This window comes from Amborella trichopoda, chromosome 7 (genome assembly GCF_054954075.1).
Source record: "Amborella trichopoda isolate Santa Cruz 75 chromosome 7, AtrichopodaSantaCruz75HAP2 v2.0, whole genome shotgun sequence".
Lineage (NCBI taxonomy): Eukaryota > Viridiplantae > Streptophyta > Magnoliopsida > Amborellales > Amborellaceae > Amborella > Amborella trichopoda.
The window spans coordinates 7,032,581-7,104,669 of NC_142342.1; the positions used below are offsets into that span (position 1 = coordinate 7,032,581).

Genomic DNA, 72,089 nt, shown 5'->3' on the forward strand with positions numbered 1-72,089 from the left:
ATCAAAAAAAAAAAAAAATTTACATTAAATAAATTGATCAAAATACCCCCCAAAAGTCTCCGGAGGTATTTGGCCAATTTTTTTCACGAATTATTTTTTTTTTTGATTTTTATTAAGTGTGTTTTGATGAGAAGAACACACGCCTAAATTTTTAAATGATTGGGACTTGTAGAAAAAAAATTAAAATTCAAACACGATCGAACATCCGTGAGCATCAGATCGACCACATAATGGCCCAGATTCAATCTGGGCTATTCGCGTATGGGCATACAACAATGACTCCCTATATATATACATATGGAAAAATCTTCCCAACACATATAGGTGAAAATGAACAGTGATTTTGCCTATGCTCCTCACCGTCCAAAGTTCATTGCACAGTCACGATTGTTCGTTAATGTTTTATTTTTTTATTTTTTTGTTATTAATCAGAATGATATAAAATTTGGAGCATAGGTATACGTTAGTGAGATGCACTAAATAAAAATATGAAAAAAATATTTCGTAAAATATAAATTGTGGGATAATTTTGATCAATTTATATTTTTTGAATTATTTTTTTTATATTTTTATTAAATTTTCTTATTTTTTATGAACATGCGCTCTAAATCTCAGATCATTCCGATTTGTAAAATAAAAATAAAAATTGAAACACTAACGAACAATTGTGACCGTACGAAAAACTTTAAACGATAATGAACATAAGCAAAATCATTGTTCATTTTCGCCTATAAGCATTGCGAAGTGTCTATATATATATATATATATATATATATATATATATATATATATATATAAAGGAAAAGTTTATATAGAGCCGAAGCTCTAAACAACCAAATTTGAACCTACCTCAAAAAATTTCACCAGAGTTTTTTATGCCTAAATATCTTTAAATTGATCATCTTAACATCAAGATGCATTGACATGAGAAAAAAAAATGGATTTCAAGTTTTGAAATTTTTGTATTTTGTAATGCATTTTTGGACTGCCAATTTTTAAGTTTTCATAAATATATCGATCTGCACTATTTTTTAAGCTTAAAAACTTTATAAATAAATATGAAAGTATAGTTTAAGGCTATCACAAAGATTTTCAATATTGAAACTATATTTCTCGACATTATTTGAAGGTAAGCTCTAATTTGATAGTTTAGAGCCTAGGCTCTATACAAACCGCACCCATATATAGGTGAATTTCCAAACGTCAAATCTTCATCAAGTGGTTCAAAATACATCACTCATTGAATTTTAATCTTTTTTCTATAAGTACATATCATATATATTATCGGCATTCCATAAGGCACAACCTTTCCAAGTCTCATATAACATTTACAAATTCACAAATGTTTTACTACAAGTAAACAAAAATGACCAATAGAACTCAACTATATATATTTTGCTTTACAATTGAAAGCTCTAACCCTTTACAATCAATTGGGAGGCAAGAAACAACACCTCCCACAACACTGAAGAGCAAACCCAAAAACAAAGAGAAGAAAGAATAACGAGGCACATGCCCTCTTGAGACAACAAAGAATGCTATCTGACTCTGAAAATAAATTTAACAAAAACAAATGGAACACACCTTTCAATGGCAGGGCATCACCCTCTACCCCTGTAGTATACTGGCCCCTATACTAGAAATTCTATCCCATCAAGGGCAGATCTAAGTTCAAAAGAATAATTTTACAACTATGACCCAGGCAGCAAATAGAATTAATACCCAGGCCAGAGAGAGAGAGAGAGAGAGAGAGAGAGAGAGGAATATGGGAAAATGGGGTGGATTTACATTACATGATTTCTTTGGCAAAGGGAACTAGGAGCAATCATCTCTATCTCAGTGTTTTTAAGGAAGACCTTTCGAGACTTTTGCAGCCAGCTTTTACTCCAATAAAAATTGGAACGCTGGGTTCTCAAAAAGCTCACTTGCTGGCTTGACATCAGCAAAGTCTTTCTCTTGCAAAGAACTCGAGATGTCGTCAGCCGAGAAGGGAATGCTGCAGCAAGCCAGGTCAGGTAAGGTACACTTAACTCTCTCTCTCTCTCTCTCTCTCTCTCTCTCTCAGGACAAGGAAGATCAGTTAATTTACCTCGAATTGTCATCCAGTAAAAAGGAATTGCTGACTGCTGTGTTCGAGTCCTCTGTCATCAGCACTCTCATGCTGGAAATTACCTGAAGAGATAGAAAAAGTAAGAAAATGAGGAAATCAAGAATTTGGTTTCCAAACTAAGTAGGGAAAGGTAAAGTTAGGCAATGCAGGTTTTTAGCACTTACACCAGGGGAGACACTATGGGTGCCATACTTGTCATCCCAATACAGTGTACATATTCGATAAAGCTGTTGCACGCTGAGAACCTGGAGAAAGCCATGACAGTGAGCACTAGGTATCAAAGATTGCTATGAAGAATACACATCGCATGTATAGTGTGGCGCGAAAAGATCAAGCTATCCACCACCTGTTCTCTACAGAAGGTGGAGATGAGCCACTATTCTGCTGATGGACTTGAAGCACAATAGTGAACTCATCTCCACCGCTCTATGCTAAAGGATGGTGGATCGATGGTAAGCATAGCCCCCACTATTACACAGCATGTTCAACATATTCTCCCATTTTCTGTGATTGTGCATGCACCAGAGAGAGAGAGGGAGAGTCCATATTTGTGTATTTGAGTGAGCTAGTTCTTTGGATGTTTGGCTAAATGTCTGCAGGCATGCATGTGCAAACATGCATGAAACAAGACTCATCTTGGTATGATCTGTCTGCATTTTTACATGTACGTGTGCATATCTGGGCATTTCTATGTGTTAAGCGAGAGATTTTGTACTCACTGGGCAGAGATCATTTGTGATTTCATCAAAGGAAACTTTAGTTTTCTGGTGTATAACCTGCAGATATATCGATATCAACATGGGCATCAATTATACATGTAAAACCATGACAGGAAGACGTTATTGATTAAACAAAGAAACAACCATAAAATGGCTTTAAAATATTATCTCAAAAAATTGGGAAAATATTTCTTGTGCATGTGTGCCTTCTTCTTTTTGAACAAAAGACAACTATGTCGATCACTAGCTTGATCAATATCTCCTTCAACCACACATGGTGTGAGGCCAAAAAGTTGCCAATGGCCTGGCCAACAAGGCGCACTCAACGTGAGCCTCATCATCCACACATAGGAAACGAGAACCAACGAAACTGTCCCTAGCTCTCCCCTCAGGCATTCTTCAAGTCGCCTGAGTTCCCTCCTTACTTTGTAAATCGTGTACACATGCACAGTGGTGTATAATTCGTAAAGCATATTCTTACTTAATACTAGTCTATTAAAAAAAGGCCACAAACTGTATATCCCGAAGATCAAAAGAGTAGAAAATTAGCAAGAGCAAAAGCAGGTTCTCTTTCTTCTTCTTTTTCTGGTAATAAAATGCCCGTCTCTCTTTTTTTTTATTGTAGTCAGATACTATCATGCAAAAATCATAGGCCTAAATATTCCTAAAAGAGACACGATTGCCAAGAGAAATTCAGGAACAGAAACAACAAATGAAAAGGAAGTAGCTCAAGTCCCATACACAATTCAGGGCTTTTAAAATACTCATTTTTGTCACTACATAGAAAAGATATTGTAAATAACAAAATATTTTCTTCACTCATAGAAAAGATACTTCTTAACTCATTATGAGCATTCTGACCAAAAAAACAAGAAGCATTGCCTTAATAGGGAAGAACTCATCCATCACATTCACAAGGACTCGAAAAAGATTATCCATATTGCACGTACCAAAAAGCCTACAGCTTGTCTTATGTGCTTCAGTTCATCCCAAGATGATCCTGCAAACTGTGTCAGGCAATATTTCAACAGTGTATTCAATAAACAGAAGAACAATCTTGCAAACATATTTTAAAAAGGGAAAAATTTATATAAGGTTGCAACCTAAAAGATGTACAATGAAGGTGCACCTCAAAAATCCATGGGACTGTTTTGATGTTAGAAAAACCTCTAATTGATCATCGAGATGTATGAATATGAAAACAAAAAAGATTTTTGAGTCTTAGAACTGGTGCATATTGCAACACATTATCTGGACCGTCCATTCTCAATATTTTCATATGTTTATAGATCTACTTGATTTGAAGCATTTTTGGAGTCTAAAATTTTATAATTAGAGATGAAAATGGATTCTCAAGACATCCAGATAACTTTTGACACCAAAATTACATCTATGATAAAATTTGGAGATATGCCTAACTTTGATTGTTTAAGGATGCAACCTTATACAAACCACACCATTTTAAATATCAATCAATAAAAAACAATGTAGAAATTGTTCTTTTAATGGCCCCAAAGTATCAGTTCCTATTGGGATCCCAAGCCAACTGTGATTTAGGACATGTACTACATTCAATTAGTGGCCAAGTCAGATCCCGATATGGAAATTAATTCAAAGATGCATACGAAGGACAACATATATTCAGACCTCTCCTTTTGCATGGCAACACCAAAGCTCCATTTCAGCTAAACCAGCTTTCACATATTCTCCATTGCTAAACGTACAACATTCACGCCGCAATAGGAGACTGCATGACATTCAGGCAATCAATGAACATAATCAATAGAGAAATTCGAGGGGATGAGGGAGAGGAAATTAGTTGCCAGAAAATGCATTAAACAAATTATTGGGGATTTGTAAGCCTGTAAGAACAGAATGTAGAAGACAACACCAACACAAAACAAAACACATGACTACCAACTTGTGCAACATTTATAAGAACTGAAAGCCATCAAAAAGCGCACAGGTGCAGGCAAAAAGGTGCTCTTGGCTTTCCAAAAGGTTTGCAAAGAGCACGTAGACCACTATATGGAAAAAGCTAACAAACACATGGCAGCTATAACGAATAATAATATAGGTGGAATCTCAGCCGTTAAATCTTCATCGGATAGATCAAAATACATATCACTATCTAAATTTTAATCTTTTTTCTAGAAATCGGAACATGATGAAATTTTGGGCATGTGTACTAAAAAATAGGGCGCACAAAATGTATTAAAAAAATATTTTTCAAAATATAAAATAACCAAAATATCCCTGAAAATGACGGGGGTAATTTGGTTATTTTAAATTCTTGAAAGTATTTTCTTATACTTTTATATGGTGCACAATAGTGTTAAGCATATTTACTTGAAAGTATTTTTATAATTTTTCTAGAAATCGGATTATGATGAAATTTTGGGCATGTGTACTAAAAAATAGTGCCCACAAAAAATATATAAAACAAACTTTTTTCAAAATATAAAATGACCAAAATAACCTTGAAAATGATAGAGGTAATTTTGGCATTTTAAAATTCTTGAAAGTATTTGTTTTATATGGTGCACAATAGTGTTGAGTATATACATCCAAAATTTCATCTTAGTCAGATCTATAAAAAAAAGATTCAAATTCAAATAGTGATATGTATTTTGAACAACCTAATGAAAATTCGACACCTAGGATTCCACCTATTACTTATATTATTATTCATTATAACTATCTCAGTCAGATCTATAGAAAAGATTAAAACTCAAATAGTGATATGTATTTTGAACAACCTAATGAAAATCCGATCGCTAGGATTCCACCTATTACTTATATTATTATTCATTATAGCTGCCAGTGTTTAGTCGCTTTACTTTATCTATATATATATATATACTAGCTCACATAATAGTATAAGCCCAATGGCCCAGATTGAATCTGGGCGGATCTGACGGCCTAGAGTATTTGTATTTTAGTTTTTTTTCTACAAATCCAAATAACTTGAAATTTTAGGTGTATGTTCTTCTCATCAAACCGCACCTAATAAAAATATGAAAAAAATAATCCGCATAATAAAAAGACCAAAATACCCAGAAAATTTACAGGGGTATTTTGGTGACTTTTTTCATGTAAAATATTTTTTTAATATTTTTCGAATATTCACCTATTTTTTATCAACACACTCCTAAAATTTCAAGTGATTTGGATGCGTAGAAAAAAATTTAAAATTCAAACACTATCGGGCATCCATGATCATCAGATCGGCCGAGATTCAATCTAGGCCATTGGGCTTATTTTTTCTTATGAGCCCATTGGCTCACAGAAGCCTTTTCCATATATATATATATATATATATATATATATATATATATATATATATATATATATATATATATGAAAAAAGATCTTGTCAGCCCACGGCCTGATAGCTACAATGTCAGCCAATGGCCCAGATTGAATCTGGGCCGATCTGACAGTCACAACTACATTTCGTGTTTAAATTTTCATTTTCTTTCTACAAATCCAAGTCACTTGAAATTTGGAGCGTCTATTCTTCAAAAATAGAAGAATCTAATAAAAATATTAAAAACAAATCGCAAAAAAAAGAAAAACATTTCAAGGGTATTTTGGTCAATTTATATTTTGTGAATTATTTTTTATATATTTTTATTAAGTGTGCCTTGATGAGAAGAATGAACGTCCAAAATTTCAAGTGATTTGGATTTATAGAAAAATAATAATAAAAATTCAAATATAAAATGAGGTTATAACCGTCAGATAAGCCCAAATTGAGTCTGGGTGATTGGCTGATACTGTAGCAGTTAGCCCGTGGGCTGACAGAATCCACTCCCTATATATATATATATATATATATATATATATATATATAAACCATGTATCTTTTGTACATGGAGCCATGGAGGGTCACTATCATTCTTGTCCCTTAAATTTTAAAATGGGTGATTGTAAGAGTGTCATTAAATAGACACAAAGTTCCAAAAAAAAATATTTTCGAACTTCGTGACTCACCCCAACCCCAAACCATCCAATTTGATATCTAATGAGTGGGAATGATTGTGACCTCCATGTACAAAAGATAAATGGTCTCTTTGTAGATAATCCCATATATATATATATATATATATATATATATATATATATATATGGGATTGTATACAATGAGACCATTTACCTTTGAGACATGGTAGTCACGATCACTTACAACCATCCGATTTAAAATTTGATAGTTTGGATGTTTCACAAAGTTCGAGAAAATTTCCTTCTAAGTTTGAACTTGGTCAATGGAACAATTGTAGCCACCCAATTTCACATCCAATAGTCAAGATTAATGTGACCACCTTGTACCAAAGATAAATGGTCTCATTCTATACATTCTCTATATATATATAGAGCACAACTAACTTACATCTAACAATATAGATTTTGAGCACAACTAAACCTACATATAACAATACACCAGAACAGACATCTAGTGTTAACCCAATTTTCTCTATCCTCAAAAAACAATTTTTTATTTTCTTCCCAAATTTTTTTTTATGGGCATGTTCACCAGGGTGAAGAGGACATGGATGCAAAAACTGGGTAAAAATAAATACTCATAACATGATTTCGTTTTTTCTTTTTTCGTGTAGGCAGACTTCTGTAGCATTAGACTAGGGATATATTAAAGAGGAGAGAGAGAGAGAGAGAGAGAGAGAGAGAGAGAGAGAGGGAGAACCTGTTGAAGAGTTGTACATTAATAAATGAAAATATCTGTGTAAAGATCTTTTGGATGAGAACTGAGGGCACCTGAAAATTTATAGCACTCATGTCATTTGAGATTTCATCTAAAAGGCATGGGTAAATCGAATAGCAGAGAAAACTACTTACAAAGTTCTCCTGCAACATTTTAAGAAGAGCATTGAGGTTGTCAATAATGCTTTGCCAGTGACTGCTTGGCGTATGATGCCCAAAGGACCGGCCCGATCCCCTCACCATAGCTCCCCTTGATGTTCTTGGTGCCTAAAATGTTACCATATTCAAAGTTGCATTTCTATAAGTTAGTACACTAGTAACCCATAAGCCATATACAACAAAATTTGAGAGTTAACCACAATGTTAACCCAACATTTCATCTGGCTCACCGTGTCAGTCTCCAACATTTCAACAGATTTGCTACATATAAATGTACTTCTTAATATTATGATTAATGCATGAAGCCATTATAAATTTTGTTGCATACCATGCTATAACAAGTTTAAAGACTCGTCATAAAGAGTTCTCTGACACATTTATCAGATGAAACTCAATATCAGCAGACATTTTCTTCAGCAAAATATCTCTATCCACCATGTGGCACTGTAATGCAATTGCAATGAATAGACAGTAGCATGAATACTTGGAAAGACGAAAAAGGATTAAAAAAAACTCAATCAAACTCAAGGAATAAAAAGGCAACGTGCATTCCAAAGGCCTAAAAAGCACAGGAAACTCACATCAAACTATAAAAGTTATCCTTTCTAATGCAATATTATTTATAGCAATCTCCAATGGCTCACAAACAATGTAGGAAAAATCGAACCGGACCGGTTATAACCAAACATGGGACCGGAAGTGGTTCAACCGGCCTAACCAAGCAAGTTACTTGCGGTCAAAAAAAGTGTTAAAAAAAATAAAAATAAAAACATAAAATAAAGTCTAAAAAAAATCAAAAGTATATTTAAAGCATGATGCACATCCAAATGAAGTTTAACAACTAATGACAAAATCGATTTTAAATAATTGATTTGTGCGCAGGGGTATTTTTGAATTTTTTAAAAAGATGGAAAAATGTAAAAGTATTAATGGCCAAAACAATTTTCAATCTTTGCCAAAATGATGAAAAACATTAAAAAGCGCATTACAAACAAAATCCCTTATTTTTTGGGATTTTATATAATTGTTTTTTAATTTTTTAAATATACCCAGCTAGTTCACCAAAACCGACTAAAACCGAAACCGGCCAATTCTGACTTAACCGGGCAGTTAGAATTTCAACCACTTGATTTTTCTTACACCGATCACAAACTACCAATATTATACTGTTCCTAAGAAGAAATGCATGGAAGAAAATGAGTTTCTCAAATGTAAACCCGAAAGATCATCGCCAAAAAATAATATCATTTCTAAGATTTTACTTTTCCAAGCAACATCTACAAGTAGGACATGTAGCTTGCTCTATACCTGAATGCAGAGGGCAAGCAAAGACATCAATTCCTTCTTTACATTGTCACGAATGATTCCATATATTTTCTCCACATAAGCTGTCAGCTGTTGCTTGAAAAGCAGCGCAGGGTACTTAGCCTCAACTTGGCGAACAACATCTAGGTTGCCCACAGCAAGTTGTGCCGAAGACGGTGAAGAGCGAAAACCCTATTAAAAAAAAAAGAATCATACCATTAAAGTTTGCTGAGCATGCACAGTCACTAAAGCTCAGCTCATTATTATAGTTGTGCCTTGGATTCTGACAATAATGAGATAGAGAGAGAGAGAGAGAGAGAGAGAAGACTAACCTGAGTCATCCTTCCAAATAATGAAACTGCAGCAGCAGGTTTCCTCTGAGGAGTACTTCCGGGTGCACCAGCAGCTTTCAAACTCCGCTGTAGCAAGAACAACAAAGTGGATGTATTTGACAGCCAGTATGCCAAATGTTCATTATCATCTTCATCCTGCATGGCAGAGAAGAAAGTTTCAGTCAACACCCACAAAACTTTACAAACCACATGCATTACCTTCAGCTTCACACAATCACACCCCAACACCTCCACACACATACACCAACCCCCCCCCCCCCCCCCCCACACACACACAAAAAAAAAAAAAACACTTCTACCATGCTACAAATAGCACAAAAGAACACTATGGACATATGGATATATGTACAGTGTGTAATTTTCTTCTATAAATTTTTTATTAGCATTTGGTCCCTTAGGCTTTGGCTTAGTGGAAGGCATCCCCACAAAAGTGAGGAAGGTCAAGGGATCAAACCCTTAGATAGTCCCAATATACCAAACAAACTGACCTAGCCATTTCCAATTTCGATTAGCATTTGCAAATAACAAGCCAATAGAATGCACGTGACAAACATATCATGTTCAGAAACTATTGCAGACCCAAGTTTTTGAATTATAAGGACAAAGATTTGAACTATTCTCTTGATTTGTTGGGTCATCGACCTTTGGGAAGATTAATATACACAAGGACTTTGTCTAGAAAGTAAATAAAAAACAAGAAAAATAAGTTAAAACCCTAATACGCTGTGAGATGTAGGCCATTAGGAATTGGCCACCTGAATTGCAGAACCAATAGTCTGAATGAGCCTGTCAAACACACTGGTTCTTTCAGCTTCAAATGATTTCCAGTGAAGGAGAGATTTGTATATGGTAAATGCTGCAACAGGTTTCCCATTGCTAAACCCAATATTCTGCATGATGCAATTAATCAAAGCATCGACACTTTCCTGTACCAACAAAAAGAAGATTGAGAAATTAGCATGCATCCATATCAAACTCAGAAGAAACACAAATCCCTATAGGAAGTTCTAAGATTCAACTGGTTGATTCAATTAAAAAAAAAAAGTAGTTTCAATGGGATAAGGCATACATGTTGTCTCTCGATTTGTGACTTTCTCAATTTGTTCTCAGATTCTGCATGTTCCTTTGATGCAGGTAGTCGACCTTGTGGTTCCTGGAAAATAGTTCTCCCCTTATGAGCACAGAGAATAACAAATATCTAATTACAATACCAAACCAAAGGCAACAAGCATAGTTTCTCGAGCATACAGTTTTATTTTTAAGCTCCCCACTCTCATGGTGACCATTCTCCACATTCTGCAAATGAAGATAAGCATTAATACAGGTATGGTCTAAGGAAGGAAATATTCAAAGCAGTATGACGAGCATGTAGAAAATTATGGGCTCTCGGTTCATGTACCTTAATTACTGGAATTGACAGATGCTCTGACATACGCTTTACAGGAGAATTTAACAAACTCTGCTGCCGAAGAATTTGATCCTCAGATTCCATGTTAGATATCTTCTCTTCAAGCCTGCATAAGGAAATCAATTAGTTAACCTATAATAGATGAAAAATTAAAATACAGCAAATAAGAATAGTAGTAAACCACCAAAATTTCCAAAACTAAATACCGCTAGGCAGTATTTTAAACCTCAGACTTGCCCCAGGACTCTATTGCTATCTGGGGCAAGACAACTTGGCAAGCCCCGAATCAATTCTCCGAGTCTCATCTTTAGATAATTGTACTTTTTGAAGATTTGCTGGATTTTTTAAGATGCAGACGGACTCAGGCAGACTCAAGTCAGACAAATCAGACTCAGATCATCCAAGTCTGCCTCATCCGGAACCAACAGGATGCTGATTCCGAGTTGCTTGCCAAGTCTCCTGCTCGGACGCTCCAAGTTTTTAAATACTGCTCCTCACGAACATGTGCCATGCTCCAGAAATTATGAAGTAAGCTACCGCCAAGACCTTTGTACAGTGGTCTTCAAGTGGATTAGCTTCCACTCTGCCTCTTCAGCCATCTTGCGTCTTTCTTCACTAAGTTTGTGTGTTTCTTCATACTTCTTCTCAGCTTCATCAACTTTCTTTTCAAGTGTTGACACCAAGACCTGAACAGAATCAAATTACATGTGAGAAACATGTGAGTTGTTACCAATGAAATGGACAAAGTACACCAGTTTCTCATACAAAATAAACAAAGAACAAAGGTGCTCTAATAGGGACTATCAGAGGGATGTCAAGTGCCTCTGGTGTTTCCAAGGTTGTTGGCCTACTCACCTTGAGCTTTTCATTTTCCTTGGCAAGCTTATCCAGCTTGGCGGTATCTACAACTGGAACCTCTTGTATAACAGAAACCTGCTCTGCTGCCTTCTTTGCTGCCTCACGCTCCTTTATCAGAAGGGCTTTACTTTCCTTGACTTGATTTTGCATCTCTTGCAAAGCAGATTGCAATTTAGCAGTTTCTTGTACTTTGGCTTCCTCCAAGTCAGCCTACAATGAGAGATCACATGTCAAATCAATTATGACCTACAAAGCTATAGTGCGTTCAGATTAATTTCGAAAGAAATTTGATCACCAAGAATAATAAATACATTATGTATCTTGGCAGTTAAAATTATATTTGATTATATTGATGTGCCAGCAAGCTATGTATGTTTGCATACATGCATGTTTCCTGCATGGATGTGGCAGTGTTGTGTGCGTGCAAGTGCATGCACACCTAAATTTCAGGTGAGCAGACTAACTCATTAAACCATTCATATGATCATAATCTTCAAGGGCCCCTAAATGAACCAAAAAACAAAAATACATGAATCAATTCAAGTGGTTTGATATTGACATCTTAATATAGTATGCAAATGATGCACATACTAAGACAATGAAATTGTACAGTGCATGAGTTATAATTTACCCGCATGCGTTTCTCCAATTGCAATCGCCAGGTCAATTCTTCGACTTGCTTTTCCAACTTGTTCTTGGCAGCTTGTAAAGCACCAGTTTCCCTAGCCGCCTGCAAAAGAACAACCCAAATGGAAGCTGGTCTTATTGGATACCAGAAGTAAACTACTCGATAAAGGACAGAACATAGTTTTAACCACATTATTAGAGTCTAGAGAACATCGATCAACGATCCACCAGCAAACTGATAAAATTAAAAGTCATAAGATATCAATCTCAAGAAAGACCACGGCATGTTCTGTCTTAACTTTAAGAACCGACCATAACCTAAGATGGTTAGATATAAGATAATTGAGCCCAGAAATTTTAGAATAAAGAAAATCAAACATTTTGATAGGCAGAATTTGGGAGTTTATGAAAGCACTTAGTATAGATTTCAAATCAATTTACAGAAAAGAAAAGAAATTGCAAAAGCCTGTGAAGCATTCATAAGCCATTCTGACAATCTGGCCACACTAATAAGAGTCTAAAGGCCAACATTGAAGCAGTTAATACAAGCAAAACTGCTCTTAAAGACATCAATTGGAAGAAAGATATTCCTTTTTGTGAGAAAGAGAAAAGAGCAAAAAGCAAACCCGCAACAAGAAAATAACCAGGACCTTTCCATATTCCAAGAAGACAAACATTAGGGAACCTATGAAGTAAATTATTTTATATTTGGTTCACGCTGGAAAGAGAGCTTATACAGGCCTTTATGAATAGCAGCTCCAATTTAACTCCCAAAAAAGAAATGCCATACAAAAAGACTTAATTCCCAAAAGTGTTAGACGCTAAAGATGAATGAGTTTCAATGAAGATGATCACGTGATAACTTTGTTAGTTACTGCTACAAGGATAGCTCACCATTTTGAGTTTCCGCAGCTCTTTTCTTGCCACTCTGCCTCTCCAGGCACATTGTATTTTAATTGCAGCTTTCTTGATCCTTGTATAGTGTAGACGGGCGAGGTAACGTCGGCAATTAGTCTGCATGTAAAACAGAGAAGAAAATTATGACACCAGAAGTTAAATAATTCATCGGCTGCATAGATAAAATTCAATTATAGAATGTATTGAAATGTCATTTCCTTAAGCAGAGATACAAGTATTTAACATGCCACTACGCCATATTCAAAAAGAACCAGGTGCACTCAACAAAACTCATAATTCCGTTGTCGGAAATGGAAAATTCAAATATAGAACATACTGAAATGCCATTTGATCTAATCTTTGAAAAGCACCTAATGTGGATATCTTAATGAACAATCATATTTTTAGGATTATATACTTCATACTTATGCATTTGTTTCTAAGGATTTTGTTTTCTTCTTTTTGTTCGGCTTTCACCACATGTTGTTTTCCGACAAGTCAAACAGTTTTACTTTCTCGGGCCTCTACGCCACACAGCTATGCCAATGTGACTTTCACAGAATCTTCCCCCAATTTGCAGATAATATATTCCAGTTGCAATAGCCAATTTACCTGAATGATAATGGCAGCTCTGGTCTGCCGCCTGAAACGAAGCTCATCGCGAGCAACCATCCCACGCAATCCCGATTGAATAATCACAGCTGACAACACCAATTCTTTGTAAGCTTTTTTGGCAAGATAACCACGCAGGTATTTCTGAATTGTCAAGATTGCAGCTTCTCTCCGCATATCCTCATAAAGCCGGCGTGCAAGTTTTCCTGCCAATAGAATACAAATACCCATCACATACAGATTGTATATAAGCAAGATTGCATGACCTGATAAGCATGACTTTAGCAACGGAAGTTGAAAGCATTGAAGTAAAATACCATCAAAAGGGAAGTAAACAGAAGTATACCATATCTAGTGGACTTGGAAGACCATAGTCTATTGGGATCAACATAATCCAATTAAGTGATAGGCGATAATAGAGAGAGTAAAAACTAGTATGATTTCACATCCCAATGCACATCAATTTAACTGTGTATGACCCCAACGGAAAGTGAGTTACCACATTTCATTGGATTGTACTATACCCATCATTTAAATAGAGTTTTAACATTTTCAGTATACCTCTCCATAGAGCTTGAACACGTATTGCAGACTGGCGCATTGCCAGAAACTGCTTGCGAGCCATATATGAACGCACTTTCCTCTGGATGACGACGGCTGATCTACCCAGCACTTCAGTCCTTCTGGCATCCAAATCCGCCATCTGACCAGCCCTGAGAAACACCTTCGTTTTACCTATCTGCAAGTTTTAGCCAAAAAATAGCCTGATTTTTTAAAACTTATCCAATGAATACATGGTTTAAAGCATTTGGAAAATCCTGCATCATTGAATTGCATCAAAAGCCGTCCTTTTTTTCATATTAGTATCTTTCCACAAGTAACAAATTCTCTAAGCTCATGGGGCTGCAAGATATGTCATACATAAAACAATAATAAAAATGAAGTGCATGATTGACTGCATGTGTCTATAATTGTTTGTTAATGATTTAATGAGAATAATTAAAGACGCCACTTACAAGGAACAAAACTATTATCCTTAATTTAGGCCCTAAAATTCTCAGGTAATACAGAGTCCTGAATAAAATCCTCAAGAGCTGAGTCAACAACATTGATACCTGAGAAAATCATATCATTATGCTTCCTAAGATGAATACTCGCTTGTTGCCAACTCCATTCTAAGAAACCCAGGGATCACGGATGTAAAAGTGAAAATTGTTGTTTGATAGATTGCTGGTGAATAAGAAAGATAAGTGAGTACGACTCCTTATAAATCAAGTGAAGTTATACTATAAACATTCAAGGACATTGCCAAGTATAAGGTGCTGAGTATCGGCCAAATCCTTGAATGGCAACACAATAGCCTACAGGCAGGCTAAACAGGTGGCATTTTCTACTTAAGAAGTTGGGTCAGGTACTGATAAAAATTATCTAATCAGGACTTGCTTCTATAATCTGGTTCAAAGAGAGATTAGGGAAGGGGTTGAGAGAGATCCTTAATGTCTTAAAGGGTGGTAGTTTCTTCCTGGGTACCATGATCTGAATTGGACCATTTAAACTCAGTCTGGAACTATTATTCTGCCAAATTAAGTTTGTGTAGTACTAAAGAAGATACTACGTAATTAGATCTTATAGATTCAAGAAACTTATATGGGACTATGCCGGAAACAAAAAAATTAACTACAAGATAAAGAAATCCCTACCAAGTAAATATACCACGAACAAACTATCAATTTATTAAAGGAAAATACAAACCAAAAATAATTCCCAACATTATCGAATTATTAATGTATATACCTGATAGCCTTGAAGATCTACCTTCTCCAGCAACTTCTTGCATGCAGTGACCTCATCACAGCTACAAATGATAAAATCACCTTCAGTAATTTCAAGGCAATAATGGAACATACATGAAAGTAACTAGCATTATCTAGGAGATTACCTTCCCAACAAAACATCAGGGACAAGGATACCAAAGCGATCAAGAAATTCATCAAAAGTTCGTCTCGTAGGATATCCAGCACAACTTATTCTAATTGCCTCCATGACTCCCTAAATGAAGCACACAAAACTTCCTCATTATACCATACAAATCAAAAGGGAGGTATTTAGAAGCACATGCAAATAAAGATTGAAGAATCCTAACAACAAATAAATAAATAAAATATTTGAAGAATCTTACTCCGCACCGAAGTTGCTGCAAGACATTCTTGTTCTCAAATATTGAAGGCTTCAGAAGATTATTGGGTTTTACACAACGAATGTAGTGGGGCTCTGTGGAGCTTAGAGTTTCCAGCAATGATTGCAGTTGTTGCTGTATTTAGTAATTTAACACAAGCAAAAATTAGAAAAATATATAAACTCAGCCAATTGTGTTATAATAGGAAGATTAGCACACCAAACTAGGAAACAGTGACAACTAACAACAAACCTTAAAACGGGAACCAATAGATGAGAATTTTGAAGACTTTGATGATTCCTCAGATAGTGGAGGAAACAAGCCCGAGACAAAAGAACACTTTGAAGCACTTAAGAGAGCTTGATGCTCCGCAATAACATAATCTTTGTTCTTGTCAAGGAATTGATCGGTTTGGTAGGTCACCTGAAAAATCAGAACCAGAGAGCATATGACTCCTGCAATTCTATGGATCAGTTAATTTTGTCAAATGGATGACTTCACGATGTAACTTACATCACCAGCATAGTGACAGATGGTGAAATCAGTGCGTGACAATTTGGGCTTGCTGAAGCGTTTGTGGTTTTTGAATGTCTGGTAAAGCTTCTGAGCAAATGTTTCATGTGTTGACCGAGGAAACATGCTACAAAACACGGTTTAAATCCATTTCAACCATATCCACAAAATACATGCAAAGTGAGCATTCAAATGAATCAACACCTAAAAAATATATTATTTGCACTTACCAAGCCTCATCAAGAAGTGCAATGATCCCTCCAGGTTTCTGAAAGTAATGACTCAACGAATTAGAAAATACAGAAATCCAATATATGGAATTCCAAATAAAAAAAAAGAGTAATGCACTAATTATGGCACAAGTTTTACCAATAGGCTGCATAGTTCCTTCAAGAAATAAGATGCATTAAGAGAAACTTGATTCGGTACAAGAAACCACTCAGAGAAGCATGTAAATTATTTACATCCTAAGGACCAAAAGCAGATCTGACAGGCATAAACAAAAAGTAAGCCAAGGTAGACCATATAATGGAAAACCAGCATCAAACTTTTCCCAGTCCGAGAAAGTGAGAACCAAAAAGAATGATTCCTCCCAACCTAGCGAGCCCCAGAGAAAAGGGAATTACTTATTCCTTATATCAACAGACGACTATATTCAGGTGAACTAGTAATACTTGGATGAGGGTTGGGGTGGTAGCCTGCAGGAATGGTAAGTCTTGGACAACCACGAGTGATTGTTAACATATTATACCGCATCAAAGAGATGTATTTGTTACGCATATTGAATAGAAGTTCTTAAACTACCACCCTCTTTAACCAAATCCACCCATCTATATGGAAGGCTACACAATTACCACTTAATGCCCTTATGCAACCTATAAACCAACTGACCCTTCTCCCAATAACAATCTTGCTGGATTCTAACTAGAGCACTACTATCATTACAAATAAACAGAAGAAAAATATAAAAGGTGAGTATTGTACTTTATTTACATCTGCTGAAAACAAAGATGTAAAACTGATACCAATATCTACTCGAATCTCTCAACATATTATATTATCATGTGATGTAATCCAGGAAGCAGAAGGCTAAGAACAAAAACCTTATCGATTAGATCCAGCACATCCTGATTATCAATGAATTCAATGTAACTCCAGTTGATTTCTTCCTTCGTATACTCTTCCTGCTCCATCTTGAAAACATGCTGCTCCACACAAATAGATAAAGTCTCCATCTGTTATTGTGATTGAATGGTGTCATGCAACTAAAATAAATGGGAAGTTAAACAACTCCCAAACAAACCTGGTTGAAATGTTGCTGAAGTTTTTCATTTGTCAAATTAATGCAAAATTGTTCAAAGCTGCAAGTGACACAACAGTTTGTCAATGGCTGAAACAAACAATTTTTTTTTTTTTTGGAAATTGTTGACTGTTGGCTGAAACAAACATTATTAATGAATAATGATCATGCAAATGTTCATTCATAAGTTAAACAAAGGTGATCTGGCATACTTGAAAATTAGAAACAGTAATATTTGGAAAGAAACCACATTTTATAATTGAAGCATGAGCAAAGAAGTCATCAAGGGAAAATCAGCTTTGAGTTTCTTCCAAATAAATTACAACATCGAAAAAACCAAGAGCTACTCAGTATATAACATTTCACATAACTTCATTTGACACAGAGCTCGTCATTGCATCTGATTCTGACAGATCAAAAGATAAATGATTACACAACCCCAGAAACACCAAATAACTATAAATATTGTAATAAACTCGATTGAATGATGTATTTAAGGAAATTATGGTACCTATAAAGAAGAATATACTCGTCGAATCATACCTCCTATAAAGTCTATGTGCATATTCTGGATGGAAAATTATGAATACATAAAATATGATAGAAAATTATATCGACATAAAAATATGTTAATTGAAATAGATAAGAGCACCTGTTTGTCTTGAAACTCTCAAAACCATAAATATCCAATACACCAATTAGAAACTTTGAGTGGGGGTCCTGGCCAATTGAACTATTTATCTTATTCACCAACCTGCACCAACATCACCAAAACAATAAAATGTGTGTGAAGTAGTTCGTAAGAAGAAGCATCAAAATCAGTGAGGTTAATTCAAGAGTCCTCACCAATCAAAAAGCCGAGAATAAACAATTTTTGCTAAAGCATCTCGACTGAAAGTAGCAGACTCTGGATCAAGAGTTTTTGTGATGGTCTCATCACGTGTTACAATCACACGCTTACAGAGAGAATCTTCAAGTAATTTTAGATTGCACCTGAAAAACTAAGAAAACAAATGAGTAACAAAAACAAGTCTCCACAAGATACACGGCACAAGTCATAAGATTCAAAACGGAAGCTTTTGAACCGAAGTTATGTATCGATGTTTACATAAAAAGCTCTGCTGCAGTCTTGAGATGAAATAGTGATTTTTCATCTTTGGGCTGAGAAGAATCAGTTTCCTTTCCCTTAGCGAATTCCACATTTCCTAAATGAAGGATTGCAGCCACAACTCGGAAAATTGCATCCTGAAATACCCATATATCATTAGAGAGTAATTTCCTAAGGGTCAAAACAAGGACACTTGCTAAACATAGATAAGGGCTTGGTTACCAGAAGCAAACAGTAAGCATAAGTGCAATAGGATTTGCACTACTGGGAGATTCCTGCAACAAGGGAATTTAAAAAGATATGCAAATATAGGTTGGAATTACCTGTTCATCAGAACTAATTCCCACAACATCCATGGCCCTTCTTGTGGCCAAGTACTCCTCAGAATCATTTACTCCATCCAACTCATAACAGTTGGACTGATTCAAATAGTGAAACATCCTAGGGTTCCCCAATTTGTATTTCTCAACATCCTGATAATAGACCATAGTTTAAGACAAATATTAAAATTTACCCAAATAACATAACATGTCTCCCAATAGCACATTCATTCATTAAAAGTCCAGAGTGTTTAAAATACCTCAGGTGGTGCAGCACAAAGCATATAGAAGCAATGATAATTTCTTTCAGGATCAGAAACTTGACAAACACGAGATCTTTCTAACAAGTAAGTTCTGATAGCAGCTCCTGATATCCGTCCCCTCTTGTCAAACTGAATCTCCACGAACTTACCAAACCGACTGCACAATAAATGGCATACAAATTTTAGGCCACATTGACCATTCATCACAATAACCTTACAGCACCAAAATCCTCACAGGTACACAAGCACAAAATAATAAAGAAGTTTTGAAATACATAGTGGCTCATTATTTACCCAAAAATAGTGACATTATAACGACCAAGGACCCTTCAATTGTTATCAATTATATTAGGGACCAGTGCAATCACATTCAATTATCAGGAATTATTCGCTGATATTTTCTGTAGCAGCAGCGGCCACTATAGCTGTTATATTGAAGCTTTTCAAAATGTCGACAGTAACATGCAGTCAGTGTCTTATGTCTACTACCCAATCAATATATGTCAAGATTTAGATATGTCCTTCATGCTATATATACTCTAGTAAGGGACAACTTATTGTGCATATGTCTAAAGGCACAAGCACCATAGAACGCTCACCTTGAATTATTATTTCTAACAGTTTTTGCATTACCAAATGCCTCCAAAACAGGATTTGACTGCAAAAACGACAAATAGTCAAGGACTCAAAAATAATAACAAGGGAGATAACTTATACTATGCCAAAGAAAGAATGTCTTCTCCAAACATCTAAACAAATAGTTTCTCTGAGCCCCTAATTAAAGAAATGGATGGGCGGGTATTCCCTTACTTCTAGAACTTGCTGCTCCACCGTCCTCCCCTCTGCCGCAGCTCTACCTCCCATGTAAGCAAGATAACGCATAAGCATTTTTGTGCTTTCCGTTTTACCTGCTCCACTTTCTCCACTCACTAGGATTGATTGGCTTATGCCCTCATTCATCATAAGCCTGAAATTGTACAGATACCACATCAGGTATGCAACAGAACAGATATGCTATCAGATATAGATTGTTGTTCAATTGAACCTGAGAACAGTACCTGTATGCAGCATCTGCAACAGCAAATGGGTGAGGGCTTAGCTCCCCAAAGGCAGCCGCTTTATATTGTTCCATCATATGGTTATCATACAGATGAGGAAGCCTTCTAAAAGGATTTACGGCAATCAATATATTGCCTGTGTAAGTCTGGAAGTGTCACACAAATTAATCAATGATACCTCAAGTTGTAACAGTAAACAATGACCAATAAGCTTCTTTTTCTTATTGACCAATGGCCAACAACCGAGATAAGCGGCATTTATAAGATGAAAGAACACAAGGCAAACATCAAATATTATAACACTGCCCTCTGCTCATTACTTACATATATTTCATTCATGTCATATCTAGATTTTAAATTTTGCAGAACACCAGGTTCATGAAGATAAGCCAGCTTTGTCATGTCATCCACCCCACAAGGGGATGCCTCAGGATCCTTAGGGTACACATTGGAGACATTTGCGGTAACCTACATGATGATAGAAAGCCAAATTGAATCTCCTTATAGAAAAAACCGACTAGCCTGCCTAGCCCAAACTACTAGGTTATAGAAAACAAAGTGAATTTGGCAAATGAGCTCAAGCACGGTACCACAGTAAGTAACTAAGAGCTAGAGCAAGTACTTACTGTCTTCCCAGAGGAACAGCTTATCTTTATTTCCTGGCCTTTAACTTCAACTACTTCCCCATCTGCCCAAGCCTCATCAGGATCCTCCACCCATACAAGAGATCCCACAGTTATGTTTACTGGGGCAGCCTGCATCATCAAGGAGCCAACCAAGTCAGTGTAAGGCTTCATAAAACAAAACCACCCCATGACCTCTCCAACTTGCGCAATTAAAAGGAGTGAAGGAAATATGTAGTTGCTGCCCACCAAAGCAAAATAACAACGGCCAAAGAAGACAATACTTCTCATTTGCAACAACATAACAGATAAACTAATGGCAAAGATACCTGCACACTCTGAAATAATTGCTATGCAGAGGAAATATGTATTAAATAGTTAAAAACTTTTTTTTCTTAACACTTGGAAGTTATTGGATAATAGTGATATATTGGGCATAAATGGAAATTCAACCATTTTGCTCCATAAGTTGCATCAAGTACTTCACATTTTTTCTTTTTTTTCTTTTGTTTCAATAAAAAGTATTTTGCATTGCTAACACTAAACCATAAGCTATATAATCATTTGAGTAACTAATAAATAGTAGTTTCATACATGTTACCAAAGCTATTTGAGTACTTCCATTAATGAAATCAAATGACCCTGTGGCCAAAGCTATATGCATAAGACAGAGACATAAGGATGAAAGGCACTGCAGGTCAACATTATAAGGACAGTCAAGCAGAAACCAATTATCGGTAAAATCATCAGGAAAAAGAAAAATATAAAACCAGCTACTGAGGCTGCACCATGGTTTACTCTAAGCCATGTTCTTGCGAATTCATTCTTAATTCTAAATCTACTCCTTATATCTCTACAAAGAAAAGTTACAGGGGATGAATGGCAGAGCATCTACTAATAAAGTTATCCAAATAAATGAATAACAGTTGTCGATGATCATAATAAATAAACAAAAAAGTATAAAAGAAAGAAACATCTTCAGTCAATAAAAAGCCACAGGGGCATGGCAAACTCATTGTTAAAGAATTCCATGAAAGAGTAAAAGGTCATGCAACAGTTTCCCTCATAATCAGTTAAAAAAACTACCTAAAACATCTAAAACAACAAATAAAGCACTAAATGACGGACATTGATGCAGCATCATAAAAAGGAACCTCAAAAAAACTAAAAATAAAGACTCATCATGGAGACAGTGAATAATACAAAATCAGCATTCTCCAATAATCCCACATAACCCTCACCAAAAATCAAAGTTGAAGTAAACTCAAAGTAAACCCGGGGAAAAAAGAAGTGCAAACTGCATATCTCACAATTGAAAACACATTCAGAAGTCAAACATTTCATTCCAGGCACTCGAAATCCTTGTACCATACAAACTTATAATGAGCACCATCCAAGAAAAAGGAGCGAAATGGAAAAAAAATAAATTGATTTATACAAGAATAAAGATCCCATTGGCATTTTGCAATAAAACCAAGAAGCAAAAAGTGAAAACTTTGTTAACTCTCAAAAAAACCAAGTCCATAATTCAAGACAGAGGCAATCAAAGGCCCCTCCAATAAACCGTATTTCCCAAAATTAACCAGAACAACTGAACAACCATCATAAAAAACACTAAAAACATGAGAACAAAAGAAAAAACCAAATATCAAGACCATAAAACCCCACATTCACAAGCTCATACAGAATCAAAACACCTAATGAAACAATGACTCACCATTTCTTACTCGATCGAGTTCAGAAAACCCGACCAGGCAAGCCCAAAATGCCACCAAAACCTCACTCTTTATCTCGATCAGCTCCTCCGAATCCAGATCACAGATCACGAAAACCCCTATTCCAAAACCCTAAAAAAAATGCGAATCCCTGAGGCAGCTGAAATCATCCACGAAGAACAAATTAAGACAGAGATTTGAGGAGAAAAGAGTCCTCAAAAGTGGCTGAAAATTCCTTGTAAAAATAGCTCTTTTATTTCTAGGGTTTATAACATGGGTCTAAAGCTTCACAGCCGATCGTCACAAAAATATGACCGGCATGTGAAGAAGAAGGCCCCTCCCTCTGCAAAAAAAACATACACGCCCTTTTCCTTTCTTTCTGTTATCTGAATTAACCACTCTGAAAGAAACCCCTAAATTACTAATCTAACCTTTATACTTCTATTAATTTCTCTTGTAGACCCGGGTATATTCGAGGGTAATATGGGCAAAGAAAATCTCACTGTTACGGAGCCGTTCTTTTCGAAAATTCCAAGATATGCCCTAGAGAAATTTGTATTGGACGGGGTTAGCATGCGATCAGCCCGCATATTGTAGAATGTGGGCTTGACAATAAATATATTTTTTAAATATAATGTATTTCTAAGTTTTGGAGAGTATAATCTTTAGCATAGAGATTATGAGCAATAAAAATTTGAAAACTAAAAATAATAATTATACTAAAAAACATTTGGACCATTAATTACAATTGGTTTTAACTGGACCACCAATTTGTATCCCTCTTGAAGATGCATGCTTTATACCTCTAGATGGCATGCGGTAGAAATGCAGTCCAACCCGCATGAGACAATTGTTCATAGATTTGAGAGTAAGTCCCTAGATCACTTTGATCTATATGCAGGGGTGTGTGGTGGATGGAACAATGAAATTGACTGTTCTCTCTCCATTTGAGGTGGTTGAGATTTTATTTTCTTTCTTCTTTTTTTTTGATATATTGATGGTGGATACGGAGGTTGCAATTGACTATATTATACTTGGATGAATGGATAGTCTAAGAAGATTTCTTATCTCTACCATTCAGTGCATGGAATCGACGTTGCAAGGCCTTACCGTGCACTATTGGTACTTATCATACACCATGGTAGAATTCAGTAGAGTATGATGTTTCTTTCTCTGTTTCTCTTAGTATTTTTGGGTTAGTGGGTTAACGGACCAACCATCAAACCAGTTTGGGGTTTGGCGTAACCATATCAATCTAATTACCGATCAAACTAATTGTACCATATTGTAAAAATAAAAATAACATAATTAATACTTTAAAAATATGAATTTTAGAAAAAGATAGATCCATTTTGGGCAATGAGCTAAAGCTTGTCGAATCTTGTTCTTACCCAATTTTAATCAAATGAATTTTTATTTTGGACCAAACTAATTAAGGCATCTGTTGACTAACAAATTAGACCATAAGTCCAATCTGATCTTGTACTTAATGCCATGACTTACCTCGCAATGCATTTAGAGACTGACTAATAAAGAATAACAATAATATGAAAATTCAAAAAAATTAAATTAACAAAAATAAAATAATATGTTATTCTTTAGAAGAATTACGCAAGAGGACGCTATTTTCGTCATTTTTAAACGACATTATTAATTTCGAAATTTTTGCTCCTAAGCAGGGTCGCTTCAACCTCCAATTAATTATTTCCTCCTTGTAGAGACTGCTGAGCCCACAAGTAAGTACGCGTTCTCCCATCCGACGGCCCAGAATCGGAACCTTCAATTTCAGGAGCAAATCTCAACCGTCTAATCGAATGGGAATTAACAAGCTCGTTAACGGCCGGTTACTCCTTACTCGCGCTCAGATTTACCCTAATCCAACGGTCAAGATTCAAAGTAATTGAAACGCAGGAGAAAAATAACGGCGATCGGTGCCAAAGCCGGTGCGTGTGGGAGCCACCAGGGGTTAAACAACGCGTATCTCGCCCAGAAACACGGGGCGTCGAGAACGTGAATTTTTTGGGGTTTTTGACGCGTCTTTGACACGTCAGTTTTTTTGCGACAGCGTCAGCTTTTCGCTTTAGAGGCTCGTGGCAAGACCAACGGCCCGGATGCTACAAGTTGCTACCGTGGCTCTTAAACACTGTTAGATCAAATAGCGCCAGTACGATGTGCGGCTGATATCGATTCGGACAATGGACGAAAAGGACCAGGTCAAAAAGGACGTTTTTTTCCGGATCATGAGGAGCAAATTGACGCGTTGATGACGCGTTTGGAGAAAGGAGATTTTGAGGCTCAAAATTTGAATTAATATCATAATCCAGAATTAAAACATAATCAATTTATTCCTTAATAGGCTTCTAAGAGGGTTAATATCTCAATTTTAATAATTTTATTACTGGGTTGATAATACTAATTGTCAATGCCCATTTCAATAATCTTTTGTTTTCAGGTCTCCCTCAATCATCAATATTTTATAGAAATAATTAATATAGAATTTGCTCTTGATAGAGCAGAAATGACCTACCACAATTTATATAGCCAATCTCAAATAATTGAAAAAAAACTTCGATGATGATGATTTAATATAGGGCTTAAACTTTAAGGAAGGCAAGTTAAAGCTCAAAGCCCTACAAAAAATTCAATCTCATAACGGTCAAAAAGCTCTCAAATTGATTTTAGGAAAAAGTTTATATAAGGTTGCAACCTTGAGATGTAGAATTAAATATACACCTCCAAAAACCATCATAAAAGGTTGTTTGGATGTTGGAAATCCCTCTAATTGATCATCTCAACATCGAGATGTATGAATATGGGAAAAAAAAAAGATTTCGAGTCTTTGAAATCTTGAAACACGTTATCTGGACTATCTATTTTCAAGATTTTCATATGTTTTATAGATCCACTTGATTTGAACTATTTTTAAAGTTTAAAATTTTATAATTAGAAATAAAAATAGATTCTTAAACCATAGTGATAATTTTTTATATCAAAATTACATTTATGATAAATTTTATACGTGCGCCTTAATTGGATTGTTTAAGGTTGCAACCTTACGCAAACCTCACCCTTGATTTTATTGGTATTAAATTTATAGATCTAGCGGGGTAGATTGTATAACATATAATGTATCTTGTAATACTTTATTTGAACCGTTTATTTGTAAGTGTACATATATTTTATCATTTTTAAATTCTTTCAATTAATATAACACTGTTCCACGTTCTCTTGAAAAAAAAACACTTTTCAAATGTTATTTCGCTTAAGATTTATTGGAGTGTGTTTGATCGAGTCATTTGAAAATCAGATGGGCTAAATAATATTATTTCATGAGAAAATGTCAAAGTAACACAGCTCCGAAAGACAATAATGCCCCTTGCAATTTCTCCCAATACCTAAAGTAACTTTATTCCCAAAATACCCTTGGACGATAGAGTTACCCAGATACCCCTGTCATGAATAAATGTGACATGGTTTTCCTTTCCTTTTTCTTACTCAAAAAAAAGGGAAGTTGTGATCTGTGTATTAATCAAAGATACTAATTTTCAACGAGCAATAAATTAATAAATAATAATAAATGGAAGTAAGTAAATATTACAAAATTTTATTTCCTTTTTTAATTTTCAATGAGGAGTGGAGAAACTGAAATAATAGATGAGATATAAGGGTTACTATGCATTTGTAGGCAAAACTGGGGGTGCAGTAGTAAAGAGGGGAATAAATTGGGGGGCATCTGGCTTTAAACTTTGTCCCTGTGCGTTTTGGTTGGCGCAAAATAGGGGGTGTAAGGTACATTAAATGTGTGCTTTCCTACCTCTGACCGTTACTCTCTCTGTGTCTTAAGTTATTTTATTACATCTGTCCGGGCTCGGAAGGCGTATTACATTCCTAATTTCTTGTGTCTAACCATTACTCTCTCTAAGTTATTTTATTACCATCCACATCTGTCTCTTGTATTAAAGTTCTAATTTCCTAGGTCCAAATTCCTTATTTCTTGAGAATGAGGTAGCATCATTTATGCCCCCGGTTCAGATCTAGGCTTTTATTGTCATTAACGATTTAAAAAACCACTGATGATTTAAAAAACGAGTAGAAATTCGTCATCTTTGCTGAATTACCCAAAAAAAACAAAAACAAATTTTTTGATTTGCTAGGTCAACTATTAGTTGACCTCTAAGTTATTTTATTACAATCCTTAGTATAGCACTTTCTTTGTCTCTCGCAGTTATTTCAGTCCTTACATGTCGGTCTTACATGTCCTGCTCCATCTCAAGTAATTTCAATCCTTAGTACATGTACATCTCTCCCTCTTTAAGTTATTGGGTAAATGTGTCAAGCTCGCTCTCTATCGTTATTTTAATCCTCACCGTATGTGTCCTGAAAATTCAAATCGAAACAATTAATTGATCATAGGCTTAGAAGCGGTTCAACTAGCCTAACCAGTAAACCGATTGATTCAAGTATATACTAATCGAGTGAGTCCCAGGTGGTCAAAAAAGTGTTGAAAGATAAAAAAAAATATACAAAAAATATAATAAGTTATGAAAAGTGTATTTAAAGAATGATTAAACAAAGCGTAACCAAATGAAGTTGAAAATTAATGAAAAATTAGATTTTAAATAATCAATTTATGCCTAGAGATGTTTTTAAAATTTTCTAAAAAAAGACAAAAAAAAAGTAAAAATAAATTATAATGGCCAAAACAAAAAATGCACTACAAACAAAACCCCTTATTTTTTGAGATTTTATATAGTTTTTATTTTTATTTTTTAAAATACCGAACCGGTCACCAAAACCACCCAAAACCAAAATAGTCTGACAGCACCCGATTTTTCCTTGAATGATATGTCAGGCTCCCTCTCTTTCTTGCATCATAAAATAACATTTTCAGTTCCATTATATTCCTCTCTCTCTCTCTCTCTCTCTCTCTCTCTCCCCAGAAGATGTGGGAATGAACTACAAAAGAGTTACAAAAGACTCCTAAGGATCTTGTAGTACCCTATTACATGGTCCCTCTCTCTCAATTTTAAAGTCCCCAGGCCCACTTAAGTGATAAGTGTTTCATCGTTCAAATTTAGAACTCATTTCCCCCCAATTCTTCCATCATCTCTCTCTCTCTCTCTCACTCACTCAAACAGGAGTTTAAAAATCCTCACAGAAAAACATAAGTGGCTTAGAATATGTATTATTTTCAAATGAAAAGCACTTCAATTCATTGAATTGGAATCTCCTCAAAGCAAGCTTCACATTTCCCTCCTCTTGGGTTTCGAAGTCCCAATTTTTTTTTCCCCCACTATGTACGTGTAAAAGATACTTTAAATAACTGACCCAAGTGGAGAAGGCCCTAATCACTCCATCACCATCTATCCATTGATGCGACGGCAATGCACTGATGGCCACAAATGTTCTGTTGTAGCTTGGTATACTTGAAAATTGAGGGGATAATTACTGGATGTGTTTTTTTTTTTCCCCCTCCTTTATGCTGTGCCACGAGGGTTAATTAGATAGAGAAAACGTTTATATAAGGTTGTAATTTTATGGAAGTAAGGTTAAAAAAAAAATATACTGAAAGACTCCAACATAAAAGTTATATGTAGCGTATATTTTTTTGATTTTTATGTGTTTATGCATTATGGATCAACTCGATGTGCACTATTTTTAGAATTTTATTAGGGTTGAATATAGTTTTCAATCCATCGTGAGATTTCTAACACAAGAACTACATCTTCATGTAAAATTTAGAGGTGAGGTGTGTCTTACTTATATAGTATAAGATCATAGGTCGGCTACACGAATCTTGATTTGCCACTTTGCTATATTAAGGATCATATCCTAAGTGAGGTTATAAAACTTCATACATTTTCTCACTATTATCGATCATGTTTTTTTGGGTCTACCTCTATCTTTTTTAAGCCTTCCATTTGGACTAACTCGCACCTATTAACAAATGTCATATTAAACTCACACTTTATAAATACCTCACCCATTCGATAGAGAATGAAACTTTTAAACAATTAATAAAAATTTTAACCATATGACTTTGAAATAGTAAATGCAATAATAAAACAAGCTGGATTGGAAAATATTGGGCGCATTAAAATAGCAAGAAAAAGGAATTTTCATAAAATAACCAAAGACGAAAGAGGACAATTGAATAATACAGGAGAAAACAGAGGTGTTTTGATCGTCTCAAGAAATCCATGATCACAAGAGAGAGAGAGATTGTGATTGTCATTGTCATTGTCATTTTTGTCTATTGGCATAAAAGAGGAGCTACTAAAAGAGAAAGAGAGAGCTACTAAAAGAAAGAGAGATAAAAGGGGAGCTACTAAAATTTTTATTCATTATCATAATAGAGTTTGTATAAGGTGTCAACCTTATACTATTGAAGTAAAATGTATCTCAAAACTATGTTGAAAATGTAGTTTCGGTGCCGCAAATTGAAATCTATTGTATCCCCCAATTATGAAATTTAAAGTTATAAAAATGGTGATGATCAAGCAGATCTGTAAACACTTAAAAATCTTAATAGATATGGTGTTAGAAGATAATTGTTGTTTGGACTAGAAATCCCTTTTTTTTTCTTGTATATGAATCTCGAGGTTGAGATGACTAATTTGATGCTTTTTCAGCATAAACAACCTTCTCTATTAGGTTTTTTAAATGCACCTTACTTGATTTGATGGTTTTTCAGAATAAAAACAACCTTCTCTATTAGGTTTTTTAAGTGCACCTTACTTGTACTGAAACCTTATATAAATTTCTTCTCAAACAAAACTGAGAGCCAAAAAAAAAAAAAAAAAAGTTCAGAGAGAGAAGTGAAGGTGAACAAGAAAATAAAATGGACACTTTTTTGACAACATCATGTTGTTGGGGTCCATTACTCAGTGCACATGATGATCATGGGGGGCAATCATCCCATAGCAGACAGATCCAGTAAAGAAATGGCCTTTTCCATTAGAAATCATGCTTCCAACTTTTTTTGATTACCTTTTCTTTGATCTCTGCTCAAATAATCTATTGCTACAATTCATAGATATTCTACTGTATTGGCCTACATTCTAGACCCTTTCAAACAACACATGTAGAAAGATAACTTACTATTATACTATGATCCTGGTCATACGGCCATGATTAGGGCTGCCAACAGGCTTGGGCCGCCCTAAGGACGTGTGGGGCAGGATTGGCTTTGGCCCAGGTATTGGCGCCACCCGCAAGCCAAGTGTGCTAGCCCTAAATGACTTTGGGCTCAAGTTCCCTCGTGCACAACTATTTGTCAACATATTTCACAAATTTTGAATCTACATTATCTATTTAAGTTAGGATTTTTCCAATAATAAAGATTGACGACTTACAACTTTACTTAAAGTATGACTTTTGATAGAACATACTGATATATCAAGATCCGTGTAGCTGATCCCAAATAGTTGAGAAAAGGCTATGATGATAATGATGAAGCTTCACTTAAAGTATGTCCGAACAACATATCAGGATTTGTATAGCTGATCCAAAATAGTTGAGAAAAGGCTGTGATAATAATGATGATGATATTATGAGACCATTTACTTTTAATACAAGAAGACTACAATTATTTGTAATCACTGCCTATTGGATATGAATTCTTTTTTTTTTGGATTTTGTTCCCAACCAATGATATATCCCCAACCACCCGATTTCACATTTAAGAATAAATAATAAGAAAAAAGTTTATATAAGGTTGCAACCTTAAAATGTAGAATTACATACGCACCTCAATAAAAAAATTTGTTTAACGTTGAAAAACCCTCTAATTGATCATCTCGATATTGAGATTAAAAAAAAAAAAAATTTGAGCCTAAAAAATAGTGCATTTTACAACACATTATCTCAAATGTCCATTTTCAAGATTTTTATATGTTTATAGATCTACTTGATTTTAACCATATTTGGAGTTTAAAATTTTATAATTAGATATAAAAATAAAATTTTCAGATAATTCTGAGAAATTTGTATACCAAAATTACATGTTATGATAAAATTTGGAAGTACGCCATAATTGGATTGTTTAAGGTTGCAACCTCATACTAAAATTAGTTAGTCTTTTCATATACATATCCGATGTGATATATATCATAAAAAAGGGGCCAAGCCTCGTTTGGCCCGATCAAAAACTTAAAGTGGGGTTAAGATTGGGTCCGGTCCAGTCTGCACCCAAGTTCCAGGAGTGGTTTATCACCGTATCATTTGTACGTTAGACGGTGGATATCACCATATCATTAGTACGTTAGACGGTGGATATCACCATATCATTTGTACGTTAGACGGGGGATTAAGAGTGGGTCGCACCAATCACCACCCCAAGTAGACAATGGTAATGGAGAGTGATGGGACATTATGTTGAGGCATCCGTCTCCCTAACCACTGAAGCTCCAAACCTATTTCCTCCATATCTGTATTTTAATTTAATAGTGTACTGTCTCTCTCTTTCTCAAACAAATGAAATGAATGTTGCCTCCAAGAATCCATTTTAGAAATTTAACAAGGACCCGAAATTCAAAATTCTGCAAAACCATCGCTTAGACCTCCAAGATCATGGATCTTATGATAAATAAATAAATAAGAAAGAAACAGATTTAGAGCCTGAGACTAGTCAATTATTAACACATATTTTCTAGATCTTCCATTTAATTTATGAATCCTAGATCCGGAACATTTTTAGAGCTCACACCCCAATGTATCTAATTTCACCTCGGATAGCTTGGATTGTTACTTGTTATGTACCTTTTGCACTAAAATAAATAATCGAATTATATACCGTCTGCACAAACAAAACTCTAATTAAATTATGGGCTTGAAGTTGGTTATCCAAAAAAAAGATCTGAATTACCCCTTGCTAGCAACCTAAATTTTGGAGAGTCATACTGGGCTCAGGAAATACGGATTCATCCAAAACAATGAAAATTTGAAGTGCTAAAATCAAGTGGTACTGCTCGGCAGCCTCCTTCCAAATAATTAATTCATGCATCGGTTTTATACTAGAAAAATGGTTTACGAGCTTAAAATGACTTGTCAAGCAGCAAAATCACCCTTGCTCTCTCAAATGTTATCATCCAAACATTCGGATGGATACTCTCTCTCTCTCTCTCTCTCTCTCTCTCCTTTATCTTATGGGTCGCACCAACCAGTAATTGAGTAGTTGGTCATTTATGAAAAAATTGACAAAACTTTTCTTAACAAATTGATGAGACATCAAATCCGTTGTTTCTTAGACAATGAGGTTTTGGGTCTACCCTCATGTGAATCATAGTAGTTGATAATCTCAGACCATTATGATCATGAATATGTTTTTCATTATTTGTTTGCATTGTATTTTCAGTTGCAAAATCATGGATCTAGAGCAGAAATTTATCTAGTCACTTAAAAATATATAAACCTAAATCCAGCTCTAAATTTACATCATTTATACTTTTCCCTTTTGTTCAACCCATGACATAGAAAGTTTTGGGAAGGGCTTGCAAAAAGAGGTTTCACAAGAGGCACTTTCTTAAATTATTATAAATGAAGAAATAAAAGGACTCGTTTGGATTGACCTTTATTAAAAAAGGGTAAATTGTCAAATTATCCATATGAGTTGAATTATATTACATGTACCTATATTGTTTCATTTAATTTAAAAAAACCTATAAAACACTCATAATCTTGAGTTGGAATATTGCCGAGTGTAAATTGCTAAATAAAGCATCTCTCACAGGTATTTTGATAAATTTTCTATCAAAGACTAATTCTAATCATTCCCCCATCCATTCACGAGTAATTTTGGCAATGGTGAAAAAATTCCCCCCACCTATTTTTAAAAGTAGAAGCTTCAGTAATAGTGTATGTATATAACCTCCCATATTGAGCCTAAAATTTCATCTCCCTTAGAAACAAATTCTAAACAACTTTAGTGTGCCACCAAAGTATTAATTGTTAGCCATCTTATGATAGCCAACTACAAGTGAACCAATTCAACTGAAAATGCTGAAACCCTGAAGCAATATTATCGGACACTAAATACAACTTCATCTCTCTCTCTCTCTCTCTCTCTCTCAGCATAAATTTGTAATCCAATCTATACTGACTATTGAACGAAAAGTTAGATCTGAAAATCAACATATCTGGGCAAATAAATGAGGCAATGAGTTGGGGGACTGCCCTACCAACACCCGAGAAAATATTATGGTACGCAGACCCAAAAATATAATGTGGGACCCAGACCCAGACCCAAAAGTGTTTAGGACCCCAACCCAACCTGTCAGGTCCAATTTTTGGATCCATACCTGGGACCCGGATCGGGTCTACCCATTGGGTCCCGGGTTGGGTCAGGTCCAATGACCTTTGTGGTTTGTGGCCAAGCACAAACAAAAGGCAACTGCCAAAATTGTGAGTGGCCCCCACCTAAAAGCCCTGACCACAATAATTGTGACATGCCATAGGTCCTTGATGGTGCCAATCTCTATCCCCATTTATCCAAGTCAATCATGGTTTAAGGGGCTCCCATTCCCTCTCCATCGTTCCCCCCATAACTCTAAACACTCTCCATCTCACCTCCCTTCCTCAAGGCATCCCTTGGCCCAACCTTCCCCCCCTCTCTCTTTAGCTAATCTCATGTACACCAAAATGCAGCCTTATCTCATAGCCCCCTCCCTCCTTGTTCTCTCATGGTACAATCCTCTTCCCGTTGAGTCAACCCTTTCCTCCTCAATCCACAGAGACAAATGCAGGGTTGGTGCCCACAGTTCATCATCGAAGAAAAGACTCATCGAGCCAGGATCACTAACTAATATAATAGTATAATAAATATAAAAGAAAAGAACTATCTTTTTTGTTGACCTTCCCCTGGTCCATTGCTACCGCAGGCCTTAGGCAATTGATCGGATTATAGGTACCCTTTCAACATAGGTCATCGAAAGGACCTCGGACGACCCACCATAGCATGAAAGCAAGGATCTTTCAGCACACCATGCAATCAATTGGATTATAGATACTCCTTCAACATAGATCATCAAAAGGATCTTAGATGACCCACCAAAGCATGAAAGCCAGGATCTTTCAGCACACACACCATACACACATACAAAACCCCTCATCCCCCACAAAAAAAAAAAAAATCTCCTTCTTTTGCCCTAAATTCTTTACATGATCTTACACTATTTTCCTAGCCGCACCCTCTCTCCACCATTTCTTTTTCACCCCACACTTGGCCCTTCGACTCCTCCCTCCTCTTTCATAAGGCCCGCAACCCTTACTCGCAGTAGGCAAGAGGTGCAGTATTCTCCTCATTGGATTTACTCCCCTCCTTTCGTCCCAATCCTAGAGGCTAGTACGAGACCCCTGACGAGGAGGTGTGAAGAGTATAAATGCCACCATGAAAGCTTACTCCCCTTGTTTAAGCAAAAAGAGATCCCCTAACATTTAGTAATACTCCCCTGCTGCTTAAACATGAGGAGAAATCCCCTCAATACATAGAAGTGCTCCCCTAGGGAAACCCCCTTTCCAATTTGAAATTACGTGGTAAGAAGAGAAATCCATGGAGACCCTAGTGGAGAACTCTTGATCCCGTATTAAGGTAAAGGAATGTCCGGGGTTTCGACAAAGCAAAAAGCTGCAAATTCTTGAAGATGAGTTGAAAACCTGGAATAGTGAGGTCTTTGAAGGCATTCAGACTAAAATTTTAGAGATATCTGCCCATATCAAGCAGCTTGATAGAACTGAGCAAGTAGAGAGAACCTAACCCAGGGGAGAACATGAAAAGAGTTGAGTTGAGATCCTCACTCCAAGATTGTCGCGAATTGGAGGAGATTTGCTGGTGCCAACGATGCACAGTGACGTGGCCCACATCACAACACAAGATTCTTCCATGCGGATGACAACTCAAGCAGAGACTCTAAAACATTCTGAGGCTGAAAATACAAGGTCTCCAGCATAGAAGTAGCAGGAAAGCGCTATAGTCCAACACTTTCAAGATGCCTTGCAGGCAGACAATGGGCCAAAGATAAGAATTGAGGTGATCCTGTCTGCAAAAATATTAGACTAGAGTCAGTGGGTGGAGAGACCATTTGATGCAGACAAGAGGTGAGAGGTAGTTTTTCCTTTGGGAAGGGATAAAGCCGCAGCATGGATAAATATCCACTAGCCTTCTTCGAGCCTTTTTTAGCTTATTCAAAAGGAACCTCCTTCAAATGTTTTCATAATTCTATTCCAGAGGATGAATCAATAATGCCATGAGCGCATCTTTATTGTCTTAGTTCGTAAGAAAGATGCCATGAAGTCTCTAAATGACATTTTGTCTCATTAGTCTCTTACGAAGCCTTCACAAGACATTGGTCTATGTCCTTGCAACAAGACTGAAGATGGTGCTCTGCAATATAGTATTCCAGCACAATCTGCATTCGCAAGGAATGTTTCTAGAAAGAAAGATAATGTCCCTAGAAAAATATGCCTGAAAGACATGTAGAAGGCCTATGATAGGGTCGACTAGGCATACTGTTAAAAGATCATGGAATTATTGAGCTTTGTTGTACAGGGAAACATTGGATTAGGAGCTGCCTTTCCATGAATCATTTCTCAGTCCTCAACGGAAGCACTAAAAGCTCCTTCGAAGCCTCAAAGATATTAGACAGGGGAATTGCTATATCCCATTTTATTTGCAATCGCTGCAGAATCTCTTAGCAAAATGCTAGACTTCGAGAATGCCAAAAGTTTGTTGACAGGCTTCAAGTTTGTGACAGGAGGCTCCATTGTTTCACCTATGCAATATGCAAATGACACTTCGAAATTGGGAAATTAATACTTTACATTCATGAACCATATTTTCGTAGCACATCTAAATTTCAAAAAATATATAAGAGAGATTTACATAAATTCTCCTGATATCTTAAGATGCCTAAAAAAAAGAAATGAAAAACCTCTAGCTACTCCTATGGTGTTTCGAGGTCGTATCGGGCCCAAAGGTCACATGCAAAAAGACCAAAATGTTGGGTGCAGCTTGCCTGAATCAAAAAGTAAAGTGTCTGCCTCGGTTTTCAGGATGTGAGGTGGACAACTTGCAATACAAGTATCTAGGTTTGTCGCTTGATCAAAGGAGGTTTGGGATGGTAAACAATTAAAAGTTAGACCTGTGGAAGGCCAAATATCTATCCATGTTGGGGAAGATCAACTCTTATTTAATCAATTTTAGCCAACCGGCCCTTGATTATATGTTTGTTCCAAACTCAGGGAGCCATATATTGCCTAGAGGGGCTCATGAGGAGATTTCTTTGGGGGGATCAGAAAACAACAAAAAACATTCCATGTGGTACATCGGAAGTGAAGTTTGCACACCATAGAGGGAAGGGAGATCGGAGATGAAAAAGTTGGAACACATGAATTTTTCCCTGCGCACCAAATGGTGGCATGTAATGGGACCTCCCACCCATGATATAAGGGGTCATAGGGAAGTATGGCGGAGATGACGCAGGATGTGTGATAGGAGGCACAAGGTGACAACAAAAGGTCAATGGCATATTGATGCCTATCGATCTACCTTTGTCAGACAAGTGGTCATGGTGGCAGATGCCACAACATGATATCTTGAGTTCCATTCTATCACAGGTAGGGGATTCCTTCACCACTGATCCACCAAAAATAAAAAAAGATAGCCATATTGTGGTGGCTGACCTGAGCTGTACCAAATTCTAGTCCTTAAAAGTTGGTACCTGACCGTTAAGACTCAACTAGCCTAGGAATAAATGCAAAGATCTCTAAACTGGAGGCTAATGCTAGTGAGCTCGCTGTAGGTGCAACCTTCTGGTCCCTTGGTCCACATGATACAAATATTGAGGAATTCGCCAGTCTGCAGAACAAATTGCAAACACTTTTATTACAGCTCAAGCATTAAGGACTGTAACACCTGGAAGGCTCACCCCCTCAGGTAAGCTAAATGCTAAATCTCCTCAATAGACTGATGAGAAGACACATCACATATCACCCACAGGCTCCTTGATCTGATCAACACTCAACACCCAACATCCAACACCCACAAGACATAACGCTTTTCGTGTTAGCGATCATGGCCAAGGTGCTTGCAATTTTCAAAAGAGAGGCCTTTTCAATCCCAATGTATACCTACCGTGGAAATAGATAGACGGTCGGTTAGTCGCCTCCTACTCCCTTGTTGTTTCCTCATAGAAGTTTGGTATTGTGTGATGGCCTTATTTGGTTTGCAGTGGGCACTAATAACCATGATAGAGACTGTTTGCCCCATGGTTCTACTGCCGTTCTTACATAACAGGGGTTCATACAATGGAGAATAAAGATGGTGGTCACTATTTTGCTCATTCAACTGGTAAGACACAATAGAGCCTTTTGTAACCAATGCTCAGAACGGCATCAATTTAAGTCCAAGGTGAATGCCGTCATCATGGCATGGGCTAGGTCTCAAATGAGCTCCAGAACTACAGTAAGATCATATATGATACATATTTTTGAAGTAATCATAAATGACACAAATTTTGACAGGTAACATTTGGAAGAAAAAAAAACTCCCCACTCACCCACTCTACAGAGAGAGAGAGAGAGAGAGAGAGAGAGAGAGAGAGATGGATGTGCAATAGGGGGTTACAAACCAGTAAATTGGATCACATTGCATTATGAACACAACTAAGTAATATCACCTTGACATAAAAAATAAAAATAAAAAATCTTTTTTATTTCTTTTGTTTTTCCAACAGTTTCACTCCAAAACACAAACAAAAGGAAGCCTTCCCATGTTCCCAAACATTCAAAGAGGTGTTAATTAACAAGAAAGTACCAATAAAATGGTCCATACCCGTCAAGTTTCAAGGGCCTCAAACTATTTATTCTTCTCTCAGCTAATCTTGGTGCAAACTGACCCTCTAGATGAAGCCTGATAAACAACAACGGTAAGCAATCATCAGAGGGTACAATGAATACAAGGACGCATGTTAAAATCTTTTTTCTGTTCAGTACAAAGATGCATGTTGAAAAGACTTGGATACATAACATTTGCAAGGAATCCCATGCCTGCTAAAACTCAGGTTTTCATCCACTAACACTCAGTGAATATCAGGCACTTGGAAATTGAAGATGAATGGAAGTGGAACCCCTTCACTGATACTCAGGGCCTGTTACTCTCTCACTAACAGTAGAACCATATTGTGGCCCACCCTTGCGATAAGAAATGAGAAATTCGATAGGATAGCCTTTCAGCTTGCGAGGTACAATCCCCAAATTCTCGAATGTGAGAGCTGCAACAAGCAACAATAATTACATTAGTTAATAATTCACTTCTATACACACAAACACATGTGCGTGCACGCGCATACACACACACACCCCCAGTGCGAGAGAGAGAGAGAGAGAGAGAGAGAGAGAGAGAGAGAGAGAGCATCGAAACAAACCCTTTTCAGAGACTACAGTATCCACTGTAAGAGAGTTGATATAATCTAAATTGAAAACATCAGGGGTGGGCAGAGGAAATGGAACTTTTCTCAGCAAGATTTCTCTTGGAGATGCAAGAGCCTACATAAGCAAACAATCAAACAGAGGTCAATCATCAGTGACGTCAGGAAAAGAAGAAAATGCCCAATTCTTTTTGGTTACTTAACATGCTAGCATAAAGTTCCAAATTGTTAACGCTCTTAACAATCCCAAATTGCTAGCATAAAGTTCAAAATTGCTGACACACTTCACAAACAATGTGTTTAATTGACACTGAAATCTATAAGTTCAGACAAACCTGAAAAGATCCAACTTAACTTCTGAAATTCCAAAGTTATTTCAGTCACGTTTTATTTTCAATAAGAAATAACTCTCACCCTAAAACTCATGAAATTCAGATTTTCTGTTAGTATCCTTACGATTGTTCAACAATTCACAACTATTCGATATCCGGAAGTTGGGTATACTTAATTATTTATTAACCATCCATCGGTAAAGATTATAAAATGCCCAACAAACATTATTTACGTAATGATGAAAACATTGAAATTATATTCAATCACTCGAAAGGAATGCCCTATATTCCTAACACTTAAAACAATGATAAATGCTGTGAACAGACAAACCAACAGAAATATATAATTTACTGATTTACTTGAGATCCAATTCTAAAACGCTTACACTACCCAACCAATATACATGATTTACTGATTATTAAATATAACAACAATATCAAGATTCTGCTCCTGTAATTCATGGGACTGCCCTATCTTCTTCAGACTTCTCAGAAAATGATATTCACTACAGCGCTGAGGTCATGAAATACGGTAGCAACTTTTCTCTCACTAGACCACTACTTAACAAAAATGGGGTAATCCACTTACTTTTGCAATGGGAAAAGGGACCTTCACGTAACGAGGCCATTCACGAATAGTGTCGTACATCAATTCAGCCTGCATGATGCATGGGTGTCAGTAAAGACGAGTCATTGGCTAGTGGATTGTTAACAGACATAATTTATTTGAAACAGGGAAAATATCAGGCCAGCGAATACCAACAGGACCATGCAAGAGGTCCACAAAATAGAAAAACCAGCAGAACCAATAAGTCAGTAGAATCTAAACTTGTTATTTCTCAAGATGCCCATTTTACCCCTGGTTTAAAGCAAGCTTCTTTGCTATTTTCAACACAAGACCACAGGTGAAATAGTTGTTAAAAAAAGGATAATTAGGGAGTTCAAGTACAACCCAACTGTACTGCATGATCTATACGCAGGTGTTCCACATATTATCCTGATATTTTCCCTTAAAAATACCAATTGTCTTATGAAAATTAGAGAAAAAATTACCAGTTGATGTACAGTAAAAACTTCTGGGCCACCCAATTCATAAGTTTTCCCCATGCTAGTGCCATCATCCTTGAGGGAAGCGATAATAGCAGCGGCAGCATCAACTACATAAACTGGCTGGATTCTGAAATCAGTATGTTAGAATCTGCTGACCAAAACGAGTCTAAATTTCAAGCAATTCAACTTAGAAAGCAGCAAACAGAATAATTTTCCAATGAAAATTGAGCTTAAGGAATAGCACAGATGGCATACTTCGTGGACCCATCTCCAATGAGTGGAAGAAAACTCCATTTTTTCACGAATTGCGCCCACCGATTAAGGATGCGATCTTCTGTCCCAATCATAACAGCAGGCTTCATAATCGTAGCCTGCATTCCATAAAGCAAATTGTCATAAGATCACTATAGGAGCTAATTGACAAGCATTGGCTAGTTCATGGCAAAAGAAGAGAAAAGTCTTCAATATCTGTAGACAACAATTACAATTCCAGACAACCCTACTGCTAAGCCTAAGCTTTTTCTTAACAAGCAACAAAAAAAATATATAAGAAAATAAAAGTTGGGTTTAGAAGTAACAAAATACTCTAGCAGCTCCTGAAATATGGCTTCCAGCTTCTCATTTCCTTTTATTTCTATTTTAGTAGATGAAGTCCAAGTGACAGAATTGCAGTCCTGCCCAGGTTATATTCACAAAATATACCCATAGAGGCAAATTATACCTCTGGAAATTGCCTGAGAATGGCTTCCTCTGCAGCAGCTTTGGCTCTAAGCATTCTCGATGGAGATGACGATGATGCCCCAAGGCAAGAAACCTGTATAAATCTCATGATGCCACCGTGTTCTTTAGCGATCTGCAAAGATATGAAGAGCACTAGTAAGGCAAATGCGCCAAACCATATATTTCCTTAAAATGCTTCTAAAACATTCAAAACTAGCATCTTTGTCGCTAAATATTAAAGCATTGGCATGATGATGGACTTGTCATTCAACTTGTTCTGGTTTCTTGGTAATCACACTATCAGCATTCATCAAAATGTGAATAATGAGTGTGTCCAGACCATACAAAGATGGGAAAGACTCAATTCTCATGCTTCCCAGTTATGTTAGAAAAAGTTATTCATTAATCGAAATTAACCATTATGATGAGTGGGAATCTTCCGTCACTTCCTCAAAATCCATGTCGTTTAAATATATCATTCTTTTGGCAAGAGGCCCAGTCTGTGGGACTCCTCTACAGACCCTGTACTTACTTCTTCTTAATACAACAGTTAACAGCATTAAAAAAAAAAAAAAAAACCTGCCTTCTTAAACGAAAAAATTGAAATACATGTGAACACCAAGTATCAAGGAAAACAAAAGACGGCATGTGGTTATTTGGTAATCAATACCAAATGTTTAAAAAAAGGTGAGTGGCTGCCTCAATTCAAGGCAGCTGAAACTAGAAAAAATAAGTGACACATGTAATGTTTTTGGGAGGTGACTGCCTAGCAATCGAGGCAGCCGTGTAGGCCAAGGATCTAGGCAATCAAGACGGCCACCTAGGCGGTTGGACACCTAAATGGCCAAGGTGGCCTCTAGGGAAATGTCTAAAGCCAGGCCACCTTGGCCTAGGCAGGCAGATCTTGTCTTTTTAAGGCATTGGCTAAGGCACTGCATTTAGCTAAACAGAATAATGTAGAGTTAACAACATGTAAAGACAAACAAGACCCAACCATTGAAAGTTGTTCGGCCATAACATGGTTGACTTCTTCAAAACTATAGTTTCTGGTCTCATACTCCCTACCTGCCAGCACAAAATAGAATAGCTTATTCAGTGTTGTTGCCTGTGTCCCACATTAAGGTAAGCAATAAATTAGCCATGAAAACAAGTGCATACCAATGAGGTTGATAACAACATTAGCCTTTGCCATAACTGCCTTGATTGAGCCCTCATCCCGTGGATCGTATTTCATTGGCACTATCTAACCAAATTTAAACACTTAATCAGACAATAAGTGGCACAGTAAAAGGAAGAAAATGTCAATAACACAGAGCATAAACAGCATAATTCAGCAATTAACAGAGAATATTGCAAGTGACAGAAGTTTATAAGAACACCTGGCCAAGATCACCCATTAGCTTGAGATGTCGATGGGAATCCTCACATCCACGAAATGGAACTAGCACTTGAGATCCCATTTTAGCTGGTAGTAAACAACATGCAAGAGGAGCCAAAATTACAAAATGCCAAAAACTGCACGGAAAACAATGCAAAATAAGCAGTTTACAGCATAAGCAAAAGGAAACCTCAATGGACTAGGGTCAATGAGTATCCCTTTCTTCTTCATCAGTTATTTGAGTGAGTTAATGATAATTCTGGTGTATTAGGGTGTGGTTTCTCAAGGATGATGCACATTGGAAGAAAAAAAAGATGACATAAAATTGGAGAAATGGTATTTCAATCATAAGCTATTAGGGTTTCAGAAGTCATTTTCCTTCCCCACTGATCACTGAGTGTCACACTCTTCAGAATGTCGAACATTCAACTATCAACTGAACCATACTAAGGGATTGAATAGTATTTTATGGATATCGTTCAAAACAGTCACACAACTGCATTAAGGGATGCGCTTGAACTCCTTATCCACAACAGATGGGAGTTGCTCCCCTCATGAAGAGAGGTCTAAGTGTATAAATTTGAGAGATGTATTGAGAAGACTTGTACATTGTGACCTGGTGAGAGCCCCCTTACATATTCAGCCTTGTATATTCTCTTTCTTTACATTCTTTACACATGAATACAATGGGTGGGGTACCAGGCTACCAGCTCAAACCCCTAATGAACTTACCGAAAAGAAAAGATACTGTATGGATATGTTAAAGGGAATATGCTTTAAGTTCTGTATTTGTGATTCTCAACACAACCATGGAGCCCCTCCTAAATGACCAAATATTAATTAGCTCATAGCGGTCTTTACAGAGAATTATGGTCATAAGGACTTTTAATTGTCATTGTTCTTTTATTGTACCTTTCATTTGCTTTGGTCATGCATAAGCATCCATTTTTTCTTCTATGTTTAAATTTTTAGAAAACATAACAAATAATACACAATTAAACTAATTCTTAATGGTTGCTCCCTAGCAACCCCAGCAGGTCGAGCGTAGGTGGCTTGTTTAGAAACCGTTAGGGAGACTACCTTATCTCTTACTCAGGCTTCATCAGGGTCATGGACTCAACCGGCAGACCCCACTTCCACCAAGGTAAAGGCAAATGAGCATCTTCTGGGCCCCAAACTATAAAAGGCAGTTGGGGTCCTTCAGGTGGAAGGGGATTCCATGGATGTGATTTTGTGGGCTTCCAATGAGGCCCTATGTCCCGGGATGTAAATAGGCCTGCTTCCCCACTGGCTTACCTTTTAGTTTCTTTGCTAACTGTAAAAAGCTTTGTGGTTGGTTTTTTGGCCCCCTGTTTGATTAGTGATTTGTGACACGAAATTTTGTACATTGCCATTCTATTATCACTTATAAAGTTATTTATCCTAAATAAACTAGCATAATTCTTTATGGTTGGTGCAGTTGACATGTAATATTGCAGCGTACATTTCATGGCAAACATGATGCTGAGGATTTTGTGATCTATGTATGTGGGGAATTTGGAAGGGTTTACAGGTTCATGCCAAAATATATTGGGATCTCTACGATAAAGTATATGTATATACTCGATGCTACATACACAAATGTACCTAGATATATTACATAAGAATTGATCCATACAACCATGTGCTATAATTTAGAATTTTTTATTCAGTTTACCTTTTTTCTAATGAGACAGAGAGTTGTACTTTGAAGTCTCTCTAACCTCTCTCTCTCTCTCTCTCATTCATTTCTCATCCCTCTCCCTTTCCAGTTCCCTGTGATAAGCAGACGTCCTCTCTCACAATAACTTCTCTCTTCAACCAGTAGACGGCGAAAAATAATAGAGGTATGAAGACACAAATCCATAGAGAAAGGCCCAATGATAGAGAGATAGATATCTTGCTATTCATCACAATAAGAGGGAGACCAAGATAGATGTGCACTGCGGCAGTGCTGGGTGGAGTGAGATTTAGAGAGAGAAGAAGAATGAGAGAGAGAGAGACGATTTTTTCTTGGCTTGGCTTTTTGCGCCCTAAAGAGCAGAATAAGATGGGCCACATACCCCCTTAATTACTCCTGGATGTGATACAAAGGGCTGAACAGAGTGAGAAAGCATTTGGTGGCCTATGCCCTGGTTTGCTGGCAGGGAAGCGAGATACTAAGGAGTAAGGATATTGTGAAGACACTAAGCAATGTGTACAGATCACTTTCCCCATCTTATTGAAGCAGGTGGTTTGTGATTGTTCGCTCTGCAGTAGATTAGAGGGAGAAAGCGTGGCTTACAGTAGAGAGAGAGAGAGAGAGAGGAGAGAGAGATGGCAATTTGATAACAGTCTTGAGAGAGAGAAACACCAAAGTTTTATCATGGGTTTGACAGACAGGGGGCTTGTGCCTCTAGGAGAAAAGGGAGAAAGCTGAGTGAGAAAGATGAAGACGTGGATTTTGTTGTGAGAAAGAAGGGCATTGTGTTGTTGGATAAGATCCATGAGGATTCGAGAGAGTTGTAATTTGGGCTTAGAGAGAGAAAAAGGGATTGTGTTGATAGGGGTCAGAGAGGGTTAGTGAGAGAAAGAGGGTTATAAGCTGAAGTTAGAAAAGAGAAGGGGATTGTGTTACTGTAGAAGTCCCAAATATTTACTATACAGATAGCATATTTATTGTATTTGTAATTGTTAAAATCTTAGTAAATTTATATTAATATTTTATTTTATTTGTATTTTATTGTATTTATATTTTATTGTTAAAATATTAGTATATTTATATTTTATTGTGGGCAAAGTGGAGATATGCATCAGGAGTTTTATGTGATCACCACATACTAAGAGGAAGTTCTATAGGATGGTTGTATGATCAGCCACGTTTTATGAGACAGAATGTTGGACGGTCAAGAACAACATATCCATAGGATAAGCATGGCTGAGATGAGGATGTTGAGATGGATGAGTGGCAAGCCAAGAAAGGATAGCATTCAGAATGAATACATAAAAGGGCATTTAGGTGTGGCTTCAATAGGCTACAAGACGAGGGAAAGTAGAATTAGGTGGGCTAGTCATGTGCAACGTAGACTTGCTACAACACTTGGTTAGGAAGTGCGATTTGGTTCAAGTGGAGGCTCTAGAAGGGCAAGAGGAAGGCCCCAAAAGGATATGGATAAAAGTAGCGAGAAACAACATGGTCACTTTTGGTCTTACTGAGGGTATGGCCCTTGATAGAAAAAAACAGAGGAACATGATTCATGGAGCTGACCCAAACAATTGGGATAAGGAAATAGTCGAGGGGGACTCAGCTATTGTTGTCAATTGGTGTAAGAATCCTAGCTCGGTCCCTTGGAGGTTCACCTTGATCATGGACGAGATTGTCAAGGCGACTCAAGGTAAGGAGGTGACCTTCATCCATATTCACAAAGAGAAAAATGGCGAAGCAGATTTGCTAGCTAGAGTGAACCTCACATTGAAGGCTATTCACTTCCCTTCTCCTCTTCTCCTTCTTCGTATCCCTCTCTTCTTTCTTGACTTTCTTATTTTGTCTTTGTAATCTCATTTACTCGATGAAATTACAGTTAACACTCAAAAAATAATAATTGGGATAAGGCGTGAATGATGATGACGATGATGAAAATCTTAGCAAATTGTATTGGTCTAAAAATTAATTTTTTTTAACATGTTGATGACTATATATAATTAGTAAAAATGGAATGTACGACATCACGTCTGGGCTTTGCCAACCAGACCGCTAGGGCCATGGGCTCATCCCTATAATAGGCAATAAAGGTAGGTTCTTCATTGTTGAAATTGCACACGATAATATTATGCCTTGGTATATGCATGTGTGTGTTATTTCAGTTATCATAAAAAAGAAATAAAGAATTTCTTTTCACTATTGAATTGTCCATTTTAGTAGGTTGTTTCGCTCATTTTGTCATTCTTTTCCCATCTCTAGTTACATTTTAATAAAAAAATCTACCAAGTTTCATGTTCCTTAATTAGAAAAAGCAATATTTTAAAATTCAATGAGTTCGACTTGAACTAGCTTGGGATACTCCGACTCAATGTTTCAAAAAACGGTCCGCCGCCCGCCAAGGCGCCCAAGACCCTATGCACTGAATGCCTAGTTCTAGGCGGCCCATTCTGGGCAGAGGTACCTGGGTGGGTGCCCAGGGATGTCGGTTTTTTATTTAAAAAAAAAAATACCCAAAACGGCAAAGGGGGTAATTTTGACCCCTAAAAAGATTTAAATAGGTAATGAGGGTTATTTTCAAGCGCCAAAGTTAAAAGAATAATTCCATAAACCCTCTTAGCTATACCTATTTCTAAGAATCAAAAGTATTTTTTATGGTTTGAAAAAACTTCCTAAAATTTTCTACTTATTATGGAATATGCCTATTGCTAAAAATCAAAAGTATTTTTTGTGGTTTGAAGAAACTTCCTAAACTTTTCTACTTATTATGGAATATGGAGAGTTGGAGACTACTAATACATATCCTATTAGACTCTTTAAATTTTGTATGGTTTGAATTTTGAAATTTTGAACAAGTTTATTCTCAACATGCGATATGTCATATGTTTGTATGAAGCATGTTACAATATTTCCAAATGCAATAAAATACAAAATTGACACAAATATATGTACATATTATATCTTTATAAAATCTGTACTACAGGGCGCCCAAGGTTCTGTGCGGTCACCTAGCATTTTTTTAAACCTTGCTCGGACTCATTGAAAAACCTTGGAAACAGCCAAGTCAGACCCATTGATTCAGGCTTAAGTCCTGCCTGGTTCCATGCTGTAGTCTGAGTTTATAAACACAGAGTTCTACCCCCAGATGTTTAGTCGATTTCCTGCTTTTTATAAGAGACTCAGCCCCTCTAATGACGATATAGATTATTTTAATACACTTCGAAACTATGAAGTCAGCACAGTATCTATGAGACTTTTGAAGTCCGAAGAGAACCTTTTCAAAAGACCTTGTTTTATATCTCTCTGTAGTATGAAGTTATAAAATGGAGTCAACATTTCTTGTATGACTTGGTCCTCATTAAAGGTACTCTTCCATTCTATAGAAACTTAATCTCTCTCTCCTTGAAAAGTCCTAAATCTACATGGATGTAGAATGAACGGTTTTCTCCCTCTAAGTGGTATGTAAAAGTTCAGAACCACTGTTCCCATCAATAAAATAAACCTCCACAGAGAGGGATCAGTGAGTCTGTAATTATTTTAGCGTTTTACATCATTGAAGAAATTTCTCTCAATTTTAGTGGCTGCCAACCATAGGGTGGGTTTGCTGCAAGATGTCAAACATACAGATTTTTGTGAATGTCTTCATTTGAATCTATGTTCCTTAGAACCAAACAATATTAAACTTTCTCAGCGCAGTAAGGAAGGGTCTAGATCTATGCAACCCCTCCTAAGATACTTCTCTAGTTCCTTAAGCATTTTTCTGCTCTAACAAATTCAATGAAGTCACTATTGATCAATATCAGTTTATGCCTTTGTAATCCTTCTACTTTGTTAAAAAAAGAAGTTCCATTTATATCATAAAAATAAATGCACCATAGGGAAAAGTATTCTCCCAATGTTTTTTTGAGACTTTTCATGGTATAGAGGAAGACTTAACATCATGAAATGGGTTTCACAACAGAGAACGGACTTGCAGACATCATGGAAAAGATTTTCAAAATAGGTGACAGACTAAATGTTTTCCTTTTCACAAGTGCCAAGGGCAGTTAATGAGAAGGCTAAAATCCTAGAAAGATATGAACGATGGTTTCAGAATTTTTATTTGCTGGGGATAATCTATGATTCATATGTTGTGCCTGTAAACTGAATAACAGATGAATTTCACTAATCAAGATAAAAAAAAGAATGCATGCACCAAAGAAGGAAAAAAAAATAAAAGTCAGTCACATTTAAGGCATTGATCTACGTATGGTAAAAAAACACACCTAGCTGCTGCACAAGATATCGACCGAGAAATCCAGTTGCCCCAAATACAGTTGCAATGATACCACTGCCATGAACAATCCAGAAACATTAAATGATCTTGAATCCAAAAGTAGGAAAAACGAAAAGAGAAGTAGCAACTTGTAAAGCTACACAGACCGTCACAACCAGACACCATTTACAAGTAACATACAAATGAGCACAAGGGTGGCATTGCAGTTTATACACACAAAATTCAGCAATGTTCTGAATCAAGAGTAGAGATTGCTCTCACACAAATGTACCCCAGCACAAAACCATTCATGAAAGTTGCAAGCTCAGTTAAAATAAATAGGCGCTACATGTCATAATGGTGAAATAAGATGAAAAATACATTCCTTTTGCCAAACCAGTAACATATTGGTTTAGAAATTCATCATTCAATAAAATGAAAATTCAATGGGAAAAACCAAATCTTTATGTTAGCAAAAGTAAACTAAATTGTTGTTCAGGAAGTACCTAACAGAAGACCTGCCACCTGTACCTTTGCGTACCAGGTAGCCTGAACCCTTAAGGGCAACAGATGACCCATATCGAGCATGATCCACTCTATGATCTAAAGAGAGCACAAAATTAGTAATTTCATTTTGCGTACCGAATTGACAGAATAAAAACCAGATAAACACTCAAATGAATATATAAATAAATATAATAAATAAACGAGGATGAGGCATTCCAGCGACAAACAATAACAGCATATGAAAATCATGAAAACACAAAAACAAATACCGTTATTCAATTATTGAACATAAAAAAATAAACTTTACTCAAAATTTGATCCATTTCACTATGTGGTACATAGTTTTCAATTTTTCGACAAAGAAAAAGTAAACAGGAAACCAAACAAAATGGCTCATTTCCTCCATAATGAGCTCCTTGGCATGAAAAAACAACTCTATAATCTGAACCAGAATCTACAGAAGCAAACTGATTTCAACTAATTTTTGTTCAGATAAAAATTTGAAGAGAGGAGATCAGGAAAGAAAAGGTATCAAAATTCAACCATAAATGCCAAGAAAAGGCAGAAATATGAGAAAAAGCAGGAGTACCAGGGTGCAAGTAAAGAGACTGGAGCGAAGAGAGGCCATTAGAGGGTCTGATAATGTGCCCTAGGCGCCTTGAAGAGACCTGCATCATGCCCTAATTTCTCAGTTCACAGAGTAATTGCACAGTGAGAGAGAGGGAGAAAGGGTGTGCGGAGCGCGAGGGAGAAGACCAAACGTAATGCAAGTCTAAAAAGATGAAAAAGTTTGGATACCCCCGAAATGTACCTTGTAGACGTCCACCCTCCCAATAATTTTGACACGGTGTGGTTTGTACGAGGTTGACACATCAAAATCTATTTTCATATCCAATTAGGAAATTTTAAATTTTAAAAATAGTTAAATTAAGTATATCTATAAGAAAAATAAAAATCTTTAAAATAGATTACCTAGATAATGTGATCCAAATTTACTATTTTTCAAACTTAAAAACTTTTTTTTTTTTTGCATATTCATACATCTCAATGTCGAGATGATCAATTAATGGGTTTTTCAACATTAAAACAACCTTTCTCATAGATTTTTGAGGTGCATTTGTAATTCTAAATTTTAAAGTTGCAACTTTATATCAATGTTTTCCATTTTCGAATCCCATACCTAACTCAATTAATTCCTTTTTCACTTATTTTACCCCAAGGAAAATTGTTTCATACGGGCTGGACGGCATTGCTACACATGCGGTCCCGAAAGTGTAAAGCATCCATCTCAAGTAGGTGTTCCATCTAAAAATAATGGAAACTAATTGTTCAAATATTTTCTTGCTAGAATTATTATTTTTAATTTTAATTTTTTTTTTTTTCCATATTCATGATCTCCATGTTAGAGGTTCATATCCTTAAAAATTAAGCCTTAAAATCTATCTAAAAAATAGATTTATTAAGAGGCCCGTATTTCTACATATGCGAGCTTGGCCGCATAGAAACCAGGTACTTACCCCAATTAAAAGTAAATATATTAAAGACTAAACTACCCTTTTAATCCTCCCTTACTTGGTAAAACTCTCTCTACCTTATATGACTCTCTCTCTCTCCCCCATCTTGAAATAGGAACGTGTAGTTCGGCACAAAGTATGCTGGACTGGTAGTGAGGTTTCTTGAATTTGAAGCTAAATTCCAATCTAGCACAAAAGTATATCGGACTGGCTTTAGATTTTGAATTCCATAAACGCCACTACTGGCCCAACACACTTTTGTATCAAACCGCATTTTTCATTGTTTTTGCCATGAAGGATATTGCAAAAATATGCCAGACTGGCTTGTAGTTTATAATGATTGGTCCATCACATGTTTCTGTCGGATCAAATCTTTGCCCATGTTCTTTTGATGCAGTACTTTGTTGTGCCTATGTCGAGCCACATATATGGGTTTGGCAAATTTTGTGCAAGATTGATTCCAATTTTTGCTTCAAGCGGCATGCCACGAGAGTTGATTGAAACGTGAGCGTACGTGTCCTAAAAAGGGTAATTTTGTTATAAAAATCATAACTCAGGGTAATTTTGTTATAAAAATCATAACTCTTTTATTTTGTGGGTAAAAGCAAGAAAAACCAGTAATTAAGTTAACGGTTGTGATATGAAAGTATCGAGGGTTTGGATGTCTCCAAAATACATTTCAAGAGACATCCATAATTTTCCCTAAAAAAACCTAGGTATATGTAAGGACCTAAAGATAGCAACACCCATGTTTTTATTTCATGTTAGGTAATAAAAAATTCTTGGAACTAGGACGTTTTAGGTCCCTGGAAGCTGGAATTGTGTAGATCTACAAGTTTTAGAATCCGTCTTTATTAATCTGAAAGTTTTTAGATATAGGCTTCATAATTGTCTAATAAAGCTTCATCTTAGGTAATAAAAATTTCTTGGAACTAGGACATTTTAGGTCCTTGGAAGCTAGAATTGTGTACATCTGGAAGTTTTATAATCCTTCTTTATTAGCCTGTCTCAAAGTTTTGAGAGAGAGAGAGAGAGAAGGGTTGGGTCGTGGTGGTAGTACCCCACACCCTAGTCACCACTTTGTGGTTTCTAATCGCACCACTAATACCATCCCACTAATACCTTCAAAAAAGCTAACTCCTATTCTACTTGAAAAAACGGGTAGAGGCTTGTCTTCCCCACTTACTACCCAAAAAAAAAAAAATAGAGAGAGAGAGAGGACTTGAGAGAAAAACAACACAACTAGAGAATTAAAATTTTCTGGTGAACATGTTAGTCGTTAGGGTCTCCTTAAAATCAAATAAATAGTCTCTGATTGACTAAAGTGCAATGTTTTATTGAAAACCTCAATAATCAGATTTTTGGATCGAAACAAAGCTTCAATAACCCATGTTGAAAGATTCTAGGAATCAAATTGAAGTCCATAATATATATATATATATATATATATATATATATATATATATTGTCTAACATTACTATCACACAAGGCAAATTTGAAATTTTTCCAAAAGTACAATGGTATTTTAGAAGTTAATGTGCTGAAACTTTATTTATAGAGTGCCGTTGTCTTTTAGTTAAATTTTCAATTTTACCCCTTATGGAGATGACAAAAGTACCTTTTATTTTGTAGTAATATTTACAAAATGTATCATAAAAATAACTTTTTTTTAAAAAAAAGACTACAAAATTAATAAATCCACCATTCACAACTCTCTCGATCTTGAACCTTTGTAATTAGAATGGTTTGAAGTTTAGATTATCCCTATATATATATATATATATATATATATATATATATATATATATATATATATATATATATATAAAGAATCAAAAGTAGTAAATAATGAAAACCCAACTGTGACTAACAAGTGGAACCTAGAAGCTTGAGATGAGCTCTCTTCTTCAAAGTATTTGAGTATATTTGATTTGGTGAAAATTAGAAAACTAAGACACAATCAGATCTAGACTCTAAGCGGTGTCACGCCCCAAATATTTACAATACTGATATTTCTGAGATGTGACAGTCAAAACATATATACATCTCTTGATAGGACAAATTTACAGTGGCGAATTCTTACAAAGTAACAAAAGAAAGTTTAAGCACAACTACAATATCTTCTAGAGTTGATCCTGACGAGCACTCAAAATGAAACCGCAGTTATCCTGAAAAAAATGTTTACCATAATTTGATGAGTTTGGCTACTCAGTAAGTGATCATCATAATCCTAAAAATAATCATGGTTGAAAGATATTAATATTTTAAAAAAGGAGATCTATTAACAGAAATGCATTAACAGTTTCACTTTAAAAAATGCATAATTAAGTATAATCCGAATAATTGAAATGCATATAACATTTTAACAGCAGTGCATAATTCAAAGGATTTTACAAATTACCCTACTGGCATCCCAAGTAGGTCACCTATATACCCCATCAGCATCCCGATGGGTCCACTTAATCCCTATCGACGTCCCAGATAGGTCCACTTAATCCCTGCAGGTCCACTTATACCTCACCGGCGTACCGGATGAGTCCACTTAATCCCTACCGACATACCGGATAGGTCTACGTATACCTCACCGGCGAACCGGATGAGTCCACTTGCATACTTAAAGTATTTCTAAATCTCTTTAAACATTCGAAAGTAGCAATATCACGTACTCAACATATCACTGAAATTATTAATATGAATTTCACTAAAACCATTAATAACAGTCACTTTCAATAACATTTGAAAAATAACCAGTCAAATATTTTGGGCTCAAATTTAGAAAGGTAGCAGTTCGTAAGAACATTCTAGCATAATTGCCAATCTAGTATGTATAGAAAACTCTTATAGAAATCCAAGAATACGAAATTATCACAATTTCTGGCATGTCAATTTGCAAATAAACATTTCACAGACAATGCTATAATCAAATGCAAATATATCAGTTTTCAAATAATAAGGCAGTCATTTGCACATGAATTTTACAATGTCTAAATATTCAAAATAGTAGAAAGAAATTTCACAATTTTACTAAAAGCAGAAATATCACATTTATTTCGAATAATTTTACAGTATCTAAAATTCTCTAACAATAGCCAAAAAAAATAAATTTATTTCTAAGAATTTACAGCATTTAAAATTTCTAACATAGATAAAATATCACGATTTTATTAAAAAGAATATTTTTCAAAATAATGAAGTCGCTTGCGCATAAAATTTATCACGCCTAAAATTCATGATAATAAGTAGAAGTAATTATTTCATTTCATTTTTTTAAAAAGAACGGATTATTTTTCAAGATAATGAAGTACCTAAAATATTTGAGAATGAGCTTCCGATAAAAATTCGGCTAGAGAGAGGAGCTCACTGCATTTGTAAGAGGGAGAGCGAGAAAGGAGTTGTTAGGCGACGTCTTATCTTTCATCCTATTTAATTTCTTTAAAACGCCTCCATCTCATGTATGAGGTGTCGCGTAATTGACCGCCTTTAATACCTGAAAACCACGTCCACTAAAGGACGTGGCAAGGCCTCCATCTCATGTATGAGGTGTCGCGTAATTGACCGCCTTTAATACCTGAAAACCACGTCCACTAAAGGACGTGGCAAGGCAGCAAAAGCTTAAACCAAATGAAAGTAAAAGCTTTTGAAAGTAGTGATGGTCCCTAAGGACCATCATGCTCATATGGACCATCACTTATTAAAAATTTCTTCTTTTTTTTTTTTTTCCTTTTTTTATGAAAGTTTAGGATTCTTACATTCTTCCCCCTTTAAAGAAATTTTGTCATCTAAATTTGTGTACCTGATTACTGAAAAAGATAGGGATATTTTTCTCTGATATCGTCTGCTCGTTCCCTAATCGACTCCTCTCTTGAATGGTACTGCCTTAATATACAGACCAAAAGAATCTCATTGTTGCGCAACACTTGTACCCTTCTATCCAGTATCAAAATTGGCTGCTCAATGAAGGATAGGTCCCTCTTGATCGGTAAAGGTTCATATTTCAAGATATGGGATGGGTCGGGCTGAAATTTTCGTAGTGATGATACATGAAAGACATTGTGGATGTTTGCCAATTCGGGTGGTAATGCAAGTCTATAAGTGACACCTCTAATTCTTTTCAGGATTTCAAATAGTCCGATGTAACGTGGGCTCAGCTTTCCTTTCTTGCCGAATCTCATAATGCCTTTTATTGGTGAGATCTTTAGGAAAACTAGATCACCTTCCTCAAATTCAAGATCTCTCTGTCGGTTATCGGCATAACGCTTTTGCCGACTCTGACCTGTCCTGAGCCTTTCTCGAATTAATGTTATCTTATCTGTGGTTACCTGGACAATTTCTGGCCCCAAAAGCTTTCTTTCACCAACTTCGTCCCAACAGATGGGTGACTTGCATTTCCTTTCATACAGGGCTTCACATGGTGCCATCTGAATACTGGCTTTGAAGCTATTATTATGAGCAAACTCAATCAGGGGTAAATGGTCATTCCAGCTTCCTGTAAAGTCAATGACACAGGCCCTCAGCATATCTTCCAAAGTTTGGATGGTCATCTCCGATTGTCCATCAGTTTGGGGGTAAAAGGCAATGCTAAATGTGAGTCTCGTCCCCATGGCTGACTGTAGCCTAGCCCAAATTTAGAAGTAAACCGAGTATCCATGTCCGATACAATACTGATCGGAACTCCATGCAACCACACTATTTCATTAAGGCACAAGTGGGCCGGTCGATCCAAAGTGTACGTCATGCAAATCAACAGAAAGTGGGCAGCTTTGGTTAGCCGGTCCACAATGACTCAAATGCTATCATGTCCTGAATTTGTTCTAGGCAAGCTAGAGACAAAATCCATAGAGATGTGCTCCCACTTTCACTCTAGCACGGGTAAAGGCTGCAACAACCCACCGGGCCTTTGATGTTGAGCTTTTACTTGCTGGCATGTTAGGCACTTAGATACAAATAATGCTACCTCTTTTTTCATATTATTCCACCAAAAGGTTTTCTTCAGGTCCTGATACATTTTAATACTTTCGGGATGTATTGTATAACGAGAGTGATGTGCTTCTTCCAAGATAGCTTTCTTCACACTTTCATCATTCGGGACACAAATCCGACATTTGAATCTTAGCAAATCCTCACTACATATAGAGAATTCTTCTCTCTTTCTTAGCTTTACCTCTTCTACAATTGTTATAAGCTGAGGGTCTTTCTTTTGTGTCGATCAAATCTGTTGGATTAAGGTTCTGCCTTAATGTTGGCAATCATACTTACCACACCATTAATAGACGGAGTCGGATGGCAATCCACTATTTTCTCTAACAATATCATTTCTTGGATCATTAGATGAGCTAAGACTCCCGTAGATTTTCTACTTAGAGCGTTAGCCACAACGTTGGCTTTTCCTGAATGATAATGGATTGTTCAATCATAATCTTTTAAGAAATCCATCAATCTTATCTGCCGCATATTTAAGTCCTTCTGAGAGAAGAGGTATTTCAAGCTCTTATGATCCGTGCATATTTCGAATTGCTCATCATATAGATAATGCCTCCACATTTTTAAAGCGAATACTATTGCAGCTAGCTCGAAGTCATGAATTGGATATTTTTTTTCATATTCTTTCAACAGTCTGAATGCATATGCCACTACTTTCCCATATTGCATTAATACACAGCCCAAGCCTTTATGTGAAGCATCACTATAAATCACAAATCCCCCACTCCCTTCAGGAATAGTTAAAATAGGTGTTGAAGTTAATCGAACTTTTAATTCTTGAAAACTCTCCTTACATTCACTTGTCCACTCAAATTCGACATTTTTCTGTGTCAATCGAGTCAATGGGGTTGTGATTCGAGAAAATCCTTCTACAAATTTTCTGTAATATCTTGTCAATCCCAAAAAGCTTCGAACTTCAGTCATATTACTTGGTTGTTTCTAATTAACAACGGCTTCAACCTTTGAAGGATCAACTGATATACCTTCCTTTGATATGTCCTAAAAATGTCACTTGTTCAAGCCAAATTCACATTTATTAAGTTTGGCATACAATTTCTTTTCTCTTAATATTTGCAATACCATTCTTACATGCTGCTTATGTTCTTTCTGATTTTTGGAATAAATTAAAATATCATCGATGAATACCACAATAAATTTATCTAAAAAGGGCTTAAAGACCTGATTCATCAAATCCATAAATGCAGCCGGTGCATTGGTTAATCCAAAAGGCAGGACTAAAAATTCATAATGGCCATACCTTGTTTTGAAAGCTGTCTTGGGAACATCTTCACTTTTAATCTTAAGCTGATGGTATCCAAATCTAAGATCAATTTTTTAAAACACTTCCATTGTAATTGATCAAATAAATTATCAATTCTAAGTAATGGATACTTATTTTTCATTATCACTTGGTTCAACTGTCTATAATCGATACACAATCTCATGGTCCCATCTTTCTTTTTAACAAACAGTACCGGAGCACCCCAAGGCGACACACTGGTCCTGATAAAACAGTTATCTAATAATTCTTCCAATTGTTGTTTAAATTCCTTAAGTTCTGCAGGTGTCATTCTATAAGATGCCTTAGAAATTGGGGCTACCTCTGGCAATAATTCAATAGAGAATTCAACTTCCCTGTCATGCGGTAATCCTGGCAATTCTTCAGGGAAAACGTCGGGAAATTCTCATATAACCAGAGTGGTATCAAAATTTATCTCTTTCTTCCTATCTTCTTTGATATAGGCAAGAAAGCCTTGACACACTTTTCGAAGGAGGTGATTAGCTCGAATACAAGAGATTAAATATGATGGAGAGTCTTCTTTGATACCATTGAAGTAAAATACTGGTTGATTCGGAATACTAAAGGTTACCATTTTCTTGTAACAATCAATACTTACATGGTATGCAGAAAGCCAATCCATGCCTAAGATTACATTAAAATCTTGAATTTCTAGGAGTATTAAATCAACCAACAGTTCCTTTTCTTCTATCTTTATTACACTGGATTTGTACACTATATTTGTGTCACTTGAATTTCCCTTCGGTGTGGCTACCTCTAGAATGTATTCTAATAGTTCTGGTTCTACCTTTAAGTGGCATGCGAAGTGTGGTGACACAAATGAATGAGTAGATCCAGGATCAATCAAAACATAAGCTACTTTTTGGAAGATAGTAAGAATATCTTGAATCACTGATTTTGAGGCCTGAGAGTCTTGTTGGGTGATCGAAAATACTATTCCCTTCATCTGAGGCTTTTGAGCTATCTCTCCCTGCTTTGGAAGCTGTTGCATCTGTAGGCTAGGACATTCTCTAATCTGGTGTCCCAATTTTCCACATTTAAAACAGGCTCCAGTATTCCAATAACAAGGGCTCGATCCATGCTTTTTCCCACATTTTTTACATGGTTCTATTGGGCTTTGAAATGACGAGGGCCTTGGCTTCTTATTTGCCCTTTCAAACTGTTGTCGATTAGATGATGTGGGTCTAACCTGACTTTTCTGATTTTTCATCTTTTGGTAATCTTCGAAATCTTTTTCGACAATTTGGGCTCAATCCACTATTTCAGCACAAGTTCTCAATTTTAAGACTAATATTATGCTTCTAATGGTTGGTCTGAGACCCATTTCAAATTTTTTCACCTTTATTGCCTCATTGCTAATCATATGTGGTGCAAACCTGGCCAATTCAGTAAACTTGGCCTCGTACTGTGCTACTGTCCGATTTTCTTGGATTAATTCCAGAAATTCCATTTCTTTTTGGTCTCGAATAAAATCTGGGAAATACTTTTCATTAAATGCCTCTAGAAATACTTCCCAAGTCAATGATCTATTTTTTTTTACCAATACTCCTTTTGCCATTCGCCACCAATGTTGTGCTTCACCTTCTAACATAAAAACTGCCAAGGCCACTTTCCTATCATCAAGACATTTCATTACTTCGAATATTTTCTCTAATTACATAATCCATTTATCGGTTTCTAGTGGGTTTACAGTACCCTTAAAAGAAGGTGGGTTCAATTTTCTTAAATTGTTCGATATTACTCCCACTATTTCCCGCAACTGACTGCCTGGGTGAATTGTTATTTTCCATCTGATATTGCATTAAAGCAACCATATTTTCCAAGGCTTTGTGAATTCCTTCCATATTAGCTTCAACTATTTTAGATCTTGACTTTGTCTTGGTCTGTATACACAATAAATGTGATTTTAAGTACATTCTCTTTAAATTTCCTAAGAACCTTAAACCTATTGCTCTGATACCATAATTGTCACGCCCCAAGAATTTACAATACTGATATTCCTGAGATGTGATAGTTAAAACATATATGCATCTCTTGATAGGACAAATTTACAGTGGCGAATTCTTACAAAGTAACAAAAGAAAGTTTAAGCACAACTACAATATCTTCCAGAGTTGATCCTGACGAGCACTCAAAATGAAACCGCAGTTATCCTGAAAAAAATGTTTACCATAATTTGATGAGTTTGGCTACTCAGTAAGTGATCATCATAATCCTAAAAATAATCATGGTTGAAAGATATCAATATTCTCAAAAATGAGATCTATTAACAGAAATGCATTAACAGTTTCACTTTAAAAAATACATAATTAAGTGTAATTCGAGTAATTGAAATGCATATAACATTTTAACGGCATTGCATAATTCAAAGGATTTTACAAGTTACCTTACTGACGTCCCAAGTACGTCACCTATATACCCCATCAGCGTCCTGATGGGTCCACTTAATCCCTATCAGTGTCCTAGATAAGTCTACTTAATCCCTGCAGGTCCACTTATACCTCACCGGCGTACCGGATGAGTCTACTTAATCCCTACCGACGTACCGGATAGGTCCACTTATGCCTCACCGACGAACTGGATGAGTCCACTTGCATACTTAAAGTATTTCTAAATCTCTTTAAACATTTGAAAGCAGCAATATCATGTACTCAGTATATCACTGAAATTATTAATATGAATTTCACTAAAACCATTAATAACAGTCACTTTCAATAACATTTAAAAAATAACCAGTCAAATATTTTGGGCTCAAATTTAGAAAGGTAGTAGTTCGTAAGAACATTCTAGCATAATTGCCAATCAAGTATGTATAGAAAACTCTTATAGAAATCCAAGAATACGGAATTTTCACAATTTATGGGATGTCAATTTGCAAATAAACATTTCACAAACAATGCTATAATCAAATGCAAAAATATCAGTTTTTAAATACTAAGGCAATCATTTGCACATGAATTTTACAATGTCTAAATATTCAAAACAGCAGAAAAAAATCTCACAATTTAACTAAAAGCAGAAATATCACATTTATTTCTAATAATTTTACAGTATCTAAAATTCTCTAATAATAGCCAAGAAAAATAAATTTATTTCTAAGAATTTACAGCATTAAAATTTCTAACATAGATAAAATATCACGATTTTACTAAAAATAATATTTTTCAAAATAATGAGGTCGCTTGCGCATAAAATTTATCGCGCCTAAAATTCATGATAATAAGTAGAAGTAATTATTTCATTTCATTTTTTTAAAAAGAACCGATTATATTTCAAGATAATGAAGTCACTTACCTAAAATATTTGAGAATGAGCTTCCGATAAAAATTCGGCTAGAGAGAGGAGCTCACTGTGTTTGTAAGAGGGAGAGCGAGAAAGGAGTTGTTAGGCGACGTCTTATCTTTCGTCATATTTAATTTCTTTAAAACGCCTTCATCTCATGTATGATGTGTAGCGTAATTGACCGCCTTTCACACCTGAAAACCACGTCCACTAAATGACGTGGCAAGGCAGCAAAAGCTTAAACCAAATGAAAGTAAAAGCTTTTGAAAGTAGTGATAGTCCCTAAAGACCCTCACTTATTAAAAGTTTCTTTTCTTCTTTTTTTGAAATTATTGATGTTCTAATACCCTATGGACCATAATAATTGCAGTGTGAAGTGAATCGGGCACTAATCGCAATGCAAAGTGCGTCAAGCACACATTGTCTCGGCTGCTTCACCAGCCTAACCTAGCTAACTAGTTTCAAGAAACCAATCTGCCAATGAATTGGAACTGGTCAGTCAATGAGCTAGCCGACCCAAAGCTCACTGAAAAAGCTCTCGGGATACTTTGGAGAAGATGGGGTCCCAGATATCGTACCTCAAAATCTTATCTTAAGGACACCATAGGGGACATTGAGAGTCTCCTATCAGGGTTCATATTCCCCGAGTTCAAAAACAAGTTTAGTGGAAAGGGTGACCCTGAAAGTCATATCACCGCTTATTTACTAATTGTCCCTTCCCTTGAAGACAATCCTTGCGGACTTAAGGCAATGTTCCAATACACGGTTTGGTGACCCATTTTTTCTCAATTCTTTTAAAAATACCCAATTGCCCATGTTTCAAGTCTTCAATATCTTAATCTATTCAAATTTGAAACTTAGTTACTTCTAACTATTTCTTGGATTTTTAATATCTGAAATTTTTCATTTCTTGGATTTTTAATATCTGAAATTTTTCAGCACGAAAATTCTTCTTTTTTTACAATTGTCAGGTTTTTAAAGATCGAGATTTGTAAAAAATAAGAAATTTTTGGGCTAAAATATTTAAACTGATTGTTGTGAGTTTAGGGGTGCTGGTTGAATCACTACGATTTCCCCTACTTAGCCTCCATTGTTTCTCTTTCATTGTTGTTGTGATTTCCCTTAGGCTTATTATGGGGAATGGTTATGGGACGGTTTTCCGGTTTGGCACTAGCCACTGCCACCTTCGGCATATCGTAAAGAGCAACTCTCTCCAGCATGGACATGAAGGAGTACAGCCTAACACTGTGGCTGAAGGAATTTATGTTTTTAAAGAGTGTGTTTTTTGAGACCCATACTAATTTTTTAAGGATCGAAAAGTGTGCAGTCGACAACTTTCGCTGCAGCATCCTGATACCTGGTGGCCGAGTCCGAGTCCGTGAGTGGCTCGTAACAAACATTCTTGCAATGATGGTTGATTGGATCTCTATTCACAAAGATTGCAAATATATTCTTGGACGTGAAATTATTTGAACCTTAAGGAAGTGTCTCAGTTATCTTTCTCTGTGCAGAGACGCTTCGTGCCATGGCCCCCTCCACTTCCAACATTCTTATTTCATACTTTGGTTCTTATGGCTCGACCACGGTGAATGAGGCAGAAGCTAGGGACTGTTGGACGGACTGAAACTTCTTTCAGGATTGGGGGGCCATAAGATTATTGAGGGTGATTCCTCCAATGTCATTGCATGGGGAAAAGGAACCAGAGATTAGGGGATTTGTTGTTTGGCCTTTGAGCTGAGCTTCGTCGCTACTATAGAGAATCCAATGGCGAGGTTGGCAAAGGGTGTAGTCGACTCACCCTCCTTGGTGGTCACTCGCTTTTTTTTTTTCACTACTACTCCTGTATTTCTTATTGTGATTTTAATAAAACGATGGCATTAAAAAAAATATAAAAAACAGTAAAATTGAGCTCCATGAGATACAAGGCTTTGACATTTTTGTTTTATTAAAAAATTCCAAAAAAACAAGAACAACAAAATCATTTTCTTTTCTTGATTATTGTGGAGGAACAAGCCTATTAATGAATCAAGAACGTAAAGATTGGCAATTGGGAACAAGCAAAGCAACACTTTCAAAAATTGGGGAAAAACCCCCAATTTTTTTGATATTTGAAATGCAAGAAATCTGAGTGTGTTTATCAAATCGAACTAATCTGTTTAGCTGAACTAGGAAAAATGAACTAGTTCTTGAAGTTTGAATCAAATGGCATACATTTGGGCTATTGGGGGGTGGTCATCTTTTGGAAAAAAATGCGGGGTGGATTATTAATTTCACAGAATGAACAATTCTCTCTCCCAAATATTGTTTTTGTTCTAAATATCATGCCTACTGCACCTGCCTAGGGTTTTTCATTTTAGATTATGTTTTACTTTTTAGGCAAAGTCAAACAATTGTGTGGGAGCATACTATCTATTTGCTCCCTCGAAAAAACTGAATCTAGAAGTATATTTGGGATGTCAAATTTTTGGGATATCTGAAAAAGAAAGTAAAAATAAAATCAATATACCTCAAAAAATAACGTCCCAAGATTGAAGAGAAATCATTCAAATTTTGGACGATGAGATCTAATTGTTAAATAACTAGAAATGCAATTTTTTTTAAAAATTAATCATCTAGTGATTCTTGAGTGGATCCCCAAATTACAAATAAAATGATCAAAATATCCTTAAATGTATATTGTTCTTTTTTTTTGGAACATTTTTTGTTATTTCTTGGTTGCCTTTATAAAAGTAATTTACTTCCAAATTTTAAATAAATATGATTTTTAAATAAAAAAATAATTTGTAACCCTTGGAAGAGGTTAGGTTCAATCTTAGTGGTTAAAGGGTGCTTGTACACCTTTCAAACATCCACATGTTGTGGATACATCATCCCATCATACTATGGCACAGTCATTTTTTTTTGTATTTGAGAAAACATGATTATTGTTAGATATTGTAAACATGTTATTAAAAATTTAGTATACTCATTATTATTAATAAGTATATTTAAACTTATCTACATTATAGTTATTGTTATACTAAAACATTTTGAATTTAATTATTGTGTCAAACATGTAGTACGTACTTATTAAGGAAATATATATGTACCATAGATATAGATCGCATTACCGTGCTATGCTTTTCATGCTTAAAATAATAATGATAAAATAGTATAAGTTAACATTATTCATAAAAAATGAATGAGTTATTTTACTCACAAATGATAAATATTGTTGATTTTGTAGTTTAAATAGTTAAATAGTAGCATACTTTAAAAATGATATATGTATCTGAAAAATTTATGATTGAGATAGTGGAGGTGTGGGGTCAGTTTGTAGTTTAAATAGTTAAATGGAAATATACTTTAAAAATGATAAAGTCGTTTTAAAATTTATCATTGAGATACTGGAGGAGACTAATATAAAGAAAATACAACTCATATATATCTCGTTGTAAGTAATCTATCACTTTTTTTCGAAAGATTGAGTAATTAAAATAAGTGCAAAAGATATATACAATAAATTTTTAAACCAAATAAAAACAAATAATCAAATTTATTGATTAACTATACTGTCACTTTGTTATTACATGGTTAATAAAACTAAACCAGTTATTACATGGTCAATAAAACGAAACCAACATTAGCACTTAAAATAAAATCAGTGATAAAACAAAAGTTCATTTTTTAGGCTTTATATACATTTTATGAATGTGATAAGTCAAAAATTTTTAATTTTTTGAAAACAGAGAGCGTAGGTTTTACAAATATAATGTTTCTTAATTACTGTTTTAAAACCAATTTATACATTTATATTTACGGGTACAATTGATATAGATATAATTACACATCATGTATCTACTCATACTTTGTAATTAGTTAGGTAAAAAGTCATTCATTAATTGATTTAATCTACTTTTCTAAAAATTCGGTAGTCAAAAAAGCATAAATAAATATATTTTTAGAATACATTTCTCTGCATTCCATCAAACGTGTAATGCACATCAAGTTAAAAAAAAAAACAACAAAGTTCTAAACCAATTTATATCAAACAATCAATACATAAAGAATCTGAATGTATTGTTTTTGCCAATTTTTATTTGAAAAAATATATTAAACAATTATATTATTTTTAGAATAAATTAATTATTAATTTCAAATTCTCAGTACGCAAAAAATATAAAAACTTAATTTCTGATTTTTGAAAATATAAAAAATAAAATACTAAGAATTAATTTATCCTCTTAAAAAAAAATATTTATTAATTTGGGATTTTCAATTTCTAAAAATGTAAAAATTATATTTGGATATTCATATTTCTCTGAAACTTTTTTTTAAAAAATAAAAGGTTATTTTCAAGTTTTCAATATCCTGAGATTAGGAACATCCTAATTTTGATTTTTTTTGGATTTGGAATACCTATAGTTTTTGGATAGAAAAACTTAATTCCAATTTTTAATAATAAAATATTTATTCCAAATAAGCTAACCGTTTTTTTTTTCCTTCTAGTATTTAGATATTGAAAATATAAAAGTAATAATTGTGCCAATTTAATTCAAAATCTGAAATTAAGAATTGTGTTATTTTTAAAACATAACTTGGTTCTTAATTTCAGATTTTCAATATCCAAAACTTAGAGAAAACCGTACAAATTTTCAATATAATGAAAATAGGAAAAACCTTAACATTAGATTTTTTTTTTCCAATTTTAAATATTTAAATTTTTTAGATAGAAAAACTTAATTTCAATTTATTTTAAGAATTACATGTTCATTCAAAATAAAAAAATTCTATTTTTCTAAATTTCAGTTGGCAATATGAAAGTAGGAATTGTGTTAGGTTTTATTCAAAAATATGAAATTAAGAATTATTTTATTTTAAAAATTGCATTGATTATTAATTTAAGATTTTCAATATATAAATATTAGAAGAAAAAAAAGATGATCATCTTGTCTCCCTTGCCTTTCTCTCTTATATTTGTCTTCTTTCTCTGTAAAATTCTACCTAAACCAGATGAAAAAACTTTTTTATATTTGTCTTTTTTTCTCTCTCTAAAACTTCTCTCTAAACCAGACGAAAAAATTAAGAGAGAAGCTCTGAGTCAAGATGAGTATCAGTGTTTCTCTATAAAAAAAAAAAAAAAAAACCCAAGGAGAAACTCCAGAAAAAAGCACAATACAACGGCTCGAATGCTACGAAGATTTTATATAACTAGAGAAGTTGTTATAGCTACAAAACATGTTTTCTTCAATACATTGAAAATTTCAGCCCCTTTCCGATAAATAACCATGTTTTAGGTAGAAGAAACTTGCAAACTTATATAATGGTATTGTTAAACACGAAATGACCTGAATTTATAGACATGGGTAGTAACCATACAGTTAAAAAACTTCCATAAAAAAATCCATTTTATTGGGTTCCATTACGGTACATTTTATTGATAGGAAATGAGTATAGACTTGGTGATTGGAAAAAATGGATTCTTTTACTGTACATTTTATTGATAGGAAATGAGTATAGACTCTGTGATTGAAAATGACCGGTATTGATAATCAAATTAATGAGTGATTTGAGGCAGTACTGGTAATTTGGGTTAAATGAATGGCCATTTAGTAATTGACCACCGTGATTTAAGGTACTACGGGTAATTTTGGAGAAATGGTTGGCCATTTAGTAATTAACCACCAATAACGCTGTATATAATTTGCTTTAGTTAAAAATTTGGTAATTTACGAGAGCGTCCGTACGCAATTTATTGAAAAAGCGATCACGACGCTTTATGAAGTTTGGAATGCATTCTCTTAATTCCATTAGCATGTGCTCCCATTGGATCATATTGTATATTAATTCCCTCACATAAAAAAAGATATTTTAGAAGATTTTTGGAAGATTTTTTATTTGAGTTTATGCTATCCATCTAAGAATAAGTGAATAACTAGAGGATTATTTCCAAACTAAAAAAAGTAAATATTTTTAATATATGTTTACTATTTTACAACTTTTTAGCCTGGGCGAGTTGAACACCCAATTCGACACATACTCCCCTCACCGACCCGAAGTTATCCAAAGGCACTTGGGCTAACACTATTGAGAAGTATACTTTACATAGTGGTGCCTAATTTAGTATTTACGCATGGGGAATTAGTTCAGAATGAAGATATTGGGTTTAATGCAAAGAGTCAATATTGAAGATTTGTGAAATATCACCAAATTATTTGGTTTAAAACGAAGAATCATAGAGTTTCATTCTCACTCTTCCGTGATTATGAATCAAAGCTAAGGATCTTGCTCGAATCCGAGAGAATAAATATTGAAACCATAGGTAGAGTGAGAATCCGAGAGAATACAAAGACAAAACACATTTAAAACTATAGGTCGAGTGAGAATCCGAGAGAATACAAAGACAAAACACATTAAAGAACAGTTGCCATGGTAATGCCTCATTGAGGATTTAGAGAGAGAGGATGTGACGATTGTGATTGAAAAAAAATGTTCATTTATAATTTTGGTCTTGTTTTAATTGTACTTCTTGTTCGTCTTTGATGTTTTTTGGTTTGTTGTAATATTCATTTTGTATCATTCATCAATACGAGGATTTCTACTTTAATTAAATGATTTGATTATTTTCACAATTATAAAGATCACAAGCACTTGGTATGAAAAGTAAAACACTATTTATTCGCATTTTAGAATGGATTCCTTTAATTGGTTATTCGCATTTTAGAATGGATTCCTTTAATTGGTTATTCGCATTTTAGAATGGATTCCTTTAATTGGTTATAGCAAATTATATGTTAATTCCCTCACGTAGAAAGATATCTTGCCATTTTAGAATGGATTCCCTTAATTGGTTAATGCAAGTTATAAGTTAATTCCCTCGCGTAGAAAGATATTTTGGAAGAGTTTTCTTCTTCTTTTTTTCCTTTTCTTCTTCTTCTTCTTCTTTTTTTTTTTTTTTTTTTGGGAATCCAACTAAAAATAACTTAAAAAGATTATTTTCCACAAAAAAAAAGACAATTTTGAGTTCTTTAACACTTGATCTTGCCCTCCGAAAATTGGATGTTCCTTGTTCATCCTATCGATGTCATTTTTTTCAATCATATAATTTCTTGACGTTTACCCGACTAGCAAATGGACTGCCTGGTCTTGCGGGAGCAGTACATCTTTCAGATAATTCCATGGCCCGAGGTCAAGTCCCAAGCCGATCTATTTAGTCGATCTAGAAAAAATGAACCTAGATCCTGAACTTAGGATCAAATGGCCTAAATTTGGACTATGGGGAGTAAATTTTCAGCAAAGAATGTGGGGTGGATATATAATTTCATAAAATGATCAGTGTTCACCAAAGTAATGTTCATAGCCTCCCGATTACTGTAGAACTCTACCTTACTCGTATAAAGAAGAGTTCTACTAATAATTGGGCAAGTATGAACATTATTTTCACCATGTACCCCCACTCAAATGTTGCCCACCATGTATCCAGTGAGGGCTACATGGGAACTCGCTTAACATCGCCGGGTTTTTAAACACTGCTCTAAAAATTATGACTACTTGCACTTGCCTAGGGATTTTCCATTTTACATTATGTTTTACTTTTTTAAGTGAAGCCAAACAATTTTGTGCTTTAACAGGGCGTACTATCTATTTGCTCCCTTGATAAAAACTCTATTGAAGAGTTTATTTGGGATGTTGAATTTTAAGGATATCTCAAAAATAAAATAAAAATAAAATCCATGTATGTGCCTCGAAAAATAACATCCCAATATTGAACAAAAATCTTTCAAACGGTGAGATCTAATTGTTCAATAACTGGAAATCCATCCCAATATTGAACATAAATCATTCAATTTTTGGACGGTGAGATCTAATTGTTCAATAACTAGAAATCCATTTTTTTTTTAAATTAATAATCTAGTGAGTGGATCCCAAAATTTCAAATTAAAAATGGCTATCAAGTGTTAGAATTCTGAATCATTTGAAGAAATCTCTGTATATTGATTAATTGTCAAGAATATACAAAATCCCGTATACATATACGGCTAATCAGTTATTGATAATGACGAACTAATCTAGTCTTATCAAGAGATATATCTACATCAAATACAAGAAAACTTAAAATTAAAAACTGTCATCAACTATCTCTATCTCTTCAACTATCTCTATCTCTACACTCCCCCTCAAACTGAGGTTGGGTAAACATCATCAGTTTGTCAACGAGATAGTCTTGACGAGCACGAGTCATTGCCTTGGTAAAGATGTATGCAAGTTGTTGTTGGGAGGTAATATATGGAAGTGTAACTTCTCCGGCCAGAAATTTTTCACGAATGAAATGACAATCAACTTCTATATGCTTTGTGTGATCATGAAACATTGGCTTTGACGCAATATGTATGACGCTCATATTATCAGCATACAATGGTGCAGGAGTTCGATGAAGAATATTGAGATCCTGTAAAAGGCCTCTCAACCAAGTAATTTCATTGCAAGCTGAGGACATTGATTGGTATTTAGCTTCTGCAGAAGATTTAGACATAGTTTGTTGTTTCTTATATTTCTATGATATGAGAGAATCTCCAATGAAAATACACCACCCAGTGGTTGAGTGTCTAGTATCGGGGCATCTGCCCAATTCGTATCAACATAGGCTCGTAACTAGAGAGAAGAGTTAGAAGAGAACAATAGACCTCTATGGTATGTACCCCATTGATAACGAATATATGATGGACAACAAAGAGGTGGATGTGACGAGGATCAGCAACAAATTGGCTAACGATCGGAACTGCATGAGAAATATATAGATAAGTCATAGTGAGATAAAGTAGACTCCCAACCAGTTGTCTATAAATAGTAGGATCCAAAAGTTTGTCTCCATCATCATTTCTATATTTTACATTCACATTCATTGGTGTATTCACTCGTTTCTCATTAGATAGGTTAGAGAGGTGGATGCGACGAGGATCAACAACAAATTAGCTAACGACCTGAACTGCATGAGAAATATATGGACGAGTTATAGTGAGATAAAGTAGACTTCCAACCAGTTGTCTATAAAGAGTAAAATCCGAAAGTTTGTCTCCATCATCATTTTAATATTTTACATTTACCTCCATTGGTGTATCCATTCGTTTCTCATCAGATAAGTTGGCCAGTTTGATCAAGTATTTGGTGTACTTCTTCTGGTTAACTATGTATCCATTAGGGGAATAATGAATCTCGAGCCTAAGAAAATAAGTTAACAGGTTTAAATCTTTCATTTTTGAATGATTGACTGAGAAGCTATTTCAAGTAGTTGATATTACCAAGGTTGTCTCCTGTGATAAGAATATTATCAACATATAGGAGAAGAATTGTTATTCCTGAAGAACAATGATGAGTAAATAACGAATAATCATGAGCATTTTGTTTCAACCAAACATTCAGAACGACCTGACGAAATCATACAAACCAAGCCCTTGAAGCTTGTTTTAAACCATGTAAGGATTTTTTCAAATAACATACCATAGATTTATCATTACAATAACTAAGAGGAAGTCACATATAACTATCTCTTTCAAATTTCCATGGAGAAATGCATTTTTCACATCCATCTGAGATATAGTCCACTGATGAATAGTTGAGAGGGCAATTACGGTTCTTACAGTGGTCATTTTAGCAATAGGAGCAAATGTTTCATCATAATCTATGCCATATTCCTGTTTAGCAACTAATTGTGCTTTATATCGCTCGATCCTCCCATCAGATTTAAGCTTCATAGAAAAGACCCATTTACTTCGAATAATAGATATGTGAGAAGGACACGGTACAAGATCCCAATTGACATTTTCTAACAAGACACTGATTTTTGCATCGATTGCCTCTTTCCAATATGGCATAGTCAAGGCTTGCTGGTAGGAGAAAGGAATATCTACTGAATTTAAAGGGGCAAATAATGAACTAAGGAGTAAACATAGATCTAAGTATTTAGAAGGAACCTCAATAGTATCAAGAGAAGCAAACAAAGCTTTAGGTTATAGTGAAAAGTCAGAATCATCAATGGAGAAGTCATATCAATAAGGTGAATGAGGTACAAGTTAGAATCATCAAGGGAGAATTCATATCAATCAGGTGGATGAGGTACATGTGAAGCACATCATAACTAGGTAGAGTTATCAATAGGAATAGGAAAAGAAACACTTACAGGTAGGACAAAGATTTGACCTTGCTCTGGTTGGTGAAATGGAGTAGGCGTGGATTGGTTTTGTAGGCGCGAAATGTTGATGATTTATCAGTTGAGAAATCTGGAAAGAAAAGAGCAGAGGACCCTGATGATTTTGCAATTGAAGAGTAATAAAAGATGCTTTCCAAAAAGATGACATTACGAGAGATATGTATACGACAAGCTGTTGTATCATAACATATAATCCCCTTTTGGTCGGGACAATAACCCACAAAAGCACAAGTGACTGCTTGAACAGAAAATTTTATTCGTTCATGGTGAGGAAGATGAACGAACATACACATCCAAAAATATACAAGAGAGAATAATCAGTATGAACATGAAATAATGAATAATATGGAGATTGTTTATGTAAAACCAAGGATGTGAGACGATTTATGAGATAAACAGCTGTTGATGCAGCCTCAACCCAAAAACTATGAGAAAGACGAGAGTTATGCTTCAGGGTTCTCTCTACTTCTAAGATATGGTTTTTCCTTCCAACTATGCCATTATGTTGTGGAGTATATGCACAAATTTGTTATGATTGAATACCCTGTGTTTTCAAAAAGTCTTGAAAATCATTTGATAAGTATTTCCCCCCGCAGTCTGACCGTAAGATTTTTACTTTGGTATTAAATTGAGTTGCAATCATGGATAAAAACGTTTAAAATGGGTGAACACTTCTGATTTATGACGCATAAAGTACATCCAGACATACCGTGTACAATCATCAATGAGCAAAACAAAATACTTATATCCCATTTTGGATAAAGTTGGAACATGACTCCACACATCACTATGAATGAGATGAAAATATGCAGTTGCTTTATCTTCTCGAGTCGAAAAAGACAAACTGATGCTTTTATTCAAAGAACAACTAATACAAGATTTATTGATAGAATTCAAATCAAGATTTATTTGATTTATTTGCATTTGGATGACCAAGTCTTCGATGCCACGTATATGATTGTTTGTTGGAAACATAAAAATTAGAATTCGATGGAGAAAAGAAGGAAGCATCATGGTTTGGTTTCTCAAACTCCAAGGCAAAACAAACGATCAATTCTACGCCCTTTCCCTGTCACTCTCCTAGTGCGTTGGTCCTGTATTAGACAACCATTACGAGAAAATTAAATATTGTAACCATCATCAATTAGTTGGCCCACGGAGATTAGATTAGCAGTTAGTTTAGGAATGAAAATGACATTACGTAAATAAAAAGGTGTACTACAACAGATAGAAATTGAGAGATTATAAGTACTAATAATATTCAGTTTCTCCCCATTAACGGTGAGAATCTGACTATTACATTGGTATGGTTTAGTAGATGCTGGACTTGTGTGCATTCAAGTCATATGATTAAAGGCACCCGAGTCAATAAACCAAATGAGATTTACATTAGGGGATAGGTGAAAATTCATATTAGACAAGCCCATAGCAGAGAAAACAGAAGAGATAGCTGTAGATATGGAGTTTTGTACCAACTGTCGAATATCATCTGATGTTTGGGACATTGTCGTATTTGGGTCATGAATAGTGCTGGATGGAAGGGTTTCTACCTTTAGTCCCTTGGGAGCATCATTAGCAGCTTGGTATGCCCTGTAAAAAGGTTTTCTTGTATCAAATGTTTCGTTGCCTCGTCGAGAAGGAATTCGGCAATTTGTGATAATATGCCCAAAACGTTTAAAATAAGTACAAAATTTTTTCTTCTTACATTAGGATGCTATATGACCATATTCTTTGCACTCATAACATTATAGCGAATAAAAGTCCTTTTGTGAAGGTGTTCCTTTAGCTCGTTGAGCTACAAGTGCAAACTCTATATCCTTATTTCCCTCAATGGTGGCTTAGGTCCTCGTGTTTCCTCACGAAGTAATTCACCGAGAATGACATTCATATTTGTTAATATTTCGTGATTCAAAATATTAGCTCGAGCAATCTCATAGTCTGGGCGCAACTTTATCAAAAACTGCATCACCTTCCCATCACCATTTATCTCCATTAAGGTTTTAATGCAACAAGCACTAGAGATAGCCTTCAAGTTTACAATTCATATTCTGTCCACAAGTTCATGAAACTTGTATAATATTTTTGAATGGTTTTCTCTCATTGGCTATAAGAAAACATATCATACTCGATTTGGAAGCGTCTTGCAGGATTTGATTGCTAATAAACTTTTTCTAAACATTCCCATATTTTGTTCGCTGTACGAAAGCCTCTCATTAGCCTTCTAATATCCAAATCTACAGAGCCGAGGATCCATGAGATAATTTTTGCATGGTTGATCTTACCTCCACGAACCTTTCCCTTCAACAAAACGTTTCCCATCAAGTTTTATAACCAATGCATTTCCTTTTTTAGAAAGAATGTACAAATTGTATCAAAACTTGAAAGTGTTGATATACTATGGTCCCTATGGGCCACCTCTTTCCCCCTCTTTATGTCTCTAAAGAGTCTTGCTCTTTCTCTAAGGGCACAATCTCTACCAAGAAACCCATTGCACATAAGGTATAGAGAGAGACAACATCGTTGATAACTAAGAGGTACTGTCTGGAGAAGGGGTTCACAGAGGGCGTAGAGAGAAACCCAAAGCCGCCGGAAAATCCTCACGGCAAACCTGATTGCCAAA

At 35.4% G+C, this 72,089-nt stretch overlaps 2 protein-coding genes across 6 annotated transcripts; both read right to left on the reverse strand.

Moving 5' to 3' along the window:
- Positions 1-1,307: 1,307 nt before the first annotated feature.
- On the reverse strand, positions 1,308-23,193 carry LOC18444199 (myosin-6). Of its 3 annotated transcripts, XM_088871715.1 has the most exons (39): positions 22,849-23,193; positions 21,135-21,263; positions 20,833-20,976; positions 20,509-20,654; positions 20,261-20,417; positions 20,050-20,108; positions 19,448-19,607; positions 19,191-19,340; positions 18,868-19,004; positions 18,606-18,752; positions 18,412-18,513; positions 17,763-17,820; positions 17,563-17,664; positions 16,690-16,727; positions 16,460-16,586; positions 16,199-16,369; positions 15,950-16,081; positions 15,710-15,819; positions 15,565-15,625; positions 14,332-14,509; positions 13,771-13,976; positions 13,156-13,275; positions 12,266-12,364; positions 11,632-11,844; positions 11,323-11,462; positions 10,768-10,882; positions 10,617-10,664; positions 10,438-10,521; positions 10,124-10,294; positions 9,348-9,503; positions 9,019-9,207; positions 7,687-7,818; positions 7,535-7,605; positions 4,477-4,576; positions 3,780-3,836; positions 2,830-2,886; positions 2,275-2,355; positions 2,090-2,172; positions 1,308-1,996 (listed from the first exon to the last, which is right to left on the reverse strand). In XM_088871715.1, exons 1-39 carry the CDS (start codon positions 22,849-22,851, stop codon positions 1,882-1,884), a joined length of 4,548 nt encoding a protein of 1,515 aa, XP_088727841.1. In that variant the 5' UTR covers positions 22,852-23,193; the 3' UTR covers positions 1,308-1,881. The 3 variants fall into 3 exon arrangements, with proteins under 3 accessions (XP_088727841.1, XP_088727840.1, XP_088727842.1); XM_088871714.1 differs by lacking the exon at positions 22,849-23,193 and having other exon boundaries at positions 21,135-21,272; XM_088871716.1 differs by lacking the exons at positions 18,868-19,004; positions 19,191-19,340; positions 19,448-19,607; ... (4 more) ...; positions 21,135-21,263; positions 22,849-23,193 and having other exon boundaries at positions 15,957-16,081; positions 18,606-18,678.
- Positions 23,194-37,532: 14,339 nt separating this feature from the next.
- On the reverse strand, positions 37,533-48,988 carry LOC18444198 (NAD(P)-binding Rossmann-fold superfamily protein). Of its 3 annotated transcripts, none has more exons than XR_966997.3 (13): positions 48,796-48,988; positions 48,206-48,302; positions 47,710-47,774; positions 41,750-41,835; positions 41,529-41,613; positions 41,365-41,435; positions 40,372-40,503; positions 39,906-40,021; positions 39,654-39,777; positions 39,190-39,258; positions 38,266-38,386; positions 37,889-38,112; positions 37,533-37,751 (listed from the first exon to the last, which is right to left on the reverse strand). XR_966997.3 is itself a non-coding variant. In XM_006854374.4 (12 exons), the coding sequence occupies exons 1-12, from the start codon at positions 48,881-48,883 to the stop codon at positions 37,973-37,975; spliced, it is 1,194 nt and encodes a 397-aa protein (XP_006854436.1). In that variant the 5' UTR covers positions 48,884-48,988; the 3' UTR covers positions 37,533-37,972. The 3 variants fall into 3 exon arrangements, 1 of the variants encoding a protein (XP_006854436.1); XR_966998.3 differs by having other exon boundaries at positions 37,869-38,112; XM_006854374.4 differs by having other exon boundaries at positions 37,533-38,112.
- Between the last annotated feature and the right edge of the window lie 23,101 nt (positions 48,989-72,089).

Bases quoted from the DNA above. Each gene is read 5' to 3' on its own strand.
- LOC18444199 (XM_088871714.1), bottom strand. From the start codon at position 21,272: ATGATGCAGGCTGCCCCAGTAAACATAACTGTGGGATCTCTTGTATGG. The intron at 16,082-16,198 runs GTTTGTTGTTAG...TACTAAATACAG, and splicing joins CTATTGGTTCCCGTTTTAAG to CAACAACTGCAATCATTGCT. The intron at 14,510-15,564 runs GTATATACATTA...TAAAACTTGCAG, and splicing joins TAGATCTTCAAGGCTATCAG to ATAGGTAAAACGAAGGTGTT.
- LOC18444198 (XM_006854374.4), bottom strand. From the start codon at position 48,883: ATGATGCAGGTCTCTTCAAGGCGCCTAGGGCACATTATCAGACCCTCT. The intron at 47,775-48,205 runs GTACTTCCTGAA...TGTTCATGGCAG, and splicing joins GGTGGCAGGTCTTCTGTTAG to TGGTATCATTGCAACTGTAT. The intron at 40,022-40,371 runs GTATAATTTGCC...TATGGAATGCAG, and splicing joins TTCTCAGGCAATTTCCAGAG to GCTACGATTATGAAGCCTGC.